Here is a 60,948-nt window from a genome sequence, read left to right as displayed (position 1 = left end):
CGTCCTTGGGGACCTGCTGCTGGAAGCTTTCCGGAGGGATTGCCGGTGGGAGGTGTGTGCAGTCAGGGGCACCGGGGATGCGGTGGAGGGAGCACAGGCTCCGGGCTCTTTGGTACTTCGCTCTCCTCCGGGCAGGCGCGGACGCCGCGGGCTGCTGCCGGCCTCCTTGCTGGAGCCCGCCCGCCTCAGGCGGCAGCGCGCCGCTGCCGTCCCTGCGCCTGGGCTTCCTTCCCCGCGGGTGGCTGCAGCCGCGGGGGCCCAGCGGAAAGGGCGGAGGCGGCCGCACGCCCACAGCAGCCAGAACCACAGGGGACGATGCAGCTGCCCCGGCGGCCGCCATGGCGCCAGGCCCCGCCCCGCCAGCTGCCCTTCCCGGCGGGCAGCGGGCGGCGCATGCGCGCGCTGCGCGGGGCGGCCGTGGGACTGCGACGGGCATCTGGAGTGAGGCGGCTCTTCCCCGGCCCCCGCCGCGGGCTGCCACCCCCGCCCCGCCCCGCCCCAGGTGAGACCTGCCCCTGCCCCTGCCCCTGTCCCTGCCCCTGTCCCTGCCCCTGTCCCTGCCCCTGCCCCTGCCCCTGTCCCTGCCCCTGTCCCTGCCCCTGCCCCTGCCCCTGCCCCTGCCCCTGCCCCTGCCCCTGCCGGCCGGTCCGTCCGTCCGTCCGCCGCGCCTCAGCGCGTCCCCGGGGCAGGGAGCGGTTGTCCGGGATCGCGTCGGTCTCTGCAAAGGGGGGAGCCAGCCGGCCGGCCGGCGAGCAGCTGTAACGCTGCGCTGGGTTTTTGAAAGGTTTTTCACGTATCGCAGGCTGGGGGAGTCGTGCGGAACCGGCCCGAGCGGTTGCTGGGGCGGCGGGGCGCCCGCCCCTTCCCGGTCTAGCCCGCCTCCTTATTTCTGTTTGCAGTAATAACGCGTTCGCTTTAATAAAGCACACGTAGATCTATAATCCTTGGGTTATTCCTTCTTCTGTTCCTCTTCAAGATTCTCTCAAAGCAACTAAGGAAGGACAATGGGAGTTCAAGGACTTTGGAAACTTCTTGAAAGCGCCGGGAGACCTATAAACCCAGAAACACTAGAAGGAAAAATTCTTGCTGTTGGTATCCTTTAAAAGTAAAGCTGAGGAACCAAATTTGTGAAGGAGATTATTTTAACTCTCTTATTTCTACATGATTAGCTTTTAAAAAAAAATTAAATCATGATATTTTGATAAGTAGATTTTATGCTTTATAATATGTGGAATACTAAGCTCTATTTTTTTTTTCTCTTTTAAAAAGAAGACTTTTTTAATAGGTGCCTTACACAAGTGTTGGGCTATAGGATTTTGTGCTTTATAAATAAATGAGGTACTCTCAGTAGGACTCTTAAGATTAAAAAGTTGAAATACTTTCACATCAACTTTTCTATCATATATACTTGGTTAAATGCTACAAAGATGTGGAAAGAAGGTACCCTTCATTTATTCGTAAACTGCTGCACAGTTGTTTCACCTCTGCTTTTTGACCAGGGCGATAGGGGCAAAAAATTATTCTCCAAAGTTCACAAATATTTGGATAACCTTGCCTTTCATAAGCCAAGCCTGCATCAGTGGGCAAAAGCCACTCTATTAGTATGGTATATGTGTAAGACTGCACATTTTTTTCTCTTAACGGTTCTTTAAGATATCAGTATTTGGTTGAACCAAGCAATAAAGGGAGCCAGGGATCGTGGCGGTAACTCCATACAAAATGCTCATCTCCTCACTCTGTTTCATCGACTCTGCAAGTTACTGTTTTTCCGGATTCGACCTGTCTTTGTTTTTGACGGAGAGGCACCGCTTCTGAAGAGACAAACCTTGGTAAGTACCTTTGCTGAGTCATTGCAATGCAAAGTAGGATGTATGTCCACTGATAGTAAGTATCCATTTTCAATTTCCTTCTTATTCTGCTTATGATTCTGAGCCACGAGGATGGGGGGGCTTGAAGTGCACTGCTGTGCAGATGTTCTTTGTATCCCAGTCTGGGTTAGCTGTTGGAGTGTGCAGCAGCTCCCTTTTGGTATGTTCGGGTTTGGTTTGTGTAGAAACCAGATTGCAGAGGGGTGGGTGATAGCATAAGCCTGCGTTTTGCTCTGCAGTGGATTTGAATGTAACTCTTGCAAGCGTTTGCACCCAGGAAAACTGTTCCCAAGTCCAGAAGCTGAAAACTGTTCCCAAGTCCCACAGAGGAAATGGATATAGAGATTTAGAGGATCTGAAGGCTGTGTCACCATTGATGTAGGATGAGTTAGGAGTTGCTCATAGATTCAGCGTACAGGGTTATAACACTAATTCACTGGATACGTATCTTCAGCATTCAGCAAAATCTCATTGGTGTTAATCTTATTTTCACAGGCTAAACGGAGACAAAGAAAGGAATTTGCCATCAGTGATTCCAGGAAAACTACAGAGAAACTCTTAAAAACACTTCTGAAGAGACAAGTTATCAAAACTGTGCTTACAGGCAAAAGGCAAGAATAAAAATTATTTTCTCCTTGTTTCTAAGGGGCAGGTAAGTTTTTATATAGCTATTAATCACTGTTGTGGTTTTTTTCTTTCCCTAAGCAGTGAAGCTTTGCCCAGTATTACACAAGTTCGACGAGAAGAGATTGATGATATATATGTATTGCCCGCTTTAGAGAATGAAGAGAAGAACAGGTAGGTAGAATTAAGAAAAATAGCTTAGATGCCTATATTAAACTCAGATAACAGTATAAACTGCACTTTTTGACACTGCTGAAAGGCCTTTGACCCATGAGACTCCATGATATATAAAGTATATTTCTTTATATTTTATTTCCATTTCTTTTTGGGGAGTTTGGTTTATAGCTCTGAATACAGAAGCCTTGTAGTTATTTATGGGGAAAGTAACAGAAGAAGCTTTCAGCTCACAAATTACATTGCTACACTGGATTCATGTGTAAGGATGTAAGTGCTTACACCTCAGTCTCTGTGGCCATACTCATATGGCTAAATGGAGCTGATTGTTTGAGCTTGGGTAGCTGATGTGTGGCAGCTTGATTCCAGTTTGCATCCCCTCATTCAGTAGTGTAGATGTGTTCAGCAGAAGTAGGGCTTTGTATGTACTTGTCAAACTTGTGACATCTTTAACAACACTAAGTGGGAATGTGAAGCTATCCATTAGATTACTTTTTGCACATCTTATATGTACTTTTATGTACTTTAAATGCTGACCAAACAAGAATCAGGTAATGATTTAAATTGTCTCAATTTAGTTTTAACTGAGATAAGTCTGCCTTCTTGCTTTCTGCTCAGATCTTTTTGACTTGTGTGTGTATTTATAGATGTATGTATGTGTGTTTGTATGTATATGCATATATATATGCGTGTACTTTGACGTTGTGTGTGAATTTTTGTACTTATCAGTGAAGGGATGCCTAATGTCCTTTTGCCTGAAATAGGAACTTTTATTTTCCTAGGTAAATAGCTTTTTTTTTTTTTTTTTCTGTTTGTGATTTTTAGCTCGGAGGAAGAAGATGAAAAAGAATGGGAGGTGAGAATGAGCCAAAAAAAGATGTTGCAGGTAAGTGCAATATTAACTGCCCTGTTACTGGGAACAATCCTATCATTCATGTGCTATGCTTAAAAGACAAACACAAACATTTTTAAAAAAGCGTTTGGCACTATAGGCCTTACTATGGCATTATTTATCAAGCAAACAAGTTAATTTTAAGTACTCTATGAATTCTTACTAAGGAGGAAATACAAATGTAATTTTCTCCACTAGAATACATCAGAATAGGAATTTCTTATGGTATCTTTTTTCTTTTTCTTTTGACTGCTTTCTCTGGGACATGTGGAGAATAAGTAGGTTTTTGTAATGATAGATGTGAAATGTACGCATTTGTACATGTGTAAGTACATACACGACAATGTATTTAACTAAATTCCCTTGCTTCTCCAAATATAAATTGTTTTTGAAGCACTTTGCTTCTTGAGTTTTCACAGATAAATTCTGTATTGCCTTCTGGTGTACCGATCTCATGGGAAGAGGAGAAAAGAGATATATAACATGAGAAGTCATAACAAGTAATAAAATTATCTCTGCTTTCATCAAAGTAAAAAAAACAAACACCACCAAACCAAAACCCAACCTGTTGGAAGTACTGTTTGTCTCTGAAGTATTTCTCATTCAGAAGGAGAACCTGTTTGGAAGGATAAAATCAGACTAGCTGAGGCTATAGGACCTGTTTCTGTAATTAATACTAACATTTTTTTGTAAAAAGTGTAAAACTAAGTTTCTCCATGTAGTGTACATCAGTAATTATGTATGTTGTTTTAGTAGGTCGTAGTTACCTTTTTTTTTCTTGACTGTTTTCTTCATGGTATAAGAAGTAGCAACAAAGATATTGTGGGATGTTGGTTTTTTTTGTTGTTTGGAATGATGGTCTAAATATTTTATTGTTCTTCCTGTACTATAACATAAAGTACATGTTTATGTTGTTTTCCATTTTTATAGGAAGAATTATGTGAAAATCCTCATTCTGTAGATATTGAATCAGAAGATTTCAACAAGCTGCCTCCAGAAATAAAACATGAGATCTTGACTGATATGAAAGAATTTACAAAGCGAAAAAGAACATTATTTGAAGCGATGCCAGAGGTAATATTTAAAATTGTTTACAAGCCATTGAAATAGAGATATTGCCATTAATGCACATAAAGACAACATATGAGTAGCACATCTGGAAAGCTTTACCCCCAAGCTTATTTAATATGATATGTTACATTGAGGGGGGAAAAAAAAGTGAGATAACAACTCTGAACAGAGCCCTCCCATGTGTCTACTCAGAGCACTGTCTCTTGATTTCCACTAAAATTGGCAGAGCTAATTCAGTTTGGCATGCCTGGAAAAAATCGTGCAGTGTCTCATGCCTCATCAGCGTTACACCCAAAATTTCAACTGTAAGAACATACTACTGGTGTGGACAAGCCAGGCAGAATGAACACAGCTTGGATTCCAAACCCTCAGGTCGTTAGGGGAGCTGGCAGCTGGGAAAAGGCTTTTGTACCTTAAGCAGATGTGTTACTGAAGCCATTCAGGGAGAAATGGGGAATCCTATAGTGCCACTTCTACAATAGCTTTTCAGAGCAGTTAGATTTTAAAAGTACAATATATGTCAGATGAAATGATAGCTTGTGTCCAGGTGTAAACTAAGAACCATCATCTTAAAACCATCCACCTGTGGATTCTGTTACAGTTGCACTGTTTTTAAGATGGGACCACCTCCATTAGCCAGCTAAGTTTTGTTGGTCGCATCATTGAGATCTCGTTGTGTTTAGCCAGCATTCGGAACTACTTAATGGCACCTTCTAGAATTGTTGTGTGTTACTGGTCTAGTGTTGCTGTTGCTTGGGAGTGCAGCAGTCAGTAAGACACATGTTACCTGCTTAAAGGAAACTCTTAAAAGGCCCTCCAGAGCATGGTAAATGAACTTGCTTTAAAGGTGCAGCTAGTGGCGTTTTATTTAAATTGACTTGGTTGTTTGTTTTGTTGTTTTTTTGTTTGTTTTTTTTAAGGAGTCCAATGACTTTTCCCAGTACCAGCTTAGGGGTTTGCTTAAGAAAAGCAACCTCAATCGGTGCATAGAAAATGTACAAAAAGAATTGAATCAGCAGCACTCAGGTGAAATCCAAACACAATATGAAAATGAAGGTGGTTTTGTGAAAGAAGTGGAATCTAGGAGGGTAGTCTCTGAAGATTCTTCTCACTATATCCTAATAAAGGGTATGTCAGGTCTTGATTTTGTAAAACCTTGTTTGGTGTATGCAGTCTGCAGCTGTCAGTTTTAAGAAGAACCTGAATATTGTATACAGGTGCGTGAAGGCAGTAGTTTGTATGAAATGTGTGTTACTGTTATATGTAATTAACTGTGATCTGTAAATGTGCAGAAAACTGGTTTATTAATCTATATAATGATGCTCATTATGTAAAATGGAATGTTAGTATAAAGCAGTTTTTTTACTAAAATATCAACAGAAGAACTTTCTTTCAGGTATTCAAGCAAAAGAAGCCACAAGTAGAGACTTGGAAGCTACTGCAGGACCCTCATCAAAAATGCTTGAATTTACTCAATCGAATAAAATCAACAAATCTTCCACTAATGCAAAGCTAGTTGCATCAGACAAGTTGCAAACAGAGAAAGATAACAATGTGGTGACAGCACCACCCTCTCCTCGGACTTTGCTTGCTATCCAGGCAGCTTTGGTAGAAAGCAGCTCAGAAGAAGAAGTGGTAGATGAAAACATAGGACGATTAAATGTGGACCAGTATGTAACAGAGGAAGGCAGTGTGTCTCCAAGGACACTACAGGCAATTCAGCAAGCTCTGAGGGATGGTGATAAAAGGGAGGAAGGGGTTACTGTGAGAACTGATGGAGTGCTACCAGAAAAATCAGAAGTGAAGGATTTCCTGCTTAGTAGCTCGGATGAAGAAGATCAGATTCCTGAAGTTAAGGAGGGGGAAACAATACCTACAATTAATTCGTCAAATCAAGTGATGATGCAAGACCTTGAATTTGAAAAAAAGCGTCAGGAGTCAGAAAAAAATCATATTACACCCAGGGATACCAGTATATCTAGAGCTGAAAATTATTCTTGTATTGACAATACTAGAAAAGGCAAAGAAGATTTAGACCAAGAAGAAAACGGTTCCAAAATGGACTTAAATCCTTTGGGAGATAAGGATATAAACCTGTGCACACAGAAGCCAAGCTGCTCCCCTGTACAAGCTAGTATAGTGGCTTTAATTCATGCTGAAACAACAGACCTTTCTAAAAATGAGGAACACTTGAAAATTGCTGAAAATACAGAGGAAGCAATTTTGCAAACAGAAGAGAATGTATCTGAGATACAAAAGGATATTAGATTTTTTCCAGAAGCAAAAGGTCCTGAGGAGGAAGAAGAAGGAATATCACAGTCTGAAGACAGTGACTCTGATGGTATGTGTTTTTTTAATTGTGTAAAAAGATAAGAACCTTATTGTATTTGTAGTTAGTTGAGGTTAACCTTTTCTCCTAGTAAAAAATGCTTTAAAATACATCTATTCCTACATATGTAGGAGGTGGGAAGAAAATCTGAGCTATTTTTTTCCCCTTGGTGTTATGTTTTGTCATTGAAACCTGAGTATACAATACAGGGAGTCAGGAGAGCATGCCGTTGTGTACACTGAACTTAACTGGTGTATTAATGGTCAACCACTTGGTTTCTGTAATTTCACAATCCTTATATCTATTTACTGCATATAGAAAAAAAAAATCACTGCCCAAGTTAAAAATGCATACAAGTACTTCTTTTCAAACAAGCAGCAGGAAGTTGAATTCTTTATTTTCCTTTAATAGGAAGCTTTATTGAAGTGGATACTGAAGTCAGTAATAAGACTGAGTTTCCTTCTAACTATGCTGAAAAACCGTGTGTTGAAACAGCAATTCCAGAATTGGAGTCAGACAAACATGATATTGTCACACAGGACTTGCTGAAGGAGTCTGAGGAAGTGCAGCTGGCAAACGATCAGAATGTTGAAAGAGAAGATTATGGTAAAGATGCAGCAGATGAGTGGCAAGACATCAATTTGGTAACTCGTTGCTTTTTTCGAGCTAGTAATGAAGTGCTCTTTTCCCAAGCAGTTTTTAAGGAAAACTATCGGACAGCTTCTTACAGTTTAATTGCTTTCTCAGATACGTATCTAATTTCATGGGAACTGATTTTTATTCAAAGATGATGGTTAACCATATTCTCCCTGAAATGAGAGGGAAACTAAAGTTTCAGCACTCTGATGAACAGGCCTATCTCTGGTCTTATAATTCACTGCATTAGAGAAGCTAAGACAACTTCCAAGTGTGAACTAATGAAGCATATACTACTAGAATAATTATAACTGGAGACTTAGTGCTTTACTTAAATATACCTGAATTGTTGGAGTAAATAAAATCTTGTTTTATTTTTAGGAAGAACTAGAAGAATTAGAAAATGACCTTTCTGCTGAGCAGAATACGCTTCAGGCTCAAAAACAGCAGCAGGAACGTGTTGCTGCTTCTGTGACAGGACAGATGTTCCTGGAGAGCCAGGTAGTATTTGTTGAATCATTTTGATTTGATTGATACAGCCTGATGTGGTCCTTCCCCTCCACCTCAGTCAAACATTTTCTCAAAAGCTGTTTTGAGAAAAAAGTAATTTTGCTTAATTATAAGTCACCTTTTTTCCTCTTAGGAGTTTGTTTTCTTCAGCCTGCTTCATTTAAAGTATTGAAAATGTTGAGATAAAATTGATGGAATTCAAGATTAAATAACTGTTATTATAAAATAATAATAAAATTATGCTATCTGCCTCAGATGAGTAAGTGGGATTTCCCCCTTGACTTAACTGTGGTCGGTACTTTTTAGGGGAGATTAAGATCTGCTGTGAAATACTAGATACTTCCCAAGCATGAATCTAGTAGTTCCAAGTCAAGCAGAAGTATAGTAGAAGTTTATTCTTCAGTTATAATATATTAACTATTTTTTCTCTCCATCCTACAGGAGCTTCTCCGTCTGTTTGGCATTCCATATATTGAAGCTCCGATGGAGGCAGAGGCACAGTGTGCTATCCTGGACCTTACTGATCAGACCTCTGGGACAATCACTGATGATAGTGATGTTTGGTTATTTGGTGCTCGACATGTTTATAAGAATTTCTTCAGTCAAAACAAATATGTGGAATATTATCAGTATGTTGATTTTCAAAACCAGCTAGGTAAGCCTCAGGTACTGATTTGTTAAATACAGTCTTTAATAAGACAGTATGCCATGTCTCTTTTTGAAGTTTTATTTTCTACAGAATTTTGCGTGTCTGTTATTGCAATGCCTGTTCTTTGGAGACTCTCTAAACACATTCAGTTAAGCTGCTGTTTTTACCGTGAGATGACCCCCCTGAATTTGCAGACACCTGTGTTTAATACACTGGCTTAGTGTGATGGTCATCAAGGCTGGCAGTATGAACTATGGTACCAGTTTCTGCGTGAATGTCAGCATGACTTTTCTGACGTGGTGGGAAAAGTATATTCTGATGTTATCAGATTTTATAGTCTTGTGGAAATGGAAGTTCATTTTGGACATACTGACACATAAAGTATTAAGAGGGTCTGTAAAAGGTTTTTCATTTAGTTAATACAGCTTTTTTCTTCTTTCAGTTTGCTCTTGTACCAGTCTAATCAAGTTGTTGCTAATTATGTTGAACTGCTAAACTTCAGTGTCACGTAGTGTATTAAGGAAAATATGAGCCAATTTTTACTTTTAGTTATGCCTTGTTTAAACAGAACTCTTAAAATTAGTTTTGATGTTTTCAAAGTCGAGAGAGGCAATAGACTTTGAAATAATATTTTAATGTCTTCATCATGTAAAATGTCACAACATTTCTGTGTGGTGAAAAATATGTCTTTGGTTTCATCTCCTGGCAAATTGAATGAAATATTTTTTTCCCCTACTTGTAGCTACTTAGGTATGCTACTGTAGCTTAGTTGGGAAAGATGGCTGTAAAAGCATGTGTGTGATTTTTAGCTGTTATTAACGTAATAAACCAGAGTCTTTGTTTACTTGTTATTGGGGAAAAGTAGTCACCGTCGGGCTTCATGTCACATTCCTCTGCAGTCTTGTGCTTCTTTTCTATGTGTTGCACAAATCTTTCTTGACAGTTGCTGGATATCCTGACTAGCATGCCGATGGTCTTGCTTTGTGTACTTAGAAACACATCCCTCCTTTTCTCCACTGACTTTTTAATTTTTAATTTTTTTATTTTTTATAATCTAAACTGAAGCTAGTCACTGAAAATCAGTCTGGTTGCCTCACATCTTATAGTGTACTAAGTAGAAGTGATCGGCTGAGTTACTCCTTTTTTATGTCTGTTTCACAGGCTCTTTTGGTCTAGTTAGTAACTGCACTAGCACAGAGCAAAAGGCTTCCAGTTTGGGAACGCTTTTAAGAAGCAGAGACATTGATATCATGGACTAGAATTCAAACCGAATGGTTTTATTTCTGGTTTGGGGGTTATTAAATTCAGGTCAGCATTAGATGAGAATTGCACAGTAACTGGAGAAATACATGTAAAATAACAGCTCTTAGGAACCCAGAATTTCCCAATGGTCTTGACATTGTAACGTTTTAATTTTGGCAGGATGTATTTGCCAGGTTAGCACAACTACTGGTGCTTGACCTAGCAGTAGCATATTGACACTGCACCAGAATATAAACGTATGTAATTTTACAGAGTTAATGCCTTTGTGTTCCTTCTGTTATTTGCCTTTCAGATAATATATTTCTTTTTTTAATTTGTAAGAGGAAAGATGCTGAATCCACTGGTTTTATTTGGTTTATGCATTTTATTTTACAGGTTTGGATCGAAGCAAGCTAATTAATTTGGCATACTTGCTTGGAAGTGACTACACTGAGGGCATCCCAAATGTTGGCTTTGTGACAGCGATGGAGATTTTAAATGAATTTCCTGGACATGGCTTGGAACCTCTCTTAAAATTTGCGTATGCCTCATTATGTTTTACTCTTCTGTTTCTCCATAATATGAATATTAGTGAATGTGCTTTGCTGCTGCGTAAGCATACAACAAAACATATGACCATCATTAAGGAGACTAAATTAACTGTAAAATATGCGACTCCCTTATATCACTATTTGAGATGGCAGGTAAATAAGGTGACATGTTGATACAGCAATTACAGGGAGACTAATGAAAACAATAGAACAGGTGTAGAACTGTGTGACTGCCTTTGAGTTCATTGCAGAGCTGGATCCGTAGTGGAGTGGAGGTTTATTCTCCCTGAGTTTGTGAGAACGTGCTGTAGCATGGTCGTAGAGAAAAGAAACTTGATGAGTGAGGAGTGGATGACCTGTAAAGAGACAGACAGGTAGGCAGTGGGGAAGAACAAGATTTGAAAAGGGTCAAGCTAGTTGTATTGGCAATGGCAAGAATGATTAAAAGTCTTTTCTTTCTTCCTTTTTTTTTTTACCTTGCCTACCAAAAACCCTCCAAAAACTAACATCCTCCCCAAGTGAGGCTGAATTTAGGGCCTTCTGTTTAGTAGCTCATGGATAATTCAGGTGATATTTGCTACTGTGGCTTGCAATGGCTTCATTTACTTTGTATTGTCTATTCTACTTTCAGGTTATATGTCCCTTTGACCATTTTTTAGTTACAAATTTCCTACCTCATCTCATGTAGTAACAGAAGTAGGGAGACTAAGGCTACTGAAATTAGGATGGTAGCTCTTGATATTCCAAATTATATTTTATGGAGGCAAATGAATGCTTTCCTCTGTTTTTCAGTGAGTGGTGGAATGAGGCTCAGAAAAATAAGAAATTGAGACCTAATCCACATGATACGAAAGTCAAGAAGAAACTGCGGGAGTTGCAGCTTTCTTCAGGTTTCCCAAATCCAGCAGTGGCAGAAGCATACCTGAAGCCTGTGGTGGATGAGACAAGGGGTTCGTTCATCTGGGGGAAGCCTGATGTGGAACAGATCAGAGAATATCCTTTTACAATATGGCAGGACTTGTTAGCTAAAAGTGCTCAGCTTAAAATTCATAAATCTTAATAGTGAGTCAATAACGAAGTGTCAAATTCTTCACATCTCATTGGTGTGAGGGGCCCCGTCTGCATGTGCTCTCCTACAATGATGCCAGCTCTGGAATGGAAAGGAATGCAGCCATGCATCTGTGACACTCGGGGCTGCTCTGCCCCCCTGAGAGAGCGGGCTGCTTCACTTCCCATGCAGAGTCAGTCTCGTGGCTGGACTGACTAGTTCGTGTTGTTATGTTTCTGTAACTGTGCTGTGCTTATTTCTAGACTTAGAGTGGGGATTGTTTGCACACTCCTGATGTATGTTTACCAATGTTTCACAAATAAGTTTCAAAACCTAGTCAGAAATGGTGATTCAGCCTGTGCTTTCACTGTATTTCTTGTAATGTCTATTTCTTGCAGTGAATTGTTGAAAAGTAGGTGACAACGTATGCAGAACTAATAGTGTTTTAAATAGTGAACGGAACTTCCAGTGTGTGCAAGTGTAAAAAGAAGGTTTATTTATAGGTTTATTTGTAGGTGTTTTGTCTTATGGCAGTACTGTATAGCCAGAATGAGTTGTCTTCACTGAGACATGCTTTTGAAAATGTTGATATTAGAGAAAAAGTCCTGTAACTAATAGAGATGTAGCAGCATGATTAAGATACACAGCACAATACCGGAACCATGCACATAACTCAGCTGTAATAACAGTATTTTCTCTGGTTTTGTAGAATAAAAAGCATTGAAGTAGAGTCACTTTACTCCAGGCATTGTTTGTTGGAGGAATTTTCATTTTATGTGTTTATAAAATACTAATAATAGCTATTGTGTAAAGTTCCTTAATTTTCTGCACATTCTGTCAGAATCACTTTGGCTGGACTAGAACAAAGATAGATGAAATCCTTTTGCCTGTGATGAAACAGCTGAACTTGCAGCAGGTAAAGTATAAAACTGTATAGTTTAAAGGTAACCAGAAAATTTTAAGAGAAGCGTTTTAAAATGAACAGCAGGGCTTTAATCTAAAATACATTTCTCAGAAACTGGGATTTGGCCTTTTTAAAAATCTTAATATATATATTTTTAAAAGTAATTAAATTCTCTAGACTTCATTTCTGTATGATTTGGGTGTGCTGTGGTTTCAGATTTTGTTATCTATCAAGCACGTCTCTCAAGTCCAGGTTGCTGTTTGATTTGGATGTAACTGAAACTGCAGGTACCTCGAGCACCTTTAGTACTTTTAAAAGACAGTGTGCTGTTTCTAAAGATGATTTATAAAAATGCCCCTGAGATTTTGGTGAAGTGAGACTGACCATTTGGTATCATCCATATCCTTTGAAGAGGAGCTCAGAATGAACCATTGAGCAAGTGCCTGTTAATAATATTACTTTAATTTCCAAATAAATGTTCTGTCTGTCAACTTTAATAAAACTTAAAAGTCAATAGTGGTGCATGCTGTGATACTGTGAAAGTCTGTTGTAAAACTGATCACCCAAGGTCAGAATATTTTCTCCTTTTGCCATAAGGAAAATAGATAGGTAGTCTAAACCCGTGTTCTGGGGTCTTTCTGTCACTCAAAGGAGTGAAAGGTACCAAGACCCGTAGTTAAATCTGCATACTTTCAGGTTGACTGGAACATTCTTTGGAAGCATCTGTCTCAGACAATGTTGGGGAGAGTATAGAGGACGAGTTTAGTCTATACAGCAAGCCTGGCTGTGTCTGAATAACACAGACCCACTGTGTCTGACTACTTCTAGTTCTACTCTTAAATGGTTACACTGTAGCAGCATGTGTTACAATGAACTTGAGTGGAATGACCTCATTTTGTTGTACTAGCCTATGCAAATGTAAAATGCACTTGCAAAATTTGCTTAGTAAACATTCTGTTGTTTTAACAGCTTGAAGCTAAGGATGTGTTTGTAAGGACATACTTGAGAGCACTACAAAGTTTCTGTGTATTAGGGCTGAAAATAGCAACATATGTCTAAGCAGCAGCAGGTTTATAAAATTTCACTGGAGTTTAGTTTGCTTATTATTTAGTTTCTTTGAAAGTTCTTGTTCCATAATTTATAAGGTATAGGTGTGTATATATATAAAATAATGCATGTTATTGTTCAGACCTATTTGCATGCATATTAATTTCATTAGTGCTTTAGTTTGGGATGCTTTATAGTATAGCTGAAATAACTGAATTCCCATCACAAAAGCATTCAAAGTTGTTTTTTTATTTTTTACTTTTGATAGACTCAGCTTCGAATTGATTCATTCTTCAGACTAGCACAGTATGAAAAACAAGCTATTAAAAGTCGGAGGCTGCGCAGAGCTGTGACTTGTCTGAAGAGAAAGGAAAAAGAAGCAGCTGATGAAATTCAGGAGGCCACTGCTGTTACAGAGATTGAACTTAAACAGCGTGAGGAAAGGAAAGGGGAAGGTGCTGCAGGCTGTGGAAATCAAGCTGTGGCAACAGAAGTCCAAAGTAGAAAGAGAAGAAAACATTTAGATTCCAGAAAAGAACATTTATATGGAGGTGGTTTTATTGGGAATTTGCATCTTTCAGAAACTTCTAGTGACTCCTCAGTAGAGGAATTGGAAAGCAGAGATTTAGGCAAAAGCAAAAAGAAAAATATCTCTGCAAGGGAGGCAGCAGACCATAAAGAGAAAAAGGGGTGCAGCAGCTCAAGTGGTGAGGATGAAGAACTGGGAAACGTAGTCATGGTGACTGCCAAACCTGTGTTTGAGGGCAGAAAAAAGAAATCGCAGAGCAAGAGAGGAAGAAAAAAGAAGTCTTAAAGGAAAAAAGTCTTAAAAAGAGACTGTGTGTACGTGGTTTTTTATGAATTAAGCTTTGTAAATATTCTAATGAATTTTTGATAAATAATAAATTATCCCGATATCTCATGTATTTTTCATGTCATTTTTATGTCCAGAACTTAAATAAGAGGGATCTTAAATGATGAAAAAAAAATTTTAGCACATTTACTCATAAAGACCTAGATTAGATGTGATAAGTTCTCTGTTTCGAGATTTGTAAATTGAGCCAAAATGTTATGTCCATTTGTGTTCTGAGGTGAGATAGCTGTAAAAAATCTCACACAATCTGTTGCTTCCTTAACTTCAAATTTAAATGAAATTTTGAAAGCAACTTGGATTATTTCTAGGTGCTGAGAGAAGGAAAATCAGTTTAATTAGTGTTGTTTTCCTTATTCCCTTTACTATGCCTGTCTCAAAAGTTTTGTGCTCGAAGTTATGTTGCTTAGCCACCCATTCATGAGACAATCAATGTAAGCCCTCATAAAATCTCACGGAAAATCATATGGTGTAGTAAATCCTTATATAATCTGAGGTGCGTAATTGTTGATGCTCTGAATGTGAATGTCATGTTTCTAGACTTGGAGTTACGTGACCATGTCCAAAGAATTTGTCTGCAAAAGTGGCGTTCAGAGGTGCTGACTGGTTGCAGCACTCATGTTGGATTAAATTGTGAGAGAAACAGTGTGTTAAACTCAGACTTCCCTCCACCTCACCTGTCTTGCTGAATGACTGTAGAGTTTAATTACAGCTCCTATGGATTAAGATGGAAAAGTACTGAATGCTGCCAGTCATACTTGGGTTCTTACATTACATTTTAGTCACCCTTCTTGCTTCTTTTGTCTTTTCATTTAATATTTTACTTAATTTCTTTTTGTTTCATTGTTTGAAAGTTCAAGTCCATACAAATAAGTTTTGTATGAAACATTAGCCTCCCCTAAAAGGATGAAGGGCTGAGGTGAACTGGATAAGATTTAGCCCTTGTAGTTGCAGAGTCTAACACTGCATGTACAGTGTTTACTGGGCAAAAACTATTCCTTTTGATACTACTTTTGTAAAAGATCATCACTTTTTAAGCAAATTCGTGGCCTGGACAGCCAGTTTACAGCAGCATTTTGTAAATCGCTCACTAGTATTACTTTAAAAGTGTAGATTGGATCTTGGTGATTTGTTTCATAGTTTCTAAATGTAAAAGAACTCCTACTAACTACTTCTACCAAATAGGGTAAAGTGCAGAGACCTTCAGTTCTCTGTAGGGCTTGTTTAGTATTCTTGTACAATAATTTATTATTTTTCAATGGCACCTAGAAACCCAAGTTGAGGTTGAAGTCTAATTTTGCTAAAAACCACATAATGTAAGAGACAGTTCCTGTCTTGAATTGACTACAGGCTAAATAAGGGAAGACTTAAAGATACTTAAGGTATTTGTTCCCATGACAATAAGTGGTTGTGATCCATTGAGTGAATGTACTACTTGTATGTACAAAAGAGGAGTGGTATGTGTATATTTATGCACACTGACAGCTGTCTTATGGGGTAAAGCGTGCTAGGATTTTGGGGGTTGTATGCCTTGTTAGAGTTCTGCATTCCAACGTGAGTACGCATTTATATAACCCTGCCACAAATGCACCCCCGCCCCTTTGTAAATTGCCCTTGGTGCTTGGAAGAACCCTTTGACTCTGAAGAATGCTATTTAGCTCTTTGGTTACTTTTTAGGAACAGCGAGTGGTTACTAACGCTGTGGCGCTATCTTATTTTTGTCAAAAAGTACTCCGAAGTTGGTTGCTTTGCTGGTTGGAACTCACTTGACTGGGTGCCTGCTGCTGTTACGAAACCGGCTCCCTGACGCAAGGGACATGGTGCGTGTGGTGCCCGCTTTGTGCTCGTGCCGCAGCTGTCAGGATTTATTATTGCTGCTGGAGTGGGGGTGTTGGCAGTGCATGACACGCGCCTTGGAGCGCACTTCTGCCTGCCAGGGAAACAACCGGGCAGATAAGGACTTTTCTGTTTGAGTACCATCTTCAGAAAGCCACAGAAGATTCAGGTAAGGTTGACTTGAAATGCAGCAGATGCTAGCGGTATTTCACTTGCCTGTGTCTTTAAACTACTTGGTATAATTTACTTTAAACAACGTAACTCAAAAACCAAGCTGTTCTGCACTCTTTAGTTGCTTGTAGTACTCTTGAATTGCTGTATAAGTCAGACAGGTTGTTGAGTGGTTCAGTGTACCTCAAAGGATATTTTTAGAAGGAAAAAAAAAAAAAATAGAGGACCACAAAGTACAAAGGTTTTGCCTTTAAGGGTGATTTTATAGTGCAACATTGCTTGTCCTTCAGAATGCAAAGGGACTGATTATTATTCTGTTATTGTTATCTTCTAATGAGAAAAAAAAAGTCTTTTTTAGGCTTCTGAGGTAGATGACAAGCTGATAGATTTGTGTTAACATTTACTACTTAATATCCCAGTAGTTTCTAATACTATTTGTTATTCTGAAGATGAATACAAAGACTGAATCCCGTTGAACCTGTTTTCTGTTCCCCATGTAATGATGTTACTATTGCTAAGTTCATAGACATAAATATAATAGTATTTTTGTTCTACAAGTTACAGTGGTGTGTAGAAGCCCCCAGAGTTATTTTTCACCTTCAGATAGGTTAATGGCTGCTGGCATCGTGATGATAAGGTTAAACATTAAACCTGTATGCCTTTTGTAGGGTAACGTCAAGAGAGTATGGTGCATCCTTTCTAGGAAGACAGGCCTATTCTATGTTGTCGTCCTTTCTCTGAAGCACTGAGAGGAAAATCTGCCTAAGGCTTTGCATTGTGAGGAATTTTTCTTTATATTCGATGTATGCTTTCACTTTGATTTTTTTTTTTTAACTAGATAGAGATATTCTTTCACCCATTGCATTGTTTAGTTGCATCCCTATTGGGTTTTTAGATGTCTGTAGATTATTAACTGTATTCTGACTCCAACCATTTCTGCAAAAATCAGTGAGATTTCCGTATGACAGCATAAGAGCTTTAAAAATTATCAGAGGACTGGGGTTTTTTGGGGTTTGTTTTTGTGAACTCAGTGTTTTCCTGGTTGTAAAATACCAAGAATTGGAGACTGTTGGTTATCTTTCTGCTTTTCTGCAGACAGCTGAATTTTACTCTGTCATACTTTTCCTATTAATTTTTTCACTTAAGTCTGTATGTTCTGTGTCTTTTTTTCTAGGCACATACTCATTCTGTTCTGCATGTTTCCTTCCCTTCCAAGCCAATTAATTCAAACAAGATTAGACCCTTTTATTGCAATTTTTCTCATTCAGACATTTTTTGCTACCTTTCCTTTCAATTGTTTCTAAGTCTGCCAACCCTGAATTGAATTGATTCTAATTTAAAAATTTCATAAAATATTTTAAATGTTTATCAAAGCTCTTTTTTTTCTTTTTAATCTACTTGCTTTTTCATCTCTGAGAGTAGAACAGTTGAACTAGTTTGCTGCTTCTGGTTTCTTTATGCTTTGAATACTGATATTTATGTGTCTACATGTCTTGATTATCAATAGAAGTAAATTATAGCATAATACATGTAAATTTTTTTTTTTTGGTGAAGGTTATGTGGGGAAAAAGAATTAAAGCCTTTATTCAGGCAGGCTTGTGTTTCTCTGTCCCAGATTTTGTGGCACAGTATGGATTTGACATCACAACGTAATAATCTACAAAATGAACTGACAAGAGAATTGGAAAGACAAGAAGGTAAAATGTTTCTTACTTCATTAAATTATCTTATAGTTAACAATATTCCTAAATGCAATAAGGAACAAAGTGTCTTGCTGACCATGAGCTATCTTCTCATTCTTTTTTTTTTTTTTTTCCGTGTTTATGGCATTTGTACAGGAAATACAACAGATAGCGCTGTTGTAGTATTCTACCTATGCAGTAAGTATCTGCTATGCCCGCATACTCTGGTCCTGGTGGTTTCCTACCAGTGCCTGGCATCTTGCCTGCAACTGGTTCCAGGGAATGAAGCCGGGATTATGATCAAGCTATTCAGGAGAGGTTTGTTAGCGGGGTGTCAATTAGGGAGAATTGGTCATTACAAGCTTGGTTTCTGTCTAGACAGCCTCAAATCTAATCTTCAGATACCTTCAGGGGCTATTGGCAGCTTTTTCTCTTAAGCAAGTTCATGGCTGCACATCTTTCAAGATCCTAAAGCATCATGAGCAGTCTCCTTTTAGGGGTCACCAGGAGTAAACAAGGTTTTAGGGCAAGTGCATGTGGGTTTTTTGGGATGTGGTTTAGTTACATTCTACAGTTGAATATGAAAGGAGGGTTTTTAAAAATATATATTTTATTTTTCATAATATTTTTGTTTAAAATCTCAGCTGAGTCTTGGTGCATGTAAAGCCAGACTTTTGGGCTTCTGCTTTTTCGAGGGAACTCAGTGTCTGGTTTTGCTTTGCTACCTGTTCAGCGAGGCAAGGTGGAGCTTTGGACCTGACTTTGGTACTTAAAACTAATTATTTGCTTAATGAAACTAACGTTTGTTATTTTGCTTTTGAATACTTTTTTAAAGTACCCCAAATTGATGACCTTCTCTGGAAAGCTGACATTGCACAAGAAGGTGGCTGATAGAGATTGGTATAGATTGCTGTTCCATAAATCACTGTTCAAGTGCTTTTGTCTGGAGATTTTCTTTAATGCAATTCCCTTTCCTATTGTGTAATTCTAACTTGAACAAAGTGCTCAGGTTGATCCTATGCAAAGAAGCATGATCATTGGGGGAAGAAATAGCTAGAAGTATAAATATTAAAGACAAAGCTACTAAAGACTGAAATATTGATGACTGTCACTATGTATTCTGTAGTACATAAGGGCTGAAGTGAAGTTGTGCAGGCATTTCTATGCTTCTGCAAGCTTGGCTCTCTAATATTGATGTTCCTTTCATGCAGGATTCAGGGTGGGGAGGAGTGAGTCTGCATGTAATTTTTTAAGCTTTTGAATTATGAAAATAAATTGAGTTCTGGGACATTAGGTCGATGTATCCAAAATTAGCCGATAGGGCAGAATCTTTAGATCAAATATAGAAATATATTCCACTTAGCTAACAGAGTAACTGTGTTGATAGCAATAGCAGATAGCTCTCTTCCATGTCTAGAAACACTAGTTTAAGAGGATGAGGGGACATGAATGGAAAATGGATTATCTTTACGGTTTCATCTGACATCAGACTTTGGCATATTAAGTTCCATGCCAGGTGGAAGAGTGCTGAATATGCTGCATGGAGACTTATCTGCTCAGTCACCCTGAGCCTGTGCCTTCCTTGTTCTCATCCTTTTCCTCTACCGCCTTCCCCATTGTCATTTCATTTGTCTCCACCTACCCAGTCTCAACCTCTGTTTCTTGGGGTTCTTCCTCCAGTTCAGTTTCTCTGCAAGTTCCAGTCTGAGCTTTTTATATTTTGCGCCTTCCCCTTTCATTCTTAATCGGCTTGTCACAAGGTCTCCAGGTTAAAACTCTTCATTCTTGTTCATGATTCCCATTACTACTGGTTCTCAGCTCATAGGCAGGCCCTCATCCAGTCTGATCTTTCCTCTGGTGTCTTTATCCAATCAGTTCTCCTTCACACCTATATCTTTTCTTTCCTCTCATGATTTCTCTTGATCACTAGCTTTAACTCTGCTTGGCTAAACTTTTCTAAGATAAGATTCTTCCACTCCCGTCTTGAATTCTTGATACTGAATTACTTTACCACAGTTGCATTATTTAAACTCGCACCAGAATTATTTTATCTCTGAGACAAAAGGAGGAAAGCAAGTTTGCAAACCATACTTGTCCTTGACACTCCATTATCTCACTTCACTTGGCCAGGGCTCAGTTTTTAATCCATAAATATCGTGAGAAAATGCTGACCTGGTAACCTTCACATATCTTCCAGCGTTTTAGAAGGGACACACTCCTTCTTACTCACCCTGCTTGACTGATGTCCTAATTGATAGCAATTTGTGCAGTCATTTCAGGTCTCTAGGTGGAGTCCAGAAAGATGCCTTAGATGGGACATTGTTGGAAGGGAGGCAAGTGAAAAGCAGCCTGACCCTGTAACTTAGAAATTCAGCTGGGAAGAGGGAGTGACTTAGTGTCTCATTCCTTCTTGCTGGATTACTTCTAAAGACACTTCTTGCCTTTCTCACACCCTTCCCCACTAACACTTTTCCATTGACTTCAGAGACTTTGCTATAAAATGTGAAAAACAGCCTGGGACCAGAGCATGGAGCCCAACCCTGCTTCTTCACAATGGAATGCCCAATTCATAGCTGGGCTTTTCCTTGATTGTTGTCTTTGTAACATGATTCTTGCAATCCTGGTTTTCTGATAGCCTTCCTCAGCTGGTGATGGAGGGGAGGGGAAGCACCTGCTTCTGTGGGGTGGCTGGAACACACTCCTTGGGTGAATGAGTTGCAAATTTGAATCCTTCTGAGGAAGGTCCAGCACCCAGTTCCTCCATTTTCTGAGTGCTTAAATTGATGAACCATTCTTTATATAGCAGACTTTTCAATTAACAGTGCTGGTTAAAAAATGAGCCTATTTATACCATATATAAATGACACTTTTGCTATATCTTCCTACCGCTTGCCTTCCCTTCTTTCATCTTCCTCTTTTTTGTCTCTTAGCTTTGAATTAAGCTTCTATCTTAACAAAACAAAACAAAAAAGACAACCAAACAACCTATTCCATTAATTCTTATCTCAAAACATGCAAAACTCGTAGAAGTCATGCCATTAGTTACCTATGTATTTTTTCTTCATTGCAGGATTGACCTGAAATATCAGAACTCAAATTCTACTTCTCTTAGGCAACAAACTGTCTCCACATAAAGACTAAAAGAGGTAGTGTGGAATAAGAGAGGAGTATAAACCAATTAAGGAGTGTCTAGAGCTAAACTGCACCTTCACAGCAAATCAGAACAGTCTCAAAATACATCTTCACTGAATGTCTAAGCTCTTTTGTTTGAAAGTGGCAGCATTCAAATATTATAGTAAATATCAGGTATACTAATTTGATGAATTAATACTTCTCTGTTCCTTTTCTCTCCTCCCATCAAGCAGACCTGCTTTTGCTGAAGACATTGCTAAACATAAATGGAAATTTCTTGTATATGGCTAGAACAGAAATTGGAGGCAACAGTCAGATAATCAAAGCATGCGTTAACTCTGTAGAGAATTCTGTAACATATTCTCTCCTCTCAGCCATGTGCTTGTCTTTTCTGTTTTCACATCTTTCCACTTTACAGTAGCTGCATTTCATCAATAAATTAAATATTTCTCAATTACCACACAAGAAAGATCGTATGTTTGCATGGATTGGTTTTTAGGTTACTTTCAGGTCCTTTCCTCAAAGGAATATTTTAGAAATCCAGAATTATTGGTAGGGGAAATTGGCAGGCATTTTATTGAGTCCCTTCTGTTCCACTGGCTGTGGCACCTGGTGTGTTCTGGCATGTTGTTACAAGGAAGTAAGAGCTTTCAATGTCACAAAGCCCTCTTGACCCAGCAAGGTAAAAAATGGCTTACAGTGTCTAAATTGCTCATTCAGAGCCTTCCTATCCATCAGGAAATTAGCTCTTGGCCTTTTATAATGTACATTAGACCTTCTAATTTAAGAAAACAGTCTGCTTTTATTGTCAAATCATTTAGTTATCTTTAGAGATTAAATAGCTGCTGAGCCTAGACCTGTAGGTGGTTTCAATGACAGACAAACATGAGGAAGAAACAAGGGAAGTACCTGACACATTTGAATTCATTATGTGTTCGTGAGATAATCTGACTACAGTACTTCTATTTTTCAGCCTTCTAATTGTTTTGGATGACTGGTGACTTGGATGGGTCTGGGATATCAGTGATGTGAATTTCAAATTGAAAATGTGCCTCTCAAGCCTGGGTAAATACAAAGACTGGATACTGTGAGCATACCCCTCTCCTATTCTTGTCTCCTCATGCTCTGAGCTAAGTGCACCTTGTCTCTTGGCTGTGAAAAGGCTGCCTGTGGGCAGCAGTTTTGTATTTCTGCATTTCAAAGTATAAAGTTTCAAGCATTATATTACCCTGACGTAGTATCTCAGATTAATCAATATAATATACCTTATCGTTGCCGTCACTTCAGCAGGTTGAGCTTGTAATGCATGTACTTGAATGCCTATGCTCGGTTACATGATCATTTGCCTTTTTGTAGGTAGGGATGAAGTAAGGAAAAATTCACTGTGTAGTTTAGATGAGTACTGAACAGTACTTGGAAAGGTGTAGGTTACATCTTGACTTCTGAAAAGTCAAGCACATGATAAGACTTCCCTCCTAACCCCTTCCTTTAAGGGTCTGTAGGCTGTAATGGAATAGAATTAAGTAGAAATAAGTATATATAATGAAATAAATATACTTAAGTGATACCATCTGCAATTTGGGGACTATTCTGTGATTCAGGATTGTTTATGTTTCCATGGAGCCATCTGTAATGCTTGCCAGACCGGGGCTCTGATCCTGAGATGTCAGTAGGTCAGTAAAAATTGTGAGACTCCAGAGTCCCTTAGAACTGGGACCTCATGTGGATTTGGGGTAAAATTCTGAGCCATTGGAAGTACCTGGATGGGTTCATAGGGCTGCATTCTGATGATTCCGATCAGTGTAGTAATGTAATTCTTCTCCAGTCATCTCTTACAGTTACAGAACTGGTTGCAGATCTGTTCCCTTACTGATCTTTCTGCAGGTATCTTCCTGATGTTGGGATATATAGATAGCTATTTTTAATATATATATGTATATATGTGATGTATGTGACATATGTATATATTGTATATATAAAAAATACATCTTGAATCTTTGTTTTGAATGACTCCAGTTCTATGTGTCCAGAGTGGGGAGATCTGAAGAGTCCTGGCTATTGTGAATTCTTGGAACTTTCTTTCATGCATTACTCTATCAGTAATGTCAGCACAGGTAGTCCTATTGCGTTCGTCAGACTCAGAGGCAGTTGCTGAGAAGTCTTAGAGAAACTGTGTGTGTCTTCACAGCTGTTGATAGATGGTTCTTAAAATATTTGTAAGTACAAATCTAAATGGTAAATTTTAAATCTAAACTCTGCAGGTGAGAGTATACTGCTTCTGAAGAAAGGAGAATATGTTGCTGTAGGGCTGAACCTTGTCAGGTCAAGTTCATGCTGAAGGCTTGGATTTCATTCTTTTTGCCAGTTGGAGAAGATCCATCAAAGCAGAAGAGAAGCAGAAGATGGTTGGATCTTATTTCCTTATCACCATAAGATGTGACACCGTTTGACCTCAAGAGATTAAACAGGGTCAGGCCAGCACTTGAAAGAGACTAATCTGTATTTTTTCCACTGTAGGTTGTTTTCATGAATCATTGGGTGAAAGGATTGTTTCTGAATTAATGCTGTCCTAAGTCATTAGCAAAGTACTTGAAGGTTGTTACTCTGTGTGCTATTTGTAAATGAGTCTGAAAACGGAAATTATTGACTGCTAGTATATTCTTCACAACTTTTGTGTGGAAAGGTCATTTCACTTCCCTTTTTAGTCTCATTTTAATTCACGTATCTAGACGGTGGTATCTATTTTTTTTTTTTAAATGTAATTTTAATTTAGCCCTCTTGTCTTTGCTGTTTTTCCTGCATTTTAAGTGCTGTTTAAGAGTGCCTGTTTCTATTCCCTTTTTATTCAGTAGATAATGCATTAATGTAGGCAGCATCATTAGATATTCAGTGAGAGATTTAACGTATGCTATTAATTGATGAAAGACACCCAACTGAATTTTAAGTTTACTGTTTCCTGATGTAGAGAAAACAGCTGATCGTGCAGCACATTTCTAAACAGGTACTATTTCTACCCATTCTAAGCAGAAGTGTGCAGATAAATTTAGCCTAAGGCCTGCTGGTGTGATGTACTTCATTGTTAAAGAAAAACATGCTGCAGTTTGAAACTTGTTCCATTTTGACCTGATCTATCTCCTGTTATTTTCCTTCTGCCTTTCCTTCCCCACTTGAAGGACTTCTCCAACTCTGTTTCAGCAGGACTCGTGTCCTTTTCTTTTCTTTAGGTTTGTTCTGATACAAAACATTTCGTCTGACATTTGAATGTGTCAGCAAAATCCTCTTGTTCCCTACACAGGATTTTGCAGCTTGACATCCATTTCTCTAATCTGCCACTGACTTCACAACTCCAGTCTTCCACATGATTTAGTATGTCTCTTTGGAAAACTATGTTCACATTTCAGTTGTAATAATGATGATTGCTTTGCCTTTGAGAATTATGTTTATGCTGTTCTCTTAATGATGTGGTTGATATAGTGCAAGATGTGTCAGCAGTATACGACTTTTCTCCCTCAGCTCTGGTATTGACTTAAAATCAGAGTTCAAAGAAAATGCTCCAAAGGTGTTAGCCATTTATCATAAACAATACTTTACCTGCAATATTTCAAAGAATGCAGGAACAAATTAACCTATTAGGCAGAAAGTCTTAAGAAACTTAAAGATATTCAGATTCTGTTTCAAGAAGAACTTGGGGCATCTGTAGACAGGAACTTCTTTGTGAACACAAGTTCAAGACCAAAGGAGCACTATCTGTTTCACTAACAAAAATTATCTCTATTTCTATATGTTACCTGAACAGGATCAGACTGTTTGATCTTAATGCAAATATGGTTCTAGCGCCTGAAACCCCAGTGGTTTCTATGTATACATGCTCATGCAAAGAGATGAATAGGCTGAAGAAAGTCATTCTATGTATATACCACTTCCATGTCTCTCCACATCACAGAAGAGGAGTGAGGGCAAACCTATCTGGTCAGATCCAGACAAATGAAGAAGGGAGGAAGCAGTCTTACTAGACCTTTAAGTTCTGACAGTTTAGTCAAGTACTCAAGTAGTATTGCTGGTGCTGAAGTAGTATTTCTGGAAATGCCCATTATGCACTGCCATTCTTACAAAAATTGAGAGCCAGGTCAGTCAGGTCTCCTCTTCTCTTGTCTGACCCTATTCTACTGATGAATTAGATCATGTTGTCTTAAAATGTCATTAAAATCCATTAACTGAGTTATAATTCCAAGATTTTTTCTTCTTGAACAAGAGAATATGGACTAACACAGAGATAAACATTTCCAGGAGAATAACTTCCTATCAGCTTTTTGCATCTGTTATCAAGAAACTACTTTGATCAAAGTACCAGCAGAACTTTCTCAGTGTTTGCAAGTATTTAAAAGACTTCCTCTCACTTGGATTTTGCTTATTCTGCTCACAATTTTCTTGTTGCTTGAAAAATTTACCCCTAGTTTGTTATTTTTCTGTTCTAACTGCTCTGAAGGCAGTTATAGAAAAATTAACTTCTTGCCTTTGTCCTCCAAGTTTAATTATTCTGAAAGATAAAAAGCAGAAAATAGAAGAGTGACTTTTGCAGTATGAAGGGGACCTTGTGTAAGTAAGAAAATCTGACTAAAAATCTGCACTCCTTGTTTGGTCAGCATTCTTCATCAAGAATACAAAAATAATGTAAACTTCTCCAGATAATCCACCTGTGGGATTACCAAAGGGTTTAAATGGCCAAAGATTTAAGTGCTGTTATTAATCATCAGATTTGGGATTCTTCTTTCCAGTGTGTGGACAATTTAGCTCAGGTAGGGAACAGTGGCCTACAAACTCTGTTAGCATAGATGCTATGCAAGCCTTAAGTATTATAGGAAGATTGCTGATAGTGTAGGGAATAGGTGAGAAATGTTTACTGAGCACTAGGAAGGTAGATTTAATACTGCTAAAGTTTTATAGATCTTCTGACAGAAGCTTTAGAAGTTAAGACTTCATAAGTTACAGCTTTTTTGACAAAAATTAAATCCAAAACAAATGTCAAGGAAGCAAGAATCAAGAAAAATAGTTGTAATTAGGAGGTAATAGAAGGAACAGCTTTTTACTTCCACAGCTAGCACTGATCACAGAACAAGATCAGACTGCTCTAAGCAATCAGAGAAGATTAAAAGCAGGCTATATCTGGTATGTCTGGAAACAGGATATCTTAAATGCACTTATGATACGTATAATAAGACAGCTTCATATTAATTCTTTCATAAGAAAAGATTAATTTTGCCCTGGAGCAGCATTTCTCTGGCACTTAACTCATGTTTGTGCACAGTTCCCTGCTTGCAGGCACAATGACGCATGTGTTATCTCTCCACTTAACATTAGAGGCTTGCAGAAGGTGTAATAGGCTGCCACATACCACTCATTTCCTAGCATCTTAAAATATCATAGTTTCAATGTTGACTGTTTTAAGTTACCTTTAGAGAATTATACTGTTTATATTTTTTCCAGTAGTGTATGTGCTACATTATTTTTAATTTTGCTGTATCCCGTGATTAGTGTTCCTGCCCCAGTGAATTCTTGGAGTACCATGGATTGGTTAGTTGTTTTTTGTTGCTGGGATTTATTTGTTTAACTTTCAGATTATGTCTTAGTGTCAGCATATTAAGATCGAAGATGAACATTTTAGCTTTTTCTTCCTTGTTTGTTGCTATTCTCTAGTTTTCTCTGATGCTCAGAGTAAGTTGAGTTACAAGCTTAAAGCACTGACTAATGAGCCTGAGCATCTTCCTGATGTATTTTTGTTTGATATTATTTCTTTCTTTGTTCACCCCTGATTTTGTTCCTTGGTCCTCTATCACAAGGAAGGGAGAGATATTTTGTCAACAGGTTATGGCAATAAAAACATCGAGGCACATGGCAGAGCAAATGACAACACTTGAGGCCATAATGTCCTGTGACTGCAGTGATTTGAGAGGGAAGAAACGGTGAAGAATCTTCAGTAGACCAATGTGTTTTATGCTGATGAGAACATAAATGTTTTCATTTTTAATAGCCATTAGGCCTGAAGTTTCTGTTCAGATCCTGATATTGATATCTGTGATTCTGATGGTAACTGTAGGCTTGATATAGAAACTCTGCTTTGGACAAGATGGTAACCCAGTTATCTAAACCTCTAGTTTGCTTTCTAGGAGGTATACCTTGTAAACATGTTTTGCTTTAGCTGATTTGCCAAGAGATCATAGTTGGCTGTGAAAGCAAATTTCCTGTGAAAAGTTGGAATGATTCTAGACTTTGCTAAGAAAATGGTCTGGACGACTTCACTTACATATTTTTTTTGTAACATTGTGGTGCATCTTTGTGTGATGATGACAAAACTGAAACTGGCTTGGAATTCAGCTAAAAAAGAGTGAATCCTCTCCTGTTAGAAGAGTTATCTGGGATTAGGTTAGCTATCATAAATATCCTTTGCTTAGCAACAGGGATGGCATTCAGGATATCAAGCCAACTGGAAAGAATCCCTCTGACAGGGCTCTGTTGGGGTGGGTGGATAAGCTCTCCTGACAACACCAGTGCTTTTGCTCTCTCCGTCAGTTTGTGTTGCTAGGATCAGTTTCACAAGTTTTGTGACAGACTTATGATACTGTGGCTACTTTTGTTTACTGTCAAAAAGAACCATAATGTGGGGAAAATGAACAGGAAAAGGATATGGAAAATAATAAAAAATCCATGTGCGTAAGACTGTGAGTGTCTATGCTAGAGCAGCTGTTTTTGAAAGAAAAAGAAGTTAAAAATTTTTTTGGATTGCTGAAATAGAAAGCAATATATGGTAACATTCCTCTTCTTTACTTTTTATGAACTTGGCTTCTTCAGCAAAACAGGAAAGAAATTACTTAGTCATACACTTAAAACTTCAGTTAAAATTCAAGAGACTTCTTGTGTATCATGCTAACCATTAATGATGAAATGTATTTTTACTCACAGACGTAATTCACATTCTTGCTTCTAAATCAGCTTTTCAATATAAATTGGTAGTTTCATTAAGGGTCCACTCAGCATGTTTGACTTTTTCTACTTTTGCTTCCAGGGGAAAAAGAAGATGAACAGGTAGTTGCAGAAATCATGAGAAGGCGTTTTTTCCCTGCACTTATAACTCATAATGCCTGGGAAGGCTTTCACTTTGCTGGCCACGAGATAAGAATTACAGAAGCCACTGATTGTTACGGGGCAGTCGTCTGGCCATCGGTACAATATTTGTGCAGTATTGTTATTTTTTTAGTTTTGGAGTCTTCTAGAACTTTTAATTTGTTTTGCATGATAAATATGTTTCGTTGCATGCTGTAAAACCAAAGAAAACATTCTGTGCTTCTCTGCGTCTGTTCTGCAAATCCCAAACCTGGATGTAGTCTAATTTCATATAGATTCTCAGTTCTCAAAGCTTAAATGGTACTTCTTGCTTGTGCCTCATGACACAAGATGTATGATCTTTTGTCCCTTCCTCACCTTCCAGTAACTTCTGATCCTACTGGCTAATTACAAGCATATTTTGAAGGAAATATGGCAGTCTTATGATGATTACATTTCTGTACATTTTATAAATACTGACAGCTATATAGCAGGCAGATCCAGGTTGTAGAAATAGCTGTGATATGAGCTCACTGAGGTATTAAGCACTCATAGAAGCTACTCAACCTACTCATGTAGGTTGATATAAATTTACCTTGTAAATATATAGACATGGGAAAAGGTTCACCTGGAGCTTTCAGTTTCTTAAACAGCCAGAAATCTAGTGGAAGAGAACCACTGTCCTTGGCTCTTGATATAAGAACCATCAACATGCCATCATACAAAAAGCTGCCTTCAAGGTTTTGAATCTGTGCAGTGCAACCAACTGTTCTGAAATAATTAAGAGTGAAAGGATGAATCTCTTTAACCAAGTAACAAGCGATAGGACAAGAGGGAGTGGCCTCAAGTTGTGCCAGTGAAGGATTAGACTGGATATCAGGAAGTATTTCATTACAGAAGGGGTTGTTGGGCGTTGGAATGGGCTGCCCAGGGCAGTGGTGGAGTCCCCATCCCTGGAGGTGTTTAAGAGTCAGGTTGACATAGCGCTGAGGGATCTGGTGTAGTTGGGAACTGTCAGTGTTGGGTTGATGATTGGACTGGATGGTCTTCAAACCCAGACAATTTTTTGATTCTGTGAACCACTGTGGTCAGGGAGGTGCCATGATGCACCATTGACACTTGTAGCATTCAGAGAACATCCCTGAAACAGAACCATCTCCAGAAGGGAGAGGACTAAAACCCAGGAGACTCCATTTCTGTCCCAACAGTATCAACCTCCTAGTATCACACTATTTTTAAGAAGTACAGCCATAGTTCAGTGGAGGAGAGTTAGCATACTCTGCTCTTTTGAACTCCAAAAAATTTTCCCTTGTCTTAGCAGACCTGGACAGTTATTTATACTGCATCTCTTTGTAGCCTCAGTGCATGTCTTCAAGGAAAGTTTGGCTGGCTGCCAATTATTCTCACAAAATCATGGACTGTACTGAAAAGTATATCTTTATTCTGGAAGGGTTTTAGCCATTTTTGCGGTGGAACGAAGGCAACCCTTCTGTCTGTGTCTTTTCATGCTTTCCCTTCCTATTCCATCCAGCAGTATTTGAACTCTTTTGAAAAAAGTCAGCCAAATTTGTTGAGAGGGCAGAAACTTTAAGCAAAATAAAGTTTCTGCATGTTTCATGTAAAGGAAACCAGATTTCAAAGTTTCCCTAATGTAACCCACAGAAATTTTGATACTGCCAGCCAGTTTCTACAACAGAGTATGTCAAAACTGTGAGGGAAGAAATTATAGGAATATATGGAACTAAGACAAAATCTTACTATAATGTGTTTTTAAGTGTCAGTGAAACATCAGACACAATCTTTAGTAACATGGCTGTAATTAGTCCTGATACTCACAGACTTACTTCTATATCAAAGCTTTGTTGATTATGAGATATATGTAAGTTTGCATAAAAAAACCTTGCTCTCTTTGCTCTGAAATAAGAAGTAGAAAGAAAAAAACTTTGTTTGGATTTCTGGTATGTCAACATTGGGTCAACAGTCTTTCTCTTCCTTTCCTTCTACATCTTAATTGATTAAAAGCAAAAATAAGGGCATAATTTTGCTGTGCCAGACAAAGCCACTAATAACTGCCTTTCCAAATGGTCGTTTGTATTGCAGGAAGATGTAACAACCATCATATGTATTTATCAGTGAACACTATATAATTATCAAAGTCTGGGAAAAAATGTGGGAGACAAGCTGGAAACTATCTTTGCCAGAGAAATAAAATTAGCAATTTCTATTTCAACAGTGAACTAAAACTCACTGGTCAGGATGAGACAGGGCAGAAAAGCTGAAGAAGCTTCTTAATCAAAGTTTATAAATGCATATATACAGTTGTTGAGGGCTCTTTGTGGCTTTGCTTGCTATAAAAGTTTGCTAAGCTTAAAGTAAGCACACAGAAACTGAAGATTAAGAAAAGGAGTAAATCTATTAGTACTTTTTGAATCCTGATGGGAAGTAATTATTGTTAGGAATAATTAACTATTGGAAGGGCTTAACCAGGGTCGTTGTGAATTTTCTCATTCAAACAGTCCTTATATCAAGATGTCTTTGTGAAGGACTCGCTTTAACTCAACCAGAAGTAAATGCAGTTATAAGCAGGAATTGCTGACTGGAATTTTATAGCTCATGTTATGCAGCATGACAGATTAGATAATTGCAGTTGTTCCTTCTGGCTGTAATGCTTTGCAAGCCTATACAGAGGCATGTTGTGGCAATTATTTTGTCAGCCTATGGAGCTCAGAGTGAGCTGTGATCCTTTAGGGACAGTGCTTGAATGAGTGAGTATTGCTCCTTTGAACAAACATGTATTTTTGAACAGACAAGTATTTTTTTGCATGCTTTTAAATGACAATGAATATTTAGTGAAGGGATTTATTTCATTTATTTGTTCAGTATGTTCATGGATTCCCTCCCCTACAGGCTCTTGTTCTGTGTTATTTTTTGGAAACTAATTCTAAACAATACAATTTGGTTGACAAAAATGTGATTGAAATTGGAGCTGGAACTGGGTTGGTCTCCATAGTAGCCAGTTTACTGGGTGAGTACATGCCATTGCTCTTATGCTCTTGGAAACATCTCTCAGATAAATACTGGAGGACAAAGGAAGTGGCTCAGTTCTTCTAAAAGACTATTGTTTGAAAGCTTCCAAGAGCAAGAAGAAGTAAATTCCAAAAGGCTTGTTTGGAAACCAGGTCTGTTATTTTTTTTCCTGTAAAGTTGTGAGTGTATTGATGCAATAAAGGAGGTCCCAGTAGACGATGTTGTCATTAACAGTGTTAATCAGGGGACCAAAGTAAGAGACTAATGGCCTCACATGGTGTGAGTGGCAACCAGATGAAGCCAGATGTAGGTAGGACCAATGCATCACCTTCCATTGACCAAACAGCTCTTGGATGCCAGGTCACTTTCTTTCAATTTGTGTTCAGCAGTTTCTTTCAGCAACTGATCAAGAACTTGATATTTCTGCTACAGACACTGTTGTGTTTTCTGTCATGGTAGCCTATTCTTCCTCAAGAGTAATCCAGATCAGTGATTTCTGCATTGTAACAGAATTCTAGCTTTCTGTAGTCTGAGAAAGCTTTTTCCTATGTAAAAAGAAAAGAACCTGAAGCCATGCTTAAATCTCAAGCTGACTTCTTGGAGTCAGTAATGGGTATTCTTCAATATCTAGTTGCTCACTGTACTTTAACCAATATCATATCAAGATGTGATAAGTAGCTGATTTCTCCTCACCCATCCCCAGCTGCATTTAGATGGCAATCTGTAAAGCAGAACTACTGAGAACCAAAAATATTTATTTTAAGCACAATGGCTAAGAACTATTGGGAGTGTTTATATTGTTCTGTTCCCTTCAGTGAGAGCTACATGGTAAAATCAGTTCCTTGTGCAATGGATTTTTTGAATGGGCTTTTACTCATGTCTTGAATTATATTCAAAGGTTATGTTTGTTTTCTTCCTGCCACAGGTGCACTTGTGACTGCCACTGATCTGCCAGAACTGCTGGGAAACCTTCAGCACAATGTTCTGCAAAATACAAAGCTGAAATGCAAGAACCAGCCTCATGTTAAGGAATTGTCTTGGGGAATTGATCTGGAAAAGAACTTTCCTAGATCTTCCTGTCACTTTGACTACATTATGGCTGCTGATGTAGTTTACCACCATCCCTTCCTGGATGAACTCCTCCTAACTTTTGATCACTTGTGCAAGAATGACACTGTTATTCTGTGGGCTATGAGATTTAGGTTGGACAAAGAGAACCAATTTGTGGGCAGATTTCAGACACTGTTTGACTTAGAGGTGATTTCTAATTTCCCCAGTTTGAACATAACATTGTATAAGGCAATGAGGAAAGGCAGGATGAAAGCCAGACTTCCAAACTGATGGTCTGAAAGAGATACAGGGAGGTGACAATTTCAGCTGGTTTGCAGCTTGTTCTCTTTGTAATAATTTCCATGTTAGAAGCTGCTACCACCTGCATGAATGACATTTTTAGAGATAGCTAAAACAAAACATCATCTTCTGAGTGCATCCCTAAGAAATTCCTCAGTTCAATTTGTCAATAGTTTTATACACAGAAGAAATCTATCTTTGATGTTTTCTTGACTTTTATGTGCTAAACTGACAATATTAATAGCTTCAGAATTCTTACCATTATTATTATTATGGGTCGTGTAATTAATATTTCCAATAGCTTTCAATTGCAGCTTTGAGTCTTATAAGATCAACTAATCATTTAAAACTTAAGAGTGTAATAAATATTTGTATTTAACAGTTGTGATGTTAAATCTGATCTTTCCCCATTCTCCCTATTGTGTAAATCCTTCGTTTGAATAGCCTTGATAGGACACTAAATTAGCTGACCCCCCACCTGGGAAATATACTGTTATAATAAAGGGATGGAAAATATTAGTTACCCTTTGATTTAATGATTATGCTTTCTTACCCTTCCATTTTTTTATTTAGATTCAGGGATTCTTCAACAGACAGCCGCACACATGCGGCAAGAGGAAGTTAAATGTTTTGTTGCTTGGACAGAGGTCTTGGATAAGAAGAGTACAGCATATCACCAGCTGCCCTTTGTAAAGACCTTACATTCTTGGAGGTTTTCTCCTCCAGAAATAGACGGTTATCTGGACCTCAGGGAACAACGATGGAAAAATTATAGTGGCCATCAAGAGAGGAGTTTTGTCCTGCCAGCTGGTGGTGACAGGAGGTAGAAAACTAAACCAGCCTGACATGGTGCGGCTGAGGCATGGGCAGGCTTAAATTTTCTTTTTGTAGTAAGGGCAAACAAAATACTTTTCTCCTAGCTGCTCAGTACTGCGTGTTCCTGTTTTCAGTGGTCAGCTCAGTGTCCTTGAAAGACTATCAGAAAACTTTGTTTTGGAAAGGTTAAAAAAATTATGCTTTCTGCACCCCATATTTTTGGTTTCTGTTTGTAACTGAGTGTGAGAGACCTTCAAGTCCCTTCCAGGTTAGAGAAGAAATGTGCTAATGTCCAGGCAGAGCTTTACCACCTCTGCTGTAGCAGCCAATTTCTCTAGTAATATGAGAGTCCTAGAGGCTGTCAGTCTTTGTTTGTTTAGCTCCTATTTGTAGGCTCTCCAGGAGTTTTTTATATATTGTCAGATTTGAGCATTTTTTTATGATGACTTCCAGAACATACTAGTGTTTGTACCTCTTCCTGTGACAGATGCAGGTTACTTACTTTGCTGCCTGGCACAAGTATGGGACAGAACTACGATAAAAATGACTGGTATAACTGGAATGTACTCTTACTCCCAGCCAAATATTTGGGACAAAGGTGCCCAGAATTAGAGATGAAGTGTTGCAGAGAGGAGGGTTTAAGCTGCCAAGAATTTCCAATGGGAGCTGGGGTTCCCATGTGTGAAATGGGGTGGTAAAGAGAATTTTGGGGGGAGGATGGATGAGGATGTGGCAGGAGGGATCTGGAGTTGGAGGGAGGATTGCAGAGAAAAGGTAGCTGTAGGGAGAAGGTGAGATGGTGAAAGAGAAGAGGTGGCAACAGTGAGACTGACTTCAAAAAGGGTTAGGAACATAGCAAGAGGGTAGACCATCTTTCTTGCTAACTGACTGTAAGAGAGGCATCTTTGGTGAGCCCCGGAGGATGACTCTGTGATAATACCAGAGCAATCAGTATGTCTTAGCCTAGGACATCAAGATGAGAAGAAAGGAAGCCAAGTACATTGACTCTACTTTCTGGCAATCCTGCTGGGAGATCACATGTGAGCTTTTGGCTTGGAGGTTATTAATGAAAATCTTCTAATCCTCATCTGTTAGTTTCCTGTGACAAGATTTGTAGGTAGAGGTAGCATCTTTTATTGGATCAATCAGTATAGCAAGAAAATGAGACTCTGTGCCAGCTGATATGGAGTATTACCTCTACTTATGAATGTCATTATGTTTATGTCAGATCAATCCAGCTATAGAAAATCACAACTACAGATTTTTTTTTTCCACACTGTTTAACTGAAGTAGTTCAGTTTAAACAAAGAAACAAATATGCATCTCTCCCATTTCCAGATTTCCTCTTCCTGCTTCCTTCCTCCTAACTCACAACCATCAAATCCACTACAATTGAAACTCCAATCCTTGCATCCCAAGGGACATCTCTGTTTACAAAGGTTTCATGGATAAATGGGTTGGCACTGTAATTAATGGGTAACAGCAAAGATATCTTGTGAACCACAAGGTGATGAAGGCTAAAGAGGAAAAGGAAGGCTACAGTAAAGTAGTTAAGTGTGATCACTTTTAAATAGTTGTTCTGCCGATTAGCCCTCCTATTTGGGCCACAGACTGTCCCCTGCTGAGGTCCTGCTGTAGTCAACAGAAGATGTGTTTGTAGAATGGATTCAGGATAGGGCTCTTTAGGCCCAACAGCTTGTTAATGTTTACTGTAATGTAACATTAGTCCTCTTTCTCACAAGTCTGTCTAGCACCGCTGTGTGAAGCTTCCTGGGAAAGCTCTAGTGGCTGGCTGCTCTATTGTACAGCCACCTTTTGTCCTCTGGTATGATGGGCAGGTTATTAGCCATGACCAATGGAGGGTGAAGTTTTACGTGGCATTTGCCTGTGGAGTTTATTTCTGCTCTTTGAGAACAAGTCTAACACGGAGCTCAAGTATTACTGACCCCTAAAGTCAGTCATAACTTCGATAATCACTTATTCTTTGTTCCAATATTTCAAATAAAGAATCAAGTTGTCATTCAGTGCATTATGTTGCTAATACACACACTGCATTTGTATCTGTAGTTTGTGAAAGGCAGAGAGAAAAAAAGGTCAGTTAAATTTGTGGTTGAAATAGCTCCACCTATGAGGAATGCCAGAGAGGCTGCCTAAGCTGGCAGGTTTTTACCATGTCTTATAGAGGGTTATGTTAATCATATTAATTTAAGAGATAAATTGGGATGTATGGTGTGGGTTCAGTCAATTCCTTGGATTTTCTGTATTCCAACCTAAGAATAACTTATTGAGCAACAATGTATTTAAGTAACTTGATGGTATTTTTCAGATTTTCCACAAACAATATGCTTTTCAAATACTAATGTTTTCAGGAAGGGTTCTTTTTGCATAAAGTATATAAAAAAAATCATTATAGTGATTTACTTTGCTGCTTATTATATATCATCTCCATCAAGGTCTTTTACAAATCATTGCCTTTTCCTTCTCACATCAAAGTAACAAGCGCTTTCAACGTTGTACAGTTTCCATATGGTCATATTGAGTTTTTGGCTCCCTCTTGTTGAATTGTGATGTTGCAGCTCTTACTGATCTGGTTTCATTTGCACTTCTTAAACCTGCTGATCTGTGATTTTGCCTTTTATAACAGCTGTAAGAAAAAGCCTTAAAATAACAGTACAGATTTACTGTGCAAACCTCGTTTTCATTTAGAAGTAATAATGGAGGCCTAGCCTAAGAAATGCAACTGCCAAAAATTACTCAAATAATTACCCATGGTACAAATGGCAGTTGAATGCTAAACAACTTATATTAGCTATTACACAAGCACTATTCAGTGTTAGATGAGCAAAGAAGACTAGCTGCCCCATATGTCCTCCTTAATGGTGACTGGCATTAAAGATCTGTTGAGTATGTCAACATAGGTGGCACAGTCATCTGAAGAAATACTACATTTACCAAACCACAGACAATCCTGAAACCTGACTGGGTTTAGAAGAGCTAGATTCTGCAAACACCCTTTGAAATCTGGAGACTGGAAAGGTACAAGATTTTTGCCCACTCATAGCCACTGATACTGCACTGGTAACTGTGATGTCGAATAAGTGAGAAAGAAAGATAGATGTTGTCAAGATGTCGTTACTCCATGGGTGTACTTCAGAAACTGATATGTTCATTCTTATAATAGCTCTGTGACATCAGGGAAACGTTGTTACACAGGTATAAAGCAAAGAGGGAGCTAAGCTAAATGTCAAGTGATTCAACCTCAGTCACAGGGGAGGGTCTGGTATGAAGGTTCTTTCACAGTAAAAATAACATTTCCTGTCCTCTATCTTGTCAAATTTGCACACATTAAGGAAAAAATCAAATTAATTTTATTTCATTAAAAAAAAAAATTCCATGCCACTGTAAATAAATTTTAAAACCCCTAAGCATATGAGCACTCAGAAATAGGCAAGAATAAAATCTCAAATTTCCCTTTCATGGAATTATGCCAACCAACCATACAATACACCGACTGTATTGGCTACTGTGGAATTTCATCATCATTCCGTTTGGAAGGCACCTCTGAAGGTTACCTAGCCCTACCTTCTGCTCAGTCTGAGCTACATTCAAAGTTTGAACAGCTTGCTCAGGTTCTCCAGTTGGTATATGAAAATCTCTGAGAAAGGAGGTTCCACAACATATCTGAGCAGCCTGTCAGTTTCAGTTCTCTGTCCCCGCAGCCATCCAACCGGAATTTATCTTTCTGCAACTGGGCATCTGTCTTCTGGCATTTTGCAGTGCACCTGTGGCTTCATCTTCTCGATAACCCTCTTGTTAGGTAGTAGAAGACAGCCATTAGATCCAACCTTATTTTTCCCTTCAGGCTGAACTGAGTACTCTCAGTCTCTACCTTTTCCAGCCCCTTAACCATGTTAGTCTTCATCCTCTGGATTTATTGTAATTTGTTAAGATCTTTTTTATTAGTGGCTCCACAACCGGACATGATGCTGCAGATGGGATGTCATGATGCCATGTAGAGGGATAATAATCACTTTGAATGATCTGCTGGCTATACTCTCACCAACGCAGTTAGCTTGCACCAACTGAAAGGTTACACCACTGTCTTTGTTCACATTCCATAAGGACCTCCAAGTCCTCTTCTGCAGAGGTGCTCTCTAGCCACTCAACTCATGACCTGTGGTGTTGCATGGTGCTATTCTGTTGGACTTTATGTGGTTTTTGTCAGCCTGTTCCTTCAGCCTGTCAAAGTCCCTCTGAGCAGCTGCTCTGCCCTTACCCCAGTTTGGTGTCTTAACAGCATTTCATTTCAATGTATTTAATCCATTGTCCAGATCACAGATGGAAACACTAAATAACATCAGTCCCTACCCTGACCTCACCCTGCATCACTCTTACAGGCTGCTACCCGGACTTTGAACTTCTGCTTACTACCTTTTGAGTCTAATGGTCCACTCAGTTTTTTACCACTTCATAATCTATTCATCTAGTCTGCATCTCTATAATTGAGCTACAAAGCCTCTATAGGAAAAAAATGTGATAAATGTTATCAAAGAAAAAACAAATTCTATCCACTGTGCTCTGTTTATCCACAGGAACAGTCATAGATAACAATTAGTTTGTTCAGGTCCTTAGCAAATTTGTATTGGTTGTTTGCAAACATATATGCTTGGAAATGTCTTCCAGGAGGGTTTGTTGCATGGTCTTCCTGGAGACTGGGATGAAGCAGACTGGACTGTAGCCCTCTTGAATCTCTGTCTAGCTCTTTTTGAATATGGGCTGACATTTTCCTTTTCCCAGTTATTGGGATCTGTCTCTGCCACCTTTCAGAGTTGATAGACAGCAATCTTACAGTGGCATCAGCCAGCTCCCTTGGCATTCTTGGAAGAATCCCTGTCCCATGGACTTCTGTATGCTCAGTTTACTTAGGTGGCCCCCAGCTTCATTGTCCTTCCCTACTATTACCTCCATCTGTCACCGAAGTGTCGCTGAACAGAGACAGATGGAAATCCTGAGAGCTGACATTGCCAGTAAAGACCAAGGCAAAGGAGAAGGGGATTATCTCAGCATTTTTCATGTCCATTGTCATTAAATTTCCTGCCACATTGAGCAGTGGAGTCACATTTACAGTTGTCTTCCTTTTGCTGTTGACATACCTATAAAACCCTTCACACCCATATCTTCTAATCCAGTTGAGCCTTGGCTTTTCTAACTCCATGGCTGCATGTTTGATCAATGGCTCTGTATTTGTCCTGGGTAGCCCATCCCTGCTTCCACTTTCTGGACGCTTCCTTTTTATTTCCATTTTAGCTCAGTCAGGATATATCCCTTTTCATACATGCTAGCTTTCTTCAGAGCTCGCTGGACTTTCTACATGATGGGATAGACCACTCTCCTTAGAGGAGGTTGTTCCTGAAAATCAGTCAGCCTCTTGTCCCCCTTGCTCTTCAGGGCATCCCATCTACTGGTTCCTTGAGCAGACTGAAGTCACCTCTCTTGAAATTGAATGTCTTTATTCTGCTACTTACCTTCTTCACTTTTCTCAGATTTTTCAACAACCATCTCAGGGTTTCTGGTCTGCCAGATTGTCTGTAGGAGATGTCCTTGCTGGTCTCCCCTCTAATCTTCCCCATAAACTCTTGGGTAGCCCACTGACTCATCAACAGCAAGTTGCCTTTTCCTCACATAGAGTGAAAACCCCCCCTCCCCCCATCTTTGTCCTCTTTTTCTGTCATTCTTAAAGACCTGTGGATCACAGCACTGCAGTTGTACTATTTATCTGAAAGACAAGGCTCTGAAATATACCAGTGTGACTCTACTACTATCTCTGAGGAAGAACTATAAATGGAAATCAAGAGACTGGTAAATCAGGATTACTTAAGAGGTGCTGCAGACTCTCAGAAACTATCTAGACATAAAGTCCAAATGCACTGAAATCCTGAATGCTCATGTTCAAGAGGTCCATATTTAGATGAGTTTTCTACAGAATATTATTAATTGACTGTTAGGGATGACTAATCTCTAGTATCAGATTATTGCATTATTGGATTACCCAGATTATATGGTATTAGATTATTATTATTATTACAAATTAGCTATAGGCCATCTGTCCTCTGTGTTATTGTCTCTATTCATATTCCTTTCAGGCTTGAAAGCCGTTCATGAAAACAGAAAATGCTGTTGATCTCATGATGCCCATGACTATTACACCCATGTGTGCACCAATGACTGTTGCACTCCTAGATGCTCAGCCTTGGTGTTTCTGACAGGAGTCAATCAGTTTATAGTAGCATTAGCATTCCTGCGTTAATTGGCAGAAGTGTATGGACACTCTGGGTAGCTGAACAGATTTCTTGATGGTGGAGACCATCTTTGTTTGGAACACATGATTTCTCACGATTTCTTCTACTGATCTCTCAAAAGGAAATTGTTAGCAATGTTCCCCAAGAGGCCCGAACAATCAAAAAACATGGTCCTGATAACCTGACAATGAGACCCTGGAAGGCTCTGCTGTCAGGCTGCTGTAAAAGATAAGAAAGACACGTGGCTCTATTCCCATTTACTGAATCTTGGACAGTGTCACTTTGATTTACAATGGGAAGACACAGATGGCAATAGATGGTAAATCTGATTTAGAGGGTCAGAGACCATGAGCAGAAAGAATACTTTCTTGCCCATTTTCGCCTGATATAGATGACTGTTAAATACTTTAAAATGTCCTCCAAAAGCACAGTCTGTCTCTTTCCAGACTGGAGTCCTTCATCAAAGAAAGGAGGCTTTTGGGCCTTGTTTTGGTCTGAATTAAGATGAAAAACTTCACAGTTTCAGAGAGTCCTCTGGGATTTGAGTGGTGACAATGTCTGAGAAGCCCTGTACCCTGTCTCCCGAGATGGATGGTACCCAGTGCTCTAGCACAGGTGCTTGAAAGACTTAGTGTCCAACTCCATGGTGGATATAGACTCTTCAACTCTTGAAATCTGGTTGTCCTAGCAGCACAGTAGGCAGATATATAATTTTAAAGTGTGTTTGTTGAAGCTGATATGTTCTGCAAAACCAGTGTTTCATACTGTAAGTTAACTTTGTCAGAAGAGTTGCAGCAAATTCTAATTAGGAAAATGCAGTGGGAAAAAAATCTGTTGAACAAGCTGTGCAGAAGGTTGCAGAGATAAGAAATCATATGGAAATTATCACTGAGCTATGTAAAATAACCCAGCTTTATTCAATACTCCTTTTTAGTCTAGTGTCCATTTTTCAGTAAACTCCTAGCAGATAGTCCTTATAGTAGCCATAAGTATCTGAATAATAGAGACAGGAAAGTTTATATAACAAATGTTGTCTGACACAGCCTGTGAAGAGGAATTTGCCTTTTAGTAAGTATATAAGGATGCCCACTGGTAATCTCACCACTATGTATATGGAATGTTTAGACACTACCTGTGGTGTAGCTGCAATTTAGTAAGGTCTAGTCGGGCAGAAGAAAGATCGTTTTTGTGAATCTCTTGCTGTTGGTCTCACATCAACACCAAACACAGTAATTCTGTTTCTACCCTTTCTCCATGGATGTAGTTGGTGCCCCATATTTTTTATCTTTTCCTTACAGGTTGTAATGGTTGGGGAAAAAAAGGATGTCAGAGTATAGAAAGAGGAGGAAAGAATATATCTAAGTTTCTTTTTCATACATGAGGTATCATCCATTTTTTTCTGTCTCATAAAAGTTTGATATAAAATGCATAGGCATTTTAGATAGTGGCCTGAAGCCTCCTTGCTACATCTTCCCATCTGAAGATGCTTTATCATTCATGCAGGCTTAAGCTGACTCTCGGGGTCTTTGGGGTCTGGTCCCATAACTCCTACATTCCTGGATGCAGAGCAGTCCAGACTCAAAAACAAAGCAGAGATTGTTCCCACTTAGCTCCAGGTGAGCTAGAGACTTTGAACTTCAGTCTTCATCTCCTTAAACAAGTGCTATAACCACTAGACAATACATAAAATTATGCACCATGACTTCCCAGTCTGGATCAAGAGACACCTTCCATTTCTTTTAGTGGGAGAAGGAGATACCTAATTTGAGCAGTCTAGATCATTGCCAAGGTGTTTACATTCTATGTAATATAAATGGAGAGATGGAGGCACTGATGCTAAGTGCATTTGAAGACTCAGCAGATCTCTGGAGGCATTGCCTCTCTGCTAATTGTCTAGGAAGTCTTGATAGTACTGAAGGGACTGAATTTATCCTTGCACCTTCAGGCAAACATCTAATATTTCACTGACATAATGCTGAACACAAGTATGTAAATAAGGAGAACTTTATCTATCTATCTATCTATCTATCTATCTATCTATCTATCTATGTTACATTTCTTTTAGTCATTAGAAGAATTTACTTCACTGGTTCATTTAATAACTAGTACTTTCTGCCAGGAGGATCTTCTCTTCAGGTAACACAGCACTTCAGAGATAAGCCCATGCTATTAGAGTTCAGTCTGCTGTGATCAATAGGCCAAGTACCAGACGATCACATGAGATGCAGATTCCTTATTCATATGAAATAGATCATCGACCCCTGATTAACTAGTACTCCGTGCAGTATTGCAAGCCCTGCTGGATGCAGCCAACACCTTCAGTCTACAGATTTGTTCCTACTGTGATACTTAAATTTTCTAGGATGGATCCTTCCAATCTTCCAAAAAGTGTGAAGCTAATAACTCATTTTTCAGGAAGCAACCCATTTAATTTTCACACAGAGGAGGTTTGTGCACCACAGAAAACGTCCATTCAATATTTGCATCTCTAGACATCCTTATTTCACTTCAGCTAACCTGATCCCTAGACCATCTCAGGTCTTTTATGCTTCCTTTGTTTTCTGAAAGCCATGAAGTTCCCACAGAGACTCAAATTGGTGTGTTGCCTGAGCAACCAGTAATCTAAGTTAAAACAAGCATTTTAATGTATCAATTGTGAATCTCTCCTCTCCTCTCCTCTCCTCTCCTCTCCTCTCCTCTCCTCTCCTCTCCTCTCCTCTCCTCTCCTCTCCTCTCCTCTCCTCTCCTCTCCTCTCCTCTCCTCTCCTCTCCCATAACCTTCTGTGATACAATTTTTTAGAGCACGAGCATCTCAGTTTTCCTAGGCCTGAGAATTATCACGGAGAAATGCTACACTCAAAGTGGTATCCCAAGGTTGCACAATGTTATTTGTGTCTCTGCTGAAACTCAAACCCTCTTCTCCAGCCTCTTTTTACAGGGATTATTCTTATGAGGGCTTGCTGCAGCAGGGGGGCAATACCTCCCTTGGTGTGCAAGAAATCTCACTTGACCTTGTCTCAGTATTTGGAGTTCATGTCACCCTTCTGCTGTTCCTTGCCATCCAGGCTGACAGTGACAGGTGTCTCTTTCTTCAGCCAGAAAGTTATTTCCAACTGGCTAACAGCCTGTTCTCTCCTGTGAAATGTGATCCCTATATAAATGTTCTGAAGTTCTGTGAAGTAGTGGGAAATGCACCACGTTTTCACATGTTCAGGGCCACCTTGTGTCAGTAGAGATGTGCAGCACCACCATGGTCGGAGCCTTCCCTCCCAGTGGTCAGGGATCCATCCGTATTGGGGACCAAAGCATCGAACAGTGGGTAGCTATGTCTGTCGCCACTGTATTTTCCCAAAGCCAAGACCATGGTAGTGACTGGGCTGATTGATGAACGGAAAGACTGTGGTAATATCTTACAAGCACTGGATGTAAAGTGGGCTTTTAATAATGGGAGAGCAAGATTGTTCAGAAAGTCCCTGGTTATACCTGTCTACAGCTGAAAGATCTAGAGGACTTGACATTTTGGGACCAGATCCTGTGAGAATTAGTAGATTCTGGCACTGTCTCAGCAACTTTACTGCCTCCCTTTTGGGCATTTATGGGCTGCTACTTGGAGCCTTATGATATTACTGGAAAGTCTCAGTTTGACGCTGTGTCTGTTACATTTGTCCTTCAGTCTTTTATTCAACCAAGAACCTCCTCATCTCTCAGGGGTGTGCGCTGCTGTGAGTCACCTACATGGTGAATAAACCTGTAGGCCAGTTCTTGAAGTAGAAAGAAGTAATATCTACCCCTTTTAAAGACAAAATCTCTGTAGATACTTTGATACCTGTCCTATCAAGGCCTAGAAGGATATCCTGGACATCTGGCATTGAGATGGAGGGACATGAAAGGGTTGCAGGTACTTTTGTGAAGGGTAGTGGGAGCCTGTGTCTGCTCCTACAGATACTGCAGGAAAGAAAAAAAATTGTGCTATCACTGCTTGTGACTATGTATGTGAACTCAATAGCACCACATTGAAGAAGACCAGTTAGAGTTGCTTTTCCACAACTTGATCTCATCTTAAAACCACACTTTTTGCATTTATACCTATCAACAATCAGACTACTGACTATATCAGCATATGTCCTTGAAAACCATTAGTATGATAGTACTTCAGTAGCTTGAAAACCATAACAAAGAGTGCCATCTACAAAAATTAGTGCTAAGTAAGATGGTAACTCTTATCTCAAGCCAAATCTGAAGAGGCTGAGCTTGCTGGCTTGGCAATGTGTGTGTATGTACATGGCAGTACATGGCAGGGGCTGTTAACAGAATAGGATATTCCATACTGTGAGCTATTTAAGGAACTACACCATTACATCCCTTCTCCTATGGATGTTCATCAGTCCAGCATGGGTAAGGTTTATCACCTGAACAGAGCTGTTGCACTCATCAGAAGCTGAGATACATAAAGTTGTTGAACTGTAGTATCAGAAAATATTTAGTTGCTTAGTGTATACATTTCTGCCTTCTTCTGCTGCTGCAGATTAGCTGTTCCAACTTCAATTATACTTTTCCTTATTTTGCAATACTTGATATTTTAATAACTTATGATGTTTTTCATGTTTGTTAAGGAGATATGAAATTGTCCCACTAAACTCTAAATGCAGATATGCTACTAGAAGGATTTATAAATAGATAAACAAACCTTGTTTAATTAAAGGAATACCAGCTAAAGAAATGGCAATTCTTTAAAATTCTCTCGTTACTTAGTTCGAGATAACATAGTCTTCAGCTTTGATCCAGAAGTACACGGATTCAATTTCTGTTTCCATTTACAGACTGACCTGTCACACAGAGATAATAATCAGAGATAGTTTTACTTTTCCTAAAATAAATTTAGAAGCATGAAAGGCTCATGTTGGCCACTCGAGGTCACTGTAGCTCTACAAAAAGAAGAGATCCATTGATTAACAGCAGACAAGGGAAAGGTTTAAAGACTGAGTGTTCTGGGACTTTCTGTGTTTACGGTGTGAAAACTGTGGGATAAAAACAATAAAATCCTATTGCAAAATGTGACATATTTTGGCATATATTTTAAAAAATTGTGCATGTTTAGGATTTATTTTGAGCAAATAGTGTAGGACTCCGCTTCCCACATACTCCTTCTCTACATACTGTGAAGATTTCAAGTGCTTGGTGTGAGAGAAGAGGCAGCAGGCTAGTGCCCATCCTCTTATCTTTACATAGGGAAGGGATTTTACTACCAAGTTGTTTTTCCAGCCTCATGTGGACTGTTACCTGAAGCCTCTGCTTCCCTTAGCTGGTCACCTCTCTGGGAGACCTAAATGCTGAGGATACGGGAAACATAGATTACTAGTTTTTGTGATTTCTTGATATTTCACCTTTGTCCTTCTCTGTCCTCTCCAGACATGTCGTAAAGTGCAACATCTGCCTTCCAGCAGGCCCATGACGTGCTCAGCCACAACAAGCCCTGATGCATCCAGGCTCTTGGGGTGAGACCCAAAAAAAGCAGCTCTTGTTACTCCTGGTTACTGATGCATAAGCAAGCATGGTAACTGCAACTGCTCTGTCACTGAACTGCCTTGACATAAACTTGCTGCATGTATAGCAGTGATATCAAGGAAGGCTGCAAAACCCATCTGAAAAGTGGGTTAGACTTCCTGGCCCTGAGCTCCTTGCTGCTGCAGTGATACTGCCATCAGCTGTTGAGCCAGCCAGTTTAAAGCCAGTTTGGGAGAATGAAATTTTGGCAGTAATACACAAAGTGCTTTCCTACAGCAAAGCACTTTAGCATATGCTCATGCTGAGGCATAGCTATGTCGCTGACTTCAAATGGTGCATAAGAATAGGGTTGGAGAATGTAAAAACTTTTTAAAAGACACAGAATTGGTTAAGTTCTTGTACTAGAGTGCTTATGAAGCTTCCTGTCTCTTGTACTCTTAACAGCTGCTCCTTGGAGATCTCTCATAGGAAGACATAGATCTTGCCTCAAAACAGTCTTCAGCTAAAGAAAAACATCATATGAAAAGTACAAGTGAAGGAAAATGAGATTCTGGTCCAGTAGATCCAGATCTGCTAAAAGCACTGTCAAGGTTCATCCTACCCAAGGTACAAGCCTCAGTTTCCTTTTATAATTTAGCCGAGGGGATTCCCCTTCTGCCTCCTTCGAACTGTGCAGAAGGCACCATATGAGTGAGTGAGGGCTGACACCTCCGCACAAGAGAAGTATCCACTTTAGGTGACGGTCATGCCCTGTGATAAGACCAGCTGTGCTATCAGTGGCAGAAGAGACTTGGCTTGGAGCAATGCGCCTGTTTCACTAGGAAAAGGCTTCTTGTCATCAAGGCAAGCTAGCAAACCAGATGTCAGAAAAGGTCCCAAATCTGGTGCATTTCAGAGAGAAGCCCGGTTGCTTGCATCTCTTTCTCTGAGGTGGTAACAAGCCAGTTTAATAGAGAATTCATGCATGCTTTAATGTTGGTTGTTTATTATGTGTATTGACATCTGATAGGTTATGCAAGTAACCCTTATGCATGTGTCTGGACACTGATAGTGTGGCTAATAGGTTTGGAAGACAAGAGCGTTGTAACTTAAGATAAAATCATGGAGCTGAAGCTTATAGATTCATCTGTCTGTATATATACTTAGCCTGCATGCAGTCAATGTGTCACTCTTGTAATGGGCTCATGAAGAGAAGAACAGCCCTGCAAGCGTTGTGGGGTGTGTAGGTAACATGCCTGTTACTGTACTGCAGCTGCTGGTTTTATGTCTTTGTCATGACATATCTCAATAAAGAGGCAGCAAATTTGGAAAGGGCTTAAGATTTTGATGTTTCCATTTCAAATCGTGTGTTAGCTCATTTTCCTTGGTGAGAGAATGTCCAAAAAGACCCTATTTGTTTCCTGTTAGAGGTGCTCAAAATGATTATGAACAGGGCCTTTGAGAGTGTCCCATCAACCCCTCCCTTAGGAGTATTGCCATTTAGGCCACATATTTTTAAGGCTGATGTTATCTGTTAGAGTTCGATGTCTCCATGGACTCACACAGCATCCCTCACTTGTCTAAGGAGCTGTTAAGACATTAATATTGACATATTTGACTTCACTATGTGCATAAATGCGATCAATACATCATTAGAATTGAGTCCTGAGCTGGAGTTTGAAGGAGGATTGAGAAATGCTACTCCAGGACAGTTCATTACATGTGTCCCAGGCACAAAAATTCGCGAGTGTAAAAATGCCTATGAAGACATCTGGGGAAAATGGGAAAACAAGGGAATGGGATCATGGCTGGTGTCATTGTTGGGCAATGAGACAATAAGATGCATGGACCCTCTGGCATAAAGGGTTTACCAAATCCTTGCCTCTCACAAGGCTTATCTTGATGGGATTATAGAAGGGAGAGGCTGGTACAAAGGACACCATGTGAAGGTCATGGTGTGTGCTCTTCTGCTTCCAGCTGGCAGAAACTGGAGAAGTTTAAAATGCTGACTTTGAAGTTTGATCTCCTTTACTAGACTTCTGGGTTTGTTTCATTGAAAGTCAAGTGTGGGAAGGAACCTTATTTGGGGCTGTAATTTTCATTCCACTGTGCAAGCCTACATTTGAGTCATACCAGAGACAAGCAGAGAGTGGCATCAAGTTTGCCTGGAGGCGGCTGGCGAAGGCTGCCAGGAAAAGGGGTCTGGGCTGGATATAGATGCAGGCTGAGTCTGGATGCTGTACATGGATTTTCCAGACAGACCTGGAGAAGAAGGGACAAGGAAGCCACCAGGTGTGGTGGTGACCCCTGGATCAGGGAGCATGTGCGTGCATGGGTCTGGGGGGCATGTGCAGAAGGGACAGTCCCAAGGGGAGACAGGTGCTGGTGCCTCTACTCACTATTGAGAAACCTCCCTCATTCCTTTTCAGAGAGAAGATGGAAATCATGCACTTAACAACTCATCAGCCAACTTGATCGTTTTCAAAGTGTTTTGTGTTTACATCCTTTTTTTCTACCATTCAGTTTGAGTATCAGAGAGAGAAGGATTTCAGAGGAAGAGAAGGTAGTTTCCAAGGGATTTTTAGCAAGGATTTCACCATAGAACAACTTCTCAAAAGGAACTTTTTAAAAAAATTTAACATTTGATCCTGAACTCCAGTGTAATTTGGAAAATCATCTCTCTAGCTGCTGATTACAAAGTGTGGCTGACAAGTCTATAAAAACCAACCATGCTTTAAAGAGGAGACTTGGCATGTGAAAGACATTATCCATCAGTCTGTCCTTAACGCCACATCAGCATCTCCATGAGAAGCAGGACCAAACACAAGATGATGTACCTGAAGCTCAACTTCACTAAATATCTGTAACTGCCTGAGTGATTCTGGGCAAACCTCTGTGCTCCTGCCTCTGTTTTCCTATCAGTCAAATATGGTTTTCCTGCCAAGTGCTATGATGTCTGCCTTCTCTCAGGCACTCCAGTATTTCCAGTCTGTTTACCAGTTCCTCTCTCTGTTTTTCCAGGCCTGCTTCTTGACTTGTTACTATATGTTTGACAGAGATATCTGACAGCCATGGCATAAGCTGCTTTCCCCTGCTAGACCTCCATATGGAACCTGCAATGCATCTCACTCTGTAAGGTTGTATGGTACCTCCCATTTCCCATGGACCTGTGTCCACCACAGTAGCACATCTGAGAACAATAACCAAAACCTACTGGCTCTGTGGTTTCAACCTGCTTCATGGTCTTCCTGCTCTTTTTATTAATAACAATACTGAAGAAACGGTAGCTATAACTTCTACCCAACCTCTCGCTGGTGGGAATGAGCAGATGAAAGCAAGTCATCTTTGTGTACACTTGTGAGCCTGGTTCAGTGCAAAGCTTGTGCTATTATGGGTCATGAAACATAAGAGAGGGGGGTGGTAGTGATAACTGGATGTGTCAGTCCATGCCAACAGCTTCACCAAGTCCTTTCTTGTCTCCTTTGTGGCAGGTTGCCTTTGGAGAAACAATTCAGTCTCTTGCTTTCTCTTCCCCTTTAGTAGGCTCAGTCCTGTCTAACCTCTTCTGTTGTTTTCTTTTATTTCTCTGAGCTTTCTGAGAGTACATTGTCTCCACCAGGATAATTCTGAAGTGCAGGCAGGTTGTGGAGGTGTCGCTGTTGTCCAGAAGAAGTCATGGTCAGAGCCCTGCTCAGCTCTAGGGCTCAGGCACATCAGTCATGCAGGCTGCATGAAGTCCTCTTATCAAAACAGGTGAGCCTTATCTGCTGGCTGCTGCAGATTCTCAAAGCATTGCTAGCAAAACCAGGAACACTAATGGTCTTTACCAGGACAACTCTGTGGTAAGAGTGAACCTGTTTCTGTGATGCATGCTCATGCAAAGGTGAAAGGATTGCCCCTACTGTCTATCAGAGCAGCTCTGTATGAGACAAGGGAAGGGTAAACGGTCTCTGCTCTCCAAGCCCAGCTTCCTTTCTGCCAGGACAGACATGCCAGGACAGACTGCCAACCTCTCTGTTCTCCCCCTTCTCCCTGCCTTCTGGGGTTGTCCTGAGAGTCCAGGCTTTTCCCCAAGCAGTAAATGCTCTGTTACATTTGGACCTTGCTCTGCTGAAACTTGTTTCTGCTGGGAGCTCAGAGATGTGGCCATCCTCTGTGGTAACTTGCACATTACTATTTTTAATATTGTAAATTAAAAAAACAGATCACTCCCAAATGAACAGTTTGTCAGGTCTGAGCTATCCACCAGTGAAGACACATCATTCCCTGCCGCTTGACAAGATTCAGCCATGCAGCAGTGCATGTGACAAAGACCTAGAAAGGGTGCAGATGGACATGTACATGCAATCATTCATGTGATTATGTCATGTGTACCACTGCTTTTGTAGAAGCTCACTTCCCTGCTTTACTTATCTTGCATGGGCAATGGAGGCATTTTATGATTTCTCGTGGAGCTTTGTGTTCTTAAGCCACTGAGGGTGGGCAATTAGCAGGTTTGTTTTTAGCTGTTGGGATTTTGGTTTCAACATGCACAAGTTTGGACATGCTTCTGAAAGGTCCTCTCTTGGAATGAACAGATCACAAAAGAATTTAATCTTTTATTTGTATTCCTTCTCAAAACCAACCAAACAAAAGAGATCTTTCCTTGTTTTGCTAAAAAATTGCTGAGGGACATATCCTGGATTGGCATTTTCACTTCCCTGTGGTAGATACTAAAATAACACATGATCATACATATCCAGCCCATCTTTCACTACACATTGTACATGGTGAATAATAATGTCTGACTGTGGGCCACAGTTTAGGGAACATAAAGTTGGGCAATTGCAGTAAAATTTAGACACCTTACTGCTAGTCTCCATCATTCTTGGTATAACAGACAGTGGAAAAAAGGATTAAAATACTAAATTGTCCACTGAAAAAAGCTGTAAATCCAGATTTTGCTATGAATTTAGCACCACAGAACTGCCTTAATAAGCCATGGGTTGCAACCTACTGACATACTGTTCAGCAGGAGACTGAAAGCAAGAAGGCTTAATGTTAGAAATGTTACAGGATTCACTGGCAAGCCACAGAGGTATGAAGAAATAGGTAAGGAGGAAAATCATTAGTCTGTTTGTGTTTGGAGCAGGAAATAACAGCTGTGTGGCTCAAGGCAATGCTGTTGTCATACTGTAACTGTTTAAACATCACAGAACTTAGTGATAAGATTTTCTTCTTAGGATTTATTTCCTACTGCCCTTCACCTTGCAAAGTGGGCATGATATTCGGTCGGTGCAGTCATGCCAGAGAAATGGGTACTACAAAGAAAAGAGGAAGGTAGGCATTAATTTGGCCCAATACAACTTACTTGAAAGAGTTCAAGTCTGAGTCAATAAGATCAAAAGCAGAGAAGAAGAATGACCACTTTTGGTTTTTCAGACAAGTCTCAAGGTTGTGAGGACTTGATTTAGTACTGCTGAAACATTCAAATTATCAATACTGTAACTATCTCAGCAATTGAGATGTGACCAGAATTGCAGAAGAAATTGTACTCTGAGCTGGGAATCAGAAATGTATATATTACTAAGGGAATTGTTACTATTGAACATTATAGATATAATTACCTTAATAAAGAAGTAATTATATAATATAAAATTTTGTTATTAAGAAGTATTTACATTTTGATATTTAGATATTAGAAGAAATGCAAAATTCCCCTGTTGGATGGGCAGTTTAAAGAATTACGCTGGTTATACCACCAGGGGAATTCAGCTTCTGCATGAAAGAACCAAAGCTTTAACCAGTACATCAAAGGGGGTTAAAAGGAAAGCAAAGATATATTATTTTTCACTTTCATTTAATGTCTGCCATTATGGGAGGTGCTGATGAATATACATTTCCCAAAACATTTGCACAGTGTTTGCAGGAAAGGGTTAGATCACTATCTGGACTGTGGACTGGGATATATCTTGCATATTTTCAGACACTTTGTCATCTTCTACATTTTCTGCTAGATAACAGACTTCCTGAGAGCCTTAAAATAGATGTTTGAAAATGCAGTTCACCTGTCCTGCTTTAATTGTCTACCTAAGGATGAGGCGAGTCGTATTCCTTGCTGTCGGCGGTGACGGGAACTGACACAGCAAGTTCAGACAAGCCCACCTCGTCTTTCATCTGAGTCCCCAGAGAGCAGACACTGTTGGAAATGGCAGCAGAACATCTCCCAAATACCCTACCACTTCCTCCTGCCCTTGATTTAGAAAAGCTTTGCAGAAGAGGGGAGAGGGAGATTCAGTTTCTCTAACCAGGTCTACATGATCTCTGACAAGCAGCTGTGAGAGCATTTGCCAGCACAAGGTGCTCATTGGTGCCCAAAAGCTTTGCCTACTTTTGGGCATGGAGCCTTGCAGGCAGCTTGTCAGGGTGGTGGTGATCTCACAGACTTCTCCCCGCGTGCGGTGCCCTTTGCTTGTACCCGGGCGGTGCTGGCAGCTCCTGCCTGTGCAGGCTTTGGCTTTTGGTTTAGCACGGCAGCAGGCCAGCTCTCAAACACTGTACAGACATATTTCTCCTTCTTTCAATTCGTTGATTTTCTGTTGTCAGCAGAATCAAAAAAGCCCAACAGGGGTGATAGTTCTTGTGAGGAGGACACACAGTCACCAAGATCCTGACTGAAAGAAGCAATTATTTCCCAGGTGAGAACATTTCAATGACAAGCTGCTTTAGGATAAGATAGCAACACGAACAGAGTGGGAGACACAATCCATCTAGATGAGAATATGCTTCACAAACTTGCAAATTTCAATGAAAGACTAATGAAAATGTAGCCTTATTTTTTTTTTTCCCCTATAACCATCCCTCTCACATCTTACAAATGATCAATAATTTGCTTTGACATCTGAGCTGCAAAAAGAAGGGGGAAAAAGGGAAACTTATGGCAATGTGCCACCTAATTATATCTACAACACAAAATCACTGCTTCAGCTGTATCTGACAAACATCAGGGAAGCTTTAAACCTAACTATGCATGAAATTTCTAACAATCTTACCACATGTGTGAAAACTGCCTGCAAAACATTAAAAAGGATAAATTCTACACTTTATTGTGTTCTAATTAAATAGACAATAAGGCACCATATTTGTTTTTTTTTTTTTTTTCTTAAAGCCTTAGATTCTTGCGCATCTCATTGTAATAATTAACAATACCACTGCAAGTGAAAATCTGTTTTGAGAGAGCCAATGCCCAAGTTGTTATGAAAGAGAATAGTGAGGAGAATTACTTTCTACTTGAAGAAAAGCAAGCTGTGAGATTTCAAAAATAATTATCATGACTGTGAAAAATCTGCTTGGCAGCTCATTTCATTTGTGTCTCAGGGTTGCCATTCTTTCTTTTCAATGATTTCTTGCTTGGTCTAAATACAGACCTCCAGTCTGAAGTTAATTCCCCACTTCAACTTTTAAACTCACATTGGAAGAGAACTGGGAAAAAACTATGTCTGGTGACTTCCATGATACTCGGCATTTAACTGCGCTTCATTTTCACTCCTGGATCTAGACTTCAAAATGCCACAGAGCTATTAATCTACCCTCCAGTGTTTGCCATTTATTCCTACTGTAAGTTCTTGTTTTGCTGTGGTTGGCATCAGAAGATGCAGGCTAGCCTTAGCCGGGGCATCAGGAGCATGTGTCCAAGGACTTCACAGTCTGAGGTCCTGGTTTTGTGATTGTTTGCTCAAATGCTTAATTTTACTCTCCTTAGCAGTCTCAATACATGCATTAAATTATATTATTTTTTAATAAAAGGGGAAAAATGAGGAACCCCTTTAAACGGTTTCAAATGTTAAGCCTTGTTGTAAAGAATCCCTTGATGCTTTACAATGTAGAAACAGGACTTTTGATCACATATAGTGCTTTGCCTAGTTTGTTTTTAATGTGTTGCTCAAGGGCATTCTTATAAGGGGAATTGGAATGAGATGTGCTTATTATGGGCTCCTGTTAGGACTACACACTTGAAACAAAACTAAACGATGCTCTATTAAATTTTGTCTTGGCTGTGCCCCCTGGAAAAAAAAAAAGAAAAAACCTTGAAGGGTTATAACCCCCCAAAAAGAATGGGTTTGAATGGAGATGTTGCTGGTATTTTTATAATCCAACTGAAAACAGTGTTTTGTGAAAGACATGACATTAAACAAATTTTTTCTCCCATGCCACCTATTTTGCTTGCAAAAATTACCTTTTAAAAGGTAATCCTCCATGCCAAACCTCTTTTAAAAACTCACTGCAAGCATGTGCATGGCTAGGACGGTGGCAAAATGTGGTCAAAAGGAAGCACAGGCAGATGGGGAAGAAGGTTTCCCTTCCCCCAGGGAGGAAGAGGGGCAAAAAAGCATCTGGAAAGATGGGGTTTTGAGGACCTCTTTCTTTTGTTGGGCTTCTTGGTCCCACTTGTTTGCTGCCTTTATCTGACTTTCGCTACCTTGATGGTGAGCTCTTAGTGACAATGCCTGTCTTCTTGTGTAGGTGTGGGTTTTTCATGTACATAAACAGAGGGGGATGTGATGCTTTCTGTCTTAGCATAACAGTAATTAATACTGAGACGAATGACACTGGGTGCAACAAGGATTCTGCTTTAATTTGAAAAGACATATTGAAAATTTTATATATATAACTGCAGGTATTGTATAATGACAAATTTGAGGGTAACTGTGAAAGTTTTGGTTTCTACAAGACTTGTTACATCTGATGACCTGTCCGTAACTACTCCATGAGATTTTTTTATATTTATATTTGCATAGATTTATACTGTATATTTATAAAGCCATAGAATACCAGTTTGGAAGGGATCTCCAGGATCACCTGGTCTAAACTTTCTTGACAAAAGCATGGACTAGACAAGCTGGCCCAACACCCTGCCCAGCTAAATCTTAAAAGTGTCCAGTGTTGGGGAATCCACCACTTCCCTGGGAAGATGATTCCAATGACTGATTGTTCTTATTGTGAAAAATTTTCCTCTTGCGTCTAGTTGGAATATCCCCAGGAGTAACGTGACATTACTCCTGCTATCTCTACTTCAGGGGAAGTTGTCTTCACAAGCATCAATGTGGGATATACTTACTAGAAGAACAGGGAAGATACAACTCAAAGGTTTCAGCCTGGTAACAAATATCCCACATCTTGAGCAAGTGCTCAGACTGCCAGGCAGTGATACAAAATGAGGGCACTAGTCCTTCCCCCTTGCCCTGTTACTGATGGACTCTTGGCAGCTAACATGTGAAGTCTAGGGTTTGCTGTCCTCAGCTGCAGGGTCCAAATTCCTCCTTAGTGCCTTAGGACTGCCCTGAACCAAATTACATGGATGGTGACACATGACAGCTGATGTTTTGAAGCAAATTAAATGCCACAGAAATCAAAATTCTCTTTAGAAAACTCTTTTTATTCTGATGAACTCATCCTAATTTCTTGCTAGTGGACTGAAAGGAGACCCTGCTTATAACATCTGAAGGAGGAAAGCCATCCTTGGTGCTCAAACCACACTGAAACACTGTTTTCCTTGCTTACCGCTCTGAACCTCTCTCCTCTTCTGCAGCTGTGTTTATTGTTTAACTGAGACTAGTCCATTATTTAACAAAGCAACTTGGGAGGCAGTTTTTAATAAAAGATACTATACAAAATCAAGTTTATTGTATTACAAAGCTGCATGTTGCAACCCAAATGTTACTACTGGCAAATCAACAACAAAACCTAAGTGATGGTTTGTACATTCCGTTCTTACCATCAGAAAATGAATTCTGCTCTTTTAAGTGTTACAGATTAATTTTCCTCCTCATCACAGGCTAGTTAAAAGTAGCAGATCAGAAAGGCACTGCCATTTCTTTTCCTGGACATTAGAGAAAACTCATGTACCTATGTACTTCTGTGCAAACCATATATTCAGGCATTAATGGCCACTGCATGAGGTTGACCGATCCCTCGATGACTGATTCTCTCAGTCTGTGGAAAGCAGAGTTGTCATGATTCTTCAATTTCTCCTGCCATAGCTCTGGCTCACCTCTTAGACTTTATTCACCCCATGGCAATCACCAGTGTTGGTCACAGGAGTCTTTCACTTCAGTAAGTCCAGAAAAAACTCTGAAATGATGGAAAAGCTACGGAAAAGGATGTGTACGGAAACCATACTTCTGATTTCGGCTGTTTTGAATGTGCTCTCTATCAGCAAATATAAGATGACTTTTCTATGACTGCTTACAATAATTATTGATAATTTAACCCAAAATTTTGCAATGTTGTAATGATTTGAAACATAAATATATTTATTATCCATGAGTTTCAAAATAAATGTGCATCTTAAGGAGGAACAAAATGTTTTTTCACATACTGCTGGGAAAAAAAATAGTTAAAGGTCCATTTTGGTCATTTTACTGCAAGACTTCCTTACAAGCCTATAGACATTGTGTGACCACTAAGTATCTGTTTACTGCTTTTATTTCCCCTATTTTGCTGCAGTCTGGCATGTACTGCCATCCCCACTTTTGCTGCCTGAGCTACTGCTCTGTTAGTGTGGAGTGCTGCTGAGCCCTGGGCCAGCTCTCAGCACAGCTGAGTGCACGCGGTTTATACTCACTGCGTGGCTCCCCAGGGACCTCCTCAGATCTGCCAGCTCTGCTACTCAGCTTCTAGGGTTGGAACTTCAAGTATTTGCATTTAAAAGACACTGTCTTCCAAATCTTACAGAAATGGGACAAACAGATACACAGTTTGGTCCTCAGTCTGAGTCTGAAATACTTTTAGCAGTCTAGGCTATAAAGCCTTGGGCTGGATAAAGGGAGAGTTTATCAGGGAAAAGATTAAGTTTAAACCTAGCATTTCCATGTTGATAACAGCATTATTATTGCCATCAAGCACATACATTCCATATCTCACTAGTAAGTAGCTCTGGCATATCATTCAGCTTCAAGGTCTGTTCAAAGGATTTGTTGCTGTGCTGTTGTTAGCTTTCGACTAACCTTGCTTTCTTCCCTTGAAGTTTTTGGTTGTTTGAGGGACAAGTTTTAGAGTAATTTTATAAACATTGCCAAAGACAAAGCTAAATCTGCTTAGACCATCTCATGTCATGGTGCACAAATACTCCAACTGAAAATTAAGGTCTGTTACACAGTTATATTGTAAGTATATATATATATATATATTTATATAGATATTTTCATCAGGTTAATATTTAATTTTTGGTTTGTCTTATTTAGGTGTGGCTGTTGCAAGGGGAAGAGCATTGGTGTTCTCATTGGCTGAAACTTCATGCGAGCAGATACTTACAGATTCACTCATACTGTCTGTTAGCCTCTGCAGTTAACCTGATCCAGTTGCTTATTGTTCTTGGTGGTTAGCCAAGGCCCTGGGGTGTGGAGCTGGGCTTCTGTCCAATGTTTAGATGACTTGTGGGTGCACATGCAAAGAGTATCTGCAAAACCCTTCTTTTTTCAGATTATACAGTCTGACATCTCCAAGGATTTACATCATATCCTCTTTTTTGACCTCCAACAGTGTTGCTCATTCTTAGCAGTGTCTTTCTCCCTCATCTTTATCAAGAGTGACATTTCTTCCTAGTCCTACCAGCAGTCTCTCTGTTAAGACCAATTGTTCACTGCAGCTTTTTTTTTTTTTTTACTCACATGCTGAAGGTTGAAATGACCAGACCTCTACAAACCCATTGTTCTTTGGCCAGCTCCACAGATTACACCTGGTCAGTATCATGCACAAACAATTTTCCTTCTGCTTGTCCAATATCATGCACAAACAATCTTCTATACACCTTATGATCAAAACACACTCACCTTCATCAGCCACATAGTGGTCCAAACAAGTAGAACATGCATTTGTTGAATAATTAATTTGTTTGAAACTTTATATCTCGGTGATGTTTTGGTATTCCTGAACATAGAGACCAAAACAGTAATATATTTGCATAATGCAAATGAACTAATGTCTTCACAGTCTGTCTTTTTGATTCCTTGTCAATCTTGGTAGGTCTTGATAAAGGGTTTGAAGGATACTGGCACAGATCTCTGCATCATGGGTTTTTACAATCTGACATCCTTAAGTGACATGCTATATACTTTAAAATTATTGTTTTTCTTGCATGTTTCCAGCCCTCCAGCTATTTCCTACAGGTATTTCAGTATTAACACTTTATTCAACTCTTGCTTGGCCTCAGAATTACACAAAGTAGGCGTTATTCCAGGATCTGACTTTAGATATCTACTATAGGTGCTCAAATTAGGAATCAGCATGGACAGTCCATGGAGAGAGATGCTACTTCTCTGTGCAGACTGCCTTGGTTTCCAGCTCAGGAACCTGCCTTAGACTCTTTAAGCTGGATTGTGTTGCAGGAGGATGGGGCTGTTCACTGTATACTTTGAAATTATACAGTGTTTGAACATGTTCAGCTACACATCATTATCTACTGAGTGTAAATCAGGTGAATGGTTTTCAGTTGTGCAAATAATCTGTCCTATCTTGCACATTGTTTAAATTAAAACCTGCAGTTAGGGTGGGAGACTTGTATTTTGCTTGAAAAAGTCTTGGTGATAAACTTTGGTGGCCAGTGTTACAAATTTCATTGCCGTCATATAGAATCATAAATTACCACTTGTATTGAAACTATATTTGCTGAATGATTTTTCTTCAATACATGGGACTTCAGATGGTTTGAAAAATGGACTGAAATTTCTTTTGGTTGTACAACAACTTTGATCCTCATAAGATGGAAAACCTCTCATATCTCCTTTTAAAAGTCTAGTGTGTTTCCATAAAATGAGTTGTTTCATATTAATGTCTTAGTTCAATGATTAATGATAAAACTGAAGAATTTTTTTTATGATACAAGAAAATGCTTAGCTCTATCCAGAAGAAAACACCAAAAGGACAAGTGGGAAGTTCATCAAACTGGCAAGAAAATTTAAGAGGGAATTTTGTGGTGACCAAAGTTTTCAGTTTTGCAAATTCTGGCTTTTGCTTTGGTTTCTTGTCTCTCTAAGTGTAATTTGTAGAACTGTAATAATGTAAATAGGTGTAGAATAAAAAAATGATACAGAAAAGTGGGGTTTATGTGTATATGTGTGTGATGGTTTCATGTTCATGTATATTGGGAGTGCGTTCAGGCAAAGAGTTTCACACATAGGTGTTATAATGATAGTGTCTGAGCAATCTCCTCATAACACAGTAGTTCCTCACTCAAGAACAAATGGAGTTCTGCACTCATGACTTGCTCTGCAGCAGCTCCCTTACTCCTTGACTCTCAGCCTAGCCATGGCTTCAGCTTTTGCCACTCCTGTTACTTTCCACTTGCAGCTACAGCAGTGTTCCAGCCACCCAGGCTCACCTTTTACGACTTCAGGCCCTATCTGAAGCACCCAGAAGTGATTAAGGTGCAACTCATAAGTGTCATTTGGGATACTTCATGGCACCTCAGACACCTGCTTGGGCCTGGCAGATATGCCACGGGATTTAGGAGTGCTCTTCCAAAGGGGCTGGTGCAGGCCAGGTGGTTACTCTGGGGCATCCAAAATAGTGCTGGCTACCAGTGCTCAGGCAACTAAATCACACTCTCAATCACACCCTCTGTAATCAAGGAGGAGCAATAATTATTTTTAGAGGGTAGTTCAGGATACTAGGTAAGTTGAATCATGTTGCTATTTCTTTTTCTGTTGACTGCAGAAGACTCTTCAGATAATAATGCTCCCGACGCTAAGCATCTCAGTTTGATTAGATCTGGGTTTGTACATCTAACTGTTCCAGATGACACGGTAACTGTGCAGAAAAGCATATGCTGATTCTAATTAGTTTCTGATTAGACCCAGGCAAAGTGTTTTTCTCTGAATAACGTATTTACAAAAAAACCCCTACTGTTTCAAGGTGACTGAAAATAATTCATGATATTTGTCTCAGTTTTGCCAAAAGACTGGGTTACATAAAAGTGACAGGAAGTTCTAAGGAAAAGTCAGAGGAGTTTACTTTGACCTTTTTGAAATGGTTGCTCCCACATTTGGCTGCTGGATGAGGTTTTAGTACAACAGGAGCAAAAGGGGACAGACACCACATTGCCAGAGGAGAAATGTGCTGCCTCATCTTCCTCATACCCCTGCGGTTTGCCTGTTGATAGTCATGCAAAGTCTTATTCTTTTGATTCTTCAAATCCTGATTAGAAGCCTGTTTGTCCCTGATGATGATGGGTTGGCTGGTGTAGACTGAAGCTGTGGTATCTCATGTTACTTAACACTGATTCTCTTTGTTGCTGGTTGTTGTTGTTGTTGTTTTTTTTTTTTTTTTTTTTTTTTTAATTCACTCAGTGCCTTGGAGCAGATGTCAGCTTGCTGGAAGCAGGGATGGCCTCCCTGTGCTGGGGCTGCACCTCTGCCTTGCTCAGGATGCTGCAGACAAGGGTTCACCTTCTTCCCCTGCCTAAAGATCTTGTCCTTCCCAGGGACGTGGGGTGAACGCGAGAGTCCTCTGACAATGCTGCCTTAACCTTTTCTGCTGATGCTACTACCTTTGTAAATATAATCCAAGAAAGACCTGGTTTAGAGAGGGGATTTGGTCTTAAGTTTCCCTTTTACTGAGTCATTCTCATTCTGCTTTGAGTGTTTCAGAATATTACACAAAGCAGAGAGGCATCAACAGGAGGGATTACAACACCATCAAGAACAGCCCACGGCTTGGTCATTAGGAAGCTCTCCTGGAGCAGGGTGATCCCTTATGTGGGATCCATACACCCCTAAAGTGGGGGCTGTAACTGTCGGGCTGCTGGTCACAAGATGTGCCGCCTCCTTCAGCAGGCTTGCAAGTCTTGCTGTTTGTTTTCATTCCCTTTCCCCCTTTTTTTTTTTTTTTTTTTTTCTTTTTTTCCTTCGGAGAGCAAATGTCAGGATGACAGCACATTTTTCAGGGGCATTGTTTTGTTGGCTTGTTTTGACAAGGATTGGCGCATAGCACGGCTCCATCCCCAGGAATGTGTCTGTGTGTGAAATAATGAGCAGCCGTCATTACAGAGCTTCCCAGCTCCACAGACAAAAGGCAGGGGTAACCTGAGATAGCCTAAGCAGCCAGGACTGCTGAGGCTTTAAGAGTCACCTAATTCTCCCCATTAGCTACACAGGGAATAAATAAGGAGTCTAGGGGGGAAGGACTGCTTCCCTCAGTGCTGATCCTATCTAGCTGCAAGACAAATATCTACAGAGGGAGGGACAAATGGTCCCCCCACACCTTTGTTGTATGAACTGGCAAACACCAGAAAAAACAGATGCAGTGACATTAAAATGTAGTAATAAAGTATTAGTAAGAGACCTTGGGAATTCAATTCATCTGGGAACTTGAGTAAATTGCCTTTTAAAGGCGTTCTGTGTACCAACAGGGATTGCTGTAGAGGGGATGTTTAATTTATTTACTTGCTGTATTAAATTAGATAATTTACACAATTATCAGCCATAAATTGGCCATGGAGGAAATCAATCTGATCTCTATGAATTAGTTTATCTGTGACCTGTTTTAAGCTACCTGATAGGATTTTGATGCATAATTAATTAATTAAACAGGACAAATGTCACTCTGAATAAGATTTTAGCTTACTCATCTTATGAATCACCACTGTAGGTGTTCATGTCAT

The 60,948-nt window shown here is 39.6% G+C and overlaps 2 protein-coding genes across 11 annotated transcripts; both read left to right on the top strand.

The window, feature by feature from the left end:
* The first annotated feature begins 412 nt into the window (after positions 1-412).
* On the top strand, positions 413-14,486 carry ERCC5 (ERCC excision repair 5, endonuclease). Of its 2 annotated transcripts, none has more exons than XM_074910690.1 (16): positions 413-502; positions 977-1,092; positions 1,654-1,829; positions 2,364-2,479; positions 2,577-2,666; positions 3,492-3,552; positions 4,489-4,632; positions 5,550-5,757; positions 6,026-6,970; positions 7,370-7,602; positions 7,976-8,095; positions 8,546-8,759; positions 10,392-10,536; positions 11,339-11,541; positions 12,428-12,510; positions 13,814-14,486. In XM_074910690.1, the coding sequence occupies exons 2-16, from the start codon at positions 1,005-1,007 to the stop codon at positions 14,357-14,359; spliced, it is 3,372 nt and encodes a 1,123-aa protein (XP_074766791.1). In that variant the 5' UTR covers positions 413-502; positions 977-1,004; the 3' UTR covers positions 14,360-14,486. The 2 variants fall into 2 exon arrangements, with proteins under 2 accessions (XP_074766791.1, XP_074766799.1); XM_074910698.1 differs by having other exon boundaries at positions 2,574-2,666; positions 11,339-11,539; positions 12,426-12,510.
* Positions 14,487-16,241: 1,755 nt separating this feature from the next.
* Positions 16,242-33,236, top strand: LOC141962446 (protein-lysine methyltransferase METTL21E-like). Of its 9 annotated transcripts, none has more exons than XM_074910677.1 (8): positions 16,244-16,421; positions 17,092-17,200; positions 18,039-18,120; positions 22,211-22,324; positions 23,499-23,706; positions 28,298-28,455; positions 31,243-31,360; positions 32,288-33,236. In XM_074910677.1, exons 6-8 carry the CDS (start codon positions 28,333-28,335, stop codon positions 32,701-32,703), a joined length of 657 nt encoding a protein of 218 aa, XP_074766778.1. In that variant the 5' UTR covers positions 16,244-16,421; positions 17,092-17,200; positions 18,039-18,120; positions 22,211-22,324; positions 23,499-23,706; positions 28,298-28,332; the 3' UTR covers positions 32,704-33,236. The 9 variants fall into 9 exon arrangements, with proteins under 9 accessions (XP_074766731.1, XP_074766741.1, XP_074766749.1 ...); XM_074910668.1 differs by having other exon boundaries at positions 23,499-23,750; XM_074910630.1 differs by lacking the exon at positions 23,499-23,706 and having other exon boundaries at positions 16,242-16,421; positions 22,211-22,302.
* The last annotated feature ends 27,712 nt before the right edge of the window (positions 33,237-60,948 follow it).

Source organism: Athene noctua, chromosome 1, assembly GCF_965140245.1.
Source record: "Athene noctua chromosome 1, bAthNoc1.hap1.1, whole genome shotgun sequence".
Taxonomy (NCBI): domain Eukaryota; kingdom Metazoa; phylum Chordata; class Aves; order Strigiformes; family Strigidae; genus Athene; species Athene noctua.
The sequence above is the reverse complement of the archived record's forward strand: the minus strand, read 5'-3'. Positions and strand labels throughout refer to the sequence as shown.

What these genes read in the sequence shown, in the direction of transcription:
- LOC141962446 (XM_074910621.1), top strand. Translation starts at nt 18,054, where the DNA reads ATGGATTTGACATCACAACGTAATAATCTACAAAATGAACTGACAAGA. An exon ending in AGAATTGGAAAGACAAGAAG is followed by an intron (nt 18,121 to 28,297) that starts GTAAAATGTTTC and finishes TTTTGCTTCCAG; the next exon opens with GGGAAAAAGAAGATGAACAG. An exon ending in CATAGTAGCCAGTTTACTGG is followed by an intron (nt 31,361 to 32,287) that starts GTGAGTACATGC and finishes TTCCTGCCACAG; the next exon opens with GTGCACTTGTGACTGCCACT.
- ERCC5 (XM_074910698.1), top strand. Translation starts at nt 1,005, where the DNA reads ATGGGAGTTCAAGGACTTTGGAAACTTCTTGAAAGCGCCGGGAGACCT. An exon ending in TTCTGAAGAGACAAACCTTG is followed by an intron (nt 1,830 to 2,363) that starts GTAAGTACCTTT and finishes TTATTTTCACAG; the next exon opens with GCTAAACGGAGACAAAGAAA. An exon ending in GAACCTCTCTTAAAATTTGC is followed by an intron (nt 10,537 to 11,338) that starts GTATGCCTCATT and finishes TCTGTTTTTCAG; the next exon opens with TGAGTGGTGGAATGAGGCTC.